This window comes from Rattus rattus, chromosome 1, assembly GCF_011064425.1.
Source record: "Rattus rattus isolate New Zealand chromosome 1, Rrattus_CSIRO_v1, whole genome shotgun sequence".
In the NCBI taxonomy this organism is placed as follows: Eukaryota; Metazoa; Chordata; class Mammalia; order Rodentia; family Muridae; genus Rattus; species Rattus rattus.
Genome location: NC_046154.1, coordinates 232,880,517 through 232,952,605, shown reverse-complemented (window position 1 = coordinate 232,952,605; position 72,089 = coordinate 232,880,517). Strand labels below are relative to the sequence as shown.

The following is a 72,089-nucleotide window of genomic DNA, read 5'->3' as shown; positions in this document are numbered from 1 at the left end:
AAGTGTTTTGTCTTCGTGTAAATATGTGCGTCATATGCAATACGGGTGCTCCTGGAGGTCAGGAGTGGGCATCAAATCTCCTGGAGCTGAAATTATGAACGATTATAAGCCACCACCTGGGCGCTGGAATCTAGCGGGGTCCTCTGCAAAAGCAACAAGGGTTCTTAACCACTGAGCCATCTCTCCAGCTCTCTGCTGTTTCATCTTGTATCAACATTGTTTTGTCTGACTATAGCCAGACTTCTAGATCCTACTATAAGGTCACCTCCTCCTGCCCATCCCCCATCCCCTATCCCCCATCCCCCATCCCTCACCTTCCTATTCTGCCCGCTTCATAACACATTCTCATTAGGTTAGGTTAGGTAAATTGCACCCATGGCAGCTCTTCTCCTTCCTCCTCCTCCTTCTCCTCCTCCTTTTCCTCCTCCTCCTCCTTTTTCTCCTCCTCCTTTTTCTCTTTCTTTTCCAACCCCAAGTCCAGAAAAACCTAAAACCCACCTATGTCTCTTCTGCCCAGCTATTGGCATCTTTATTTACCAATCAGAAATAACTTGGGGGCAGGATGACAGACCTACATGCAGACCCCAGATCCTGCCCCACACACACTTAGCATTACAATAGACAGCAAGACCAAACCTCGACAATAGCTGTTTATAAATGCATGCATGTGAATGTAAATGTCTTTACCTTAATACATTGGCAAGCACTGAGGTTGTTTCCCCTCCTTTAGATACTGTGAACACGGAAGTGGAGATTTCTCTACATGAAATAAGCCAAACATGGAAGAGAAGCACAACATGATTTCACTTACTTAAAGGTGTACATGTGTGTGCATGTGTGCATGTGTGTGCATGTATATATGCGTGCACACACGCGTGTGTGTGTGTGTGTTTTGCAAACCAGAGCCCAGCATAGTTGAATGTCTACCTCAGTTGTTCTTTGCCTTATTTAATTATTTTTCTTATTTATTTATTTATCTATCTATCTATTTATTTATTTATTTATAACCATGTTCTTTTGCCTAACCTGGAGCTCTCCAGTCTATCTACACTGGTGGGCTGTGAGCTGCAGGGATCCACCTGCTTCTACCTCACCCCCACTGCTGGAGCCATAGGTACCCAGAGGCACAGCCAGCTTTTAGGTGGGTTCTAAATACCTCATGTCTTATGTCCTCATGCTTATAGAATCCTTTAAAAAGAGCACTGGATACACATTAACAAAAAATAGAACACTAGTTATTAAGTTTAAGAGAGTAGAGAGATAAGGGATGTAGGTTAAAGGTTTCAAAGTTATAGTTATGTGATATGAATAAACCTAGAGACCTAACTGATGTCCAACTCGAGAACCAGAGCAAATACTACTGTATCATCCTCTGGAAAACTTGCTAGGAGTTGACTTTAGGAGCTCTAACCACACTCGCATGTGTGATTATATGAGAAGATGGGTGTGTTAGCTTGTTTACTATAGTAATTGTCCCCTGAGCTTATGTAGGTCAAAACATACTGCTGTGTACTTTAAATATATACCATCACAAACTTTAGATGGGCTGGGGAGATGGCTCGGTGGCTGAAGCTCTAGCCAATGTGAGGACTGGAGACTGGATCCCCAGAACCCATTTAAATGCCATGAGGGCATTGTGGGCGTTGTTTAATTCCAGCTTCAGAAGGTGGAGACAGGGCATCCACAGAGTAAGCTAGCTAACAGGGCTAGCCAGATCGGCAAGCTCTGGGGTTGAGTGGGAGACCTTGCCTCAGTGAAGACGGTGGAAGAGTGATGGAGGGTGATTCCTGACCTCAAACTTGGACCTCTACATGCATGCGTGCACAAGCTCTCTCTCTCTCTCTCTCTCTCTCTCTCTCTCTCTCTCTCTCTCTCTCTCACACACACACACACACACACACACACACACATATACACATATACACATGTGAATACATATATACATACACAGACAAGAATACGCACACCACACACACACACACACACACACACACACACACACACACACAGGAAAACATAATATACACATGTACATGGAAAATATGAGGGAAAATCTGTAAAAATAAAAAAGCCCCTGCCCATATTCCTATATTTGCTCGGAGGAAGAATAGTCTGGTTTTGACTATTATCTGGAACAGCCCTGTGATACAAAAAGCACATTTGTCCAAGTGTGTGTTTGTGTGGTCAGCTGTCTGTTAAGCCATCCCTGGCTGCACAGCAGCAGGCTAGACATCTTACGCCCCTCCAATCACTGATGCCTTTAAAGGGGTTTCGTGTTTCTAGCCGCTTACCATGTACCCCCAAGTAAAACCCAAGAACCTTCAACTCACTCCTTTCAAGGTGAGAATGAGCTTAACCATTGGGTTAAGAGATGAATTTTTAAAGCAAGTTCTCAGAAGTAAGAGAAATCACATGACTGATGGAGAGTAACTTTTGCTCCTGTTGTTGTCTCCAGTGTTCTGACTCTGAAAGTCTCAACAATAAGGAAATGATAGGAAGCCCTAGTTATCTGTAAAAAGCCATGTGTCCCCTCCTCATTGCACCACTTGGCAATGACGTCTCACTAGTCAGCAGGTGATTTATTGCTTCCTGTCCTATTAATCATTTGTCTATTATTGCTCAGCAGGGCTGATAGTACAGCTTCCTCCAACCTCCACTGAGAGAGCATCTGGAATACACATACTATCTGAAGCAGGCTCCAGACAGAGCCTTGGTCAGCTGTCAGGTTTGGGGCTTCTGAGTGGAGCCCACACAGGCTGTGTGTGTGTCAGGAGGACAGCAGTGGCCTTGCGGGCAGCTTCCAATGTGTGCCTTGTTGACAAGGTGCTGAGCTCAGCTGAGCCCACAGCACAGAGCAAAGCATAGAGAAATTCAAAACACAAGGACTCTTACTTCAGGTATCCACCCCTAAAGTCCCCACATAAAGTGAAACATTTTGAACATAGATCAGGTTTTCTAAAGCCATAAAAATCACATGAATCTGCGAATGGGACCATCCGCATTACTTTGAATAGAATCAGGGGAGGCTCTGGTTCTCAAGTTGAACAGCAGTCAGGTCTCTAGGTTTATTCATATTACATAACTATAACTTTGTAACCTTTCACCTACATCGCTTATCTCTCTGTTCTCTTGAATTTAATAAATAGAGTTCTATTCTTTGTAATAAAAATTTCCTCTGCACAGCACTGCAGGTGAGTGGGCATAGTTTCTAAACCAAATACAGTGTTTTTTATTGATGCAAATACTTCTCAGTAAACAGGGACTCTCCAGGAGTGCTCCTGGTTGGGACTATGGAGCCCAAGTGACCATGAGATGGAAGTGGACTCAGAAGCTCTCTGGTCTCTTCGTTTGCCTTAGAGGTATAAACAATAGCAACTATAAGTAGAGTTGTCTGGTAATCAGTCAGCTAACTACAGAAGCTAATGATGGTCTAATGAGGGAGAGAGAGAGAGAGAGAGAGAGAGAGAGAGAGAGAGAGAGAGAGACCAGCCTCCTGCTCTTCCTCGTTCCTACCAAGCCAACATTGATCTTCCTCAAGCCTCTTTGCCTAAATCAAGTCAAACTGGTTAATTTAAAAACTTACATCAATTAAACATTTATTTATATTAATTTTAAAAATAAAATTACACAATAAGGTTAGTTTTTAAAAATGAAGTCTGTTCCGCGTGCCTTGCTCTCTTCCTGGGACTGGAGCCCTAGGAACTCAAGCCCAAGAGCAGCCCTGTCTTCTCTCATTCTCCATCTTGCTTTCTGGTCTCCACAGTCTTCTGCCCTTCCATCCTTTCCCCTCCCCATCCTCTCTTTTCCCACTCTCCAGAGCAAACTCAACCCGGCTTTTATATCTTTATCTCTAACCCAGGTATCTTCCCACTCAATGGTCAGCTTGATGTCTCTCCCTGAGTCCCCAATAAAATCGTCAGACTTCACACAGAACCAAAACCTTTCTCCCCCTGCTCCACAGTCCTTTCCTTAGCTGTCTTCCTCAGCCCGGTTAATGTCACCACCTCCCAGCGATGCCTGAGGCAAGATCTTCAGGGACACCTGGTTTTCTCTGGTTTCTCCAAATGGAAGCGTTTTTATGTCAACAAATCCCTCAGCCAAATTTAATATTGCCTCGCATCCCCCTAGACACCACCCACCGAACCAGCCCCTCACCACTTCAGTGGTCCTGCCCCTGAACTAATCTCAAGGTCAGGTCCACACCCCAGCAACTCTTCTTTCTCCCAGGCTACTGTTTCTCCAGCTATGCCTAAAGTTAGCAGCCCCTTCGAATTTTAGGAGCCAACAATTGTTTGTTCCTTTAAATAGTTGGGGGTTAAGTTTCTAGTCACGAGCAACCAAAAGAATCATGCTGACGATGCTATCTTCCACAGACCAGGCTGGCCTTGAACTCAAAACCCTCCTCCTCAGCTTTGTGTAGCTGCAATGGCAGGCATGTGTCACCGGACCCAACTCTGATGTGCCTTCCAAAGCACAGGCTGTTCCTGGTGTTTCGGGCCTGGCAGTAGATGAAGGGATGAAGTTTAGCTCTTAGGTTTTCAGAGCAGAAACCTGAGAAGCACGTCAGAAACCACTCTGATGTAAGTACCCGCCCCGAACTTGGAGTCTCGTTCTCTCAGTATTTCTTTCTGATGCAAAATGAAAAGTCGAACCTTTCCTGACACGGATGTATTCTCTTCCCTTCGGGAGCCCGAGAATAGCAGGAGCCCTCACATTCACATCAATGTGTCACACATCCGACGGTTTGCCAGCATCCCGCACACAGACTACGTTCTTGCTCGTACACCCTAGAGTGGAGACCTGTGTGAGACTTGCTGTTGGATGCTTGGAAGATGTATGTGCGGTTTTCTGACTCTTTATTGTTGGAAAGCACAGACCTAACAACATGCTGCTTTCAGCAGCTAAAATCCCTTCCTGCCAATGTCGGTGTTTGTGTCTTTGTCACATAACCGTTTTTATGAAGTAACCTCTGCTGGGGTCCAGGAGTCGCCCCACAAACCACACAAACACTGATCTCAGACAGGGATGGTTTAATTGAATGCACACCCTAAGACTGTTCGATTAGGGCTGTAGCTCAGAATTTGGGGGCTGACACTACCCAAAGACTATACATGGACTGACCCTGGGCTCCAACCTCACAGGTAGCAATGAATATTCTAGTAAGAGCACCAGTGGAAGGGGAAGCCCTTGGTCCTGCCAAGACTGAACCCCCAGTGAACGTGATTGTTGGGGGGGAGGGTGGTAATGGGGGGAGGATGGGGAGGGGAAGCCCATATAGAAGGAGAGGGGGAGGAGTTAGGGGGATGTTGGCTCGGAAACCAGGAAGGGGAATAATAATCGAAATGTAAATAAGAAATACTCAAGTTAATAAAGATTAAAAAAAAAGAATTTGGGGGCTGAGACTATGACTCTGAACATCTCTGAGGGCTGGCTTATAAAGGAAATGAACCCACAGTGGGTGCACGTGCAGGTGCAGGAAGTGCTGTCTAGTAGTCCGTTCAGACTCAAGCTATGTTGACCAGCTAGACAGAACAGTTCTAACTGGCCTTTATTCTGATTGGTCCTAAGTGGAGGCTTACCATTGTCAATTTTTATAAGATTAACAAACCTCAGAACATACAGAACTTAACAGGGTATGTGGTCAGCATGATCCTGCTCTGAGTCAGGTTATTTTTCTATGTCAATGACTACTAGACATGGAACAAAATGGCTACAACTATGCTGGGGCTGGGGGCAGGCCTCAACACCTGGCACACACACAGAGAGGTACAGAATGTGTCACACAATAGCCTGTCTCCGCTCTGAGGACTTCATTAACCAACATGACATGGCAGGGGCTGTGGTATGCATAAACAAACACGATACTTTTAGTTAGTTTAGAAACAATGTTTTTGCTTTTATATGGAGGAAGATGTAAGCCCAAAACCCAGTACTGTATAAAGAAATATTACTCTCTCTCTGCACAAAGAAAGACTGAGCAAGTGTTCAGCTTTGGAAACTAGAGTCTATGGATATTTTGCTATTTTAACTACTAGGTTAGGGCCGTATAAAGGAGACTGAGACACTTCCGGCCTTACTATGTTACGTTGAGAACTGTCTGTCTTATTGACAGACAGCTCTGTCCTCAGTGCTGGGGGTGTTACAGTAACAACAAACCTCCCAGTCCTCTTGAGGTTTGTCCCAGTGAGGTGGAGGAAGATAAGGATAAGGATGAAGGAAAATAGTGGGCTCCTTACTTTTACCATTGTTGTGACTAAAATTTCCAACAAGGCCCCTTCAAAGGTGGAAGGGTTGGTTTGGCCCAGTTTCAGAAATTTCATCCTGCTACCACAGGGAGGGGATGGGGAAAGAGAGTACGTCCTTAATGGCTATCTTAGTCAGGGTTTTACTGCTGTGAAGAGACACCATGACCAAGGCAACTCTTATAAATGATGTTTAATTGAGGCTGGCTTACAGTTTCAGAGGTTCAGTCCATTATCATCAAGGTGGGAACATGGCAGTATCAGGCAGGCATGGTGCAGGAGGAGCTGAGAGTTCTACATCTTCATCTGACAGCCACTAGGAGAAGACTGACTCCCATGTGATCAGTAGGAGGGTCTCTTTGCCTACTCCCACACTTCCTCCAACAAGGCCATACCTCCTAATAGTGCCACTCCCTGGACCAAGCATATTCAGACCACCACAGTGGCTGACATGAAGTAGAGAAGAGAGAATACAGGAAGGAGCAGGGCAGCACACAGCCCTTCGGACATGCGACAGTGACCCACCTCCTACCTTTAGTCCCTCTCAAGGACAGCATCATTTTATGGCTTCCATAAGGGACTAACCCACTGATTAGTTCAAAGCCTAGTAATCTAATCAGATGTGGAAATTCCCTCACAGACAAACCTGAAACCAGCTTCACTAATCCCCTAGGTGCTTAGCCCACCATGTTTTCTCACATATATATAGAAAAGGAGTAGAGGCATGGCAGTGTGGGGATGAATCATAATCTAAAAGGGAGCCAAAATGGGGAAGAAGGAGAGTTAATAAAGAGAATTAGGGGTGAATAGAATCAAAATATTATATGTATCTATCATAATTAACTCTTTTATTTTAGTTAATTAATATATACTAAAAAAAAATCTACCTAGGGGCTCATGAGTAAAGCACTTACCTAGTATGTGAGTAGCCCTAGGTTCAATCCCTGGTACCATTCTTAAAAATCAATTAAGGGCTGGAGAGACGGCTCAATGGTTAAGAACACTGGCTGCTCTTCCAGAGGTCCTGAGTTCAATTCCTGGCACTCACAGTAATGGGATCTGATGCCCTTTTCAGGTATGTCTGAAGACAGCCACAGTTTATTCAGATACATGAAATAAATAAATAAATCTTTAAAATGTTATTTAAAAAGTAATTAAAACACCAGATATTGATCCGATGATAGTTAGGAAAAGAAGAGAAATCAACAGAGGTGCATGAGCTTCCAAGGGGCTACGACAGGGAGGTTGTGGATTTTAAACAACGGTCAGTAAAGACTGTTCTGAGGTAGTGTCTCATCAGAGGCCTAGAGGAGCGGATGCACGAGCCACAGAGACAACTGCAGGAAGTTTACCAAGCAGAAGGAATGGCATATGTGAAGGTGCTCAGGCCTGGGTGTGGGTGCTGCATTTTAGAAACAGCAGGGAGGCAGCCATGACCAGAACACACAGCGTAAGGGAAGAGAGTGGGAGAGAATGCAGGAGAAGGAACGGGAGTAAGGGGGACTGAACATTCTTGGGTCCGATACGCAGGTGACTGTAAACACTGACTTTCCCCGAGAGCAAGGGGAAGCCATTGAGGGCAATAGCCAGGGAGCAGAATAACCTAGAATGTTCACAGGTTCATTTGTACTCTACAGAATAGAGACAGGACAGGGAGACAAGTTAGTGCAATGACCCTGAAGGACTGCTGTGGCGTTTAGACCGTGGAAGTACAAAGGTGGGCAGATCCAGTCACCATGACAACCTAGATGCTACCCCACACTGCCAACAGCACCCCTTCCCCAGCATGCAGTATCTCCATTTTATGAACCCTGAAAATCCAAAAGACATAAATGAATATGTCCTCTGTGTTGGGCAGCACTTGCTACAATTCATAATGATTAAACATTAACGATGATAGGAAAACTATGCTCCCACCACGGTGACATTTACTCCTGCAGATCATAAACTCTAATTCTTTTTCCCAGAACAGCTCCCCTTCCCCTGGAGCCCAGAAGTCACAGACATGTTTCAGTCCCCCAGGCTGCAGCTGCTGGGTATACCCCAGCCACCTCCATCCTTCTGGGAAAGGAGAAGACACCTAGGAGAGTTTAATTTCAGCCAGATGGAAACCTGACTATGGGCACATGTAGAAAATCAAGATGGTCCCTAGTGGTGATGATCTGGAAAATTAAAAAGCTGAGTTGGCTCAGCCCCTTAGCTTTCTATCTTCTAACTCCCTGGGGCCATAAATTCATAACTGGTATTTACGTGCACAGAAACTCAGCACCCTTGAACACAAGTTATCGCCACAGTGAGATGTGTATCTAATCGTTCCATTCATTCTCCCGACCTTTGAGTTTCAAAGTCAAATTCAAAAGAGGGAGGGAGCGGAGGGAGCAGGAACCAACACGGACTCCCTGGAAGCTTCTAGGAGGGTTAAAGGATGCCTAGGGTGTGTCTTCAAAGCCAGCACAGAGGCTTTGCAGAGGTGGCTGGGCCTGGAGAAGCCTGGAGCTGTCAAAGGAGACAGTGGACAATAAGGCAGAAATTAGGCACAATTACAACAAAATAACAAAGAGACAATGTGTGGGTCATTTTACATTTGTGTCTTCTTTCCACTGTCACCCTGGAGACAGGGACTTTTCTACTACTCATATGTAACCCTAGAACCTGGAGCCCGGTTAGTTTTCAACCTCCAATTTCCTCCAATCTGTAGAGCTCTTTCTTGCCTGTTTTAAACCTTAACACAGCTACAACCATCCAGTTAGAAATACCAGGTTTTCAAAGGAGAATGAATACCTTCTCCTTTAACAGAAAGGTGCACTCTGACCTCAGAGGCAGTAAGAGGCACTTCCAGATTCTGGAGCCAAATGAATGTCACTAGGGCCCGGTAACACCAATTTAGGGTACCCAAAGACTGTGTTTTCATATGGTAAGCGTTTCCTGCAGTTTCTATAGCTAAAGGACATAAAAACATCATCAGTAAAGGTGCCTTTGAAACACCATAAAGAGGACACTGCCTCAGGTCTCAGATATCATTTGATGATGTAGTTCCTAGCCTTTGGGTCAGTGGACAAGTCACAAAGACATTAAGTAGGATGCTGAGATGGGCAATGAATGAATTAAGGAACCTGAAGACAGAATGATTTGACTCCAGATCTGCCATGTTCCAAGTCTCCACAATCATGAAGTTCTAGCCAGTTATTCAGCCTTGTGGAATCTTTAGCACAGGTGTGGTGTTATTATTGTTATCATCATCATCATCATCATCATCATCATCACCACCACCACCACCACCATCATCATCATCACTATCACCATCACTATCATCATTATTATTGAAACTTCAATTCACAAGATCACCAAGGGGTACATGAAAAAACCTCTGTCTCAAAATAAATGAAAATCCTGTCCCCTTGTAAAGGAAATGTTACACACACCTCTTAGGACATCCTTTCTTTATCTAGACCCTATTTTCTGATATTGGCAGATATCCGAGCTTCCTGGGCACCTGCCAAGATTGTCAGGTTTCTGTGACTCAGAGCAAGGAATTGGTCAGAGACACATCGAGAGTAGCAAGCCAAACGACAGAATTTATTAAGAAAGGACACATGACAGGAAGGAAGCAGGCCAGACAGAGAAGAGCCTGGAAACCCAGCAGGACAGTACACAGAGGAGCCTAAATTGTCTGTTAGAATTTGCATGCTTCCTGGTTCATCTGCAGGTGACCTCCATTAAATGTCAGTCTTAGTGGGATAGGGATCTCCAGCCTTCTTCTTTGCTAAGCCTGCAGCCTCTGTCTAAGACCTCTGACCCTCATTTGCCACCCTCCTCCCTCCTGCCTTATGTGTTATTTACCTGTTTATTCTTATACAGAAGTATAGCCATACATTGGAGGAAGAAAGATAAGCCCTCATCCATCTCTCTCGTGTTATCGCCCCAGCCACTAGCATGTCTGTAACCACAATTTACAAACTACAAAAACAAAAAAAAAATGAACCCATTTAGAATCAAGGTTCAATAAATTATATGGAATTTTAGTTTTAAGTTATAAAAGAATTTAGCATAAAGTAGAGGTAGCATCTCACACCAACAGAGAGAAAATGAATTATTTATTAGCTATCTAGTCTCAAATGCTTAACCCAAAACTAACCAATCCCTTTCTTTAATCGTTATCAAAATCAGTTCCTAACAAATCAAGATTTAGGCCTTAAAAAATGGAAACCACTGTTCCACAGCCAAGTTTGACTCTGCAGGGGAGACCACCCTGATGGCCAGCCCCACCCAGTATATCTACACTAATATAACTGCCAATTAGCCATGACCCTTCACTGTGGCCAGTATGGGGGCTGTTGACTCACTCTGTCCCCAGTGATGCAAGGAGACCCCAGGCAGCCAAGTGTCCCTGGGTCACTATCCTGACCCTAGAGGCATAGAGGCCTGGGTAGGCAGACACTTGCAGCTGTCACCCATGGGTGGCAGAGCTGGGCAAGGATCTGGGGGCAGCTGTCAGACAGAGACCAGATTTCCCAGTCTGCTTTCCCCTTCCCTCTCACTCCTTCTTTCCAGTCTGGTTCCCCACTTCCCGCTCACCCCTACTTCTTCTGCCAATGTGTCCAGGTAGAAGGCGAGGTGTCTAATACGAGGATATTTCAAACTGAGAGAAGGGATGCCATGTCCTTTTGGAGTAGCATACCGAAGAAGTCAGGCTTTTTATTTGGGAGAGGAGGGAAGGGTGCCTGCTTATTAACACAAATAACAAAATCTCGGTTGTCTTCTCTGGAACATGAAGCAATATTGTAATAACATGAAGTAATATTGTGTTATATTTTGGATATATGTTGTTTATAAATTTTTAAAAATCAGTGTGTGTGTGGGGGGTGTCTTTGAAACCATGACTACCTCATGGGGTGTCCCGGCTGGTTAATGTTGGGACATGTTGGCAGCAAGAGTTGGGGGTAAGGCTCTAGACATTCCTAACCCCTATCCATGGCTTCAGAATGGGGGTTTTATCATCTGATACGAATGAATATTTGGTTGGGTTTTTTGTTTGTTTTTTGTTTTGAGGCAGGGTCTCATCTTGCAAGAGTGTTCTCAAAAATCCTTATGTAGCCAAGTGCTGGCCTTGAACTCCTTATATTCCTGCTTCCACCTCCCCAGTTCTGGGATTAAACGTGTGTACCATTAGGCCCAAGACAGTGCCCTGCACTCTGGATGTGTAGGGGATCTAGATTAGATATCAGTTCTTTCCCACAACTCATGTGAGAGCAGTGTTCACTGAAGCCTGGTCAAGAATTCCTTTCATATGGAGCCTTTAGCATTCAATGTGTGCCACACTCCTGGATCCTGGGTGTAGCCGTGACCAGACTCACCACCCACCTTGTTGGAGATGGAGAAAAGATACTAAACATAAATAAACACCAATGTCTGAATCTGGAGAGATAGTCCAGTGGTTAGGAACACTTACTGCTCTTCAGAGAACCCAGGTTTAGTTCTCAGCACCTACATCAGGTAACTCACAACTCCATGACTCCAGTTCTAGGAGGTCAGATGGCGTCTTCTGACCTCCACAGGCACTGGGCACACATGTGGTACACATACACGTAGATAAAAATCGATACACATAAAAATTAAACCTATGTCTTTAAAGATGGTTTTAAAGATAAAAAACCTAAACACCCATTTTTTTTAATTAAGCAATTTAAAGAATTTTGAGCTGGGGCTGATGGTACAGACCTATAATTACTACTGCCATGGATGCTGAGGTAGCCTGGGACACAGAGTGAGTCCAAGGCCAGTTCAGGGAGCATACAGAGACTGTCTCAAAATGAAAAGTAAAAAGAGACAAGTGATCCAGCTCAGCTGAGCTAGCACCCGGGCTCTCAGTTCAACTCCAGTCACTGAAACAAATGGGAAAAAAACTTGGGAAACCACAAGATTTACACATCTTAATGCAGAAGGAAAAAAAAAACTGTGTAAGTGAGAGAAAGTAAACACTGACATTTTAAAGACATTAAAATTTTTCCTCATATATATATTTACAGAATATATAAAAACAGAGCAAAGAAAAAACAAGACAAAACAAAGCAAGAAACCTGGTGAAAACCAACTGTTCCGCTTGGCAATGGCTCACTTTTACTCAAGTGTTTTATGAATAGAAACACAAAGACTAACTCAGACAGAAACAGGAACAAGAAAACAGCAGTAACAGGGAAATGGTCACAAAAGCTTTAAGGGAATTGAATCTATTATTTCAAAGGTATTAAATGGGAGAAATGTTAAATCACCATTCTTCCTCTGAAATTGGCAGGAATGAAAAGATGGACCATGCGGATGCCAGCAGCCAGTGGAAAGGACCGGGTGCCACCATCGGGTGTCAGCTCCGTCCTTTAAACACGAGGCCCATGGGTCAGCTGACCCGCAATGGTAGTCCAGCATTCTAAGGCCTATGGAGAAGAAAACTTGACAAAATACTTCTAGAATTTTAAGTTTGCATATTCTTTGATAAGCAAGCTCATTTCAAGATTCAACAGATAAAACCAAAGACCTAAGATATTTATGCAGAAGACTCAAAATAACCTAAAAGGACTGTGGTAGTGGACTTATTAAATAAAGCTAAATTCATGCTGTAACAGATTAGCATCTCTTTAGTGTAGGAAGCACACAAGGCATGGAGCAAAATACACCATGAAATCCTTTGGTTGTAGATAAACATACCAAGAGTGGAAGACAGACAGACAGACAGACAGGGGCAAGTAGGGAAATAGACAGGGGCACATATGCATAGACCACTTTTGGAAGGATTCACAGAAGCCTCTAGAAGAAGAAACAGAGAACTCAGTAGGCTCACTTTTAATGGTCAGCGTTTTGTTGAGAAAAAAAGTTACTCAGACTGGCAGTTGTTTTTTTTTTATTTAAAAACTATTCAGATTATGAAAATGATGAACCCTGGGAGCTGGAGAGATGGCCCAGTGGTTTAGATCACTGACTGCTCTTCCAGAGGTCCTGGGTTCAATTCCCAGCAACCACATGGTGGCTCATAACCATCTGTAATGGGATCCCATAACCCTCTTCTGGTGTGTCTGAAGACAGCGACAGTGTACTCACATATATAAAATAAATAAATAAATCTTTATCTATAATAAAATAACAATGTGATATAAATAAAATGGAGTTTCAGTCTACTTGGTTAATATGATGATGAGGATGATGATGACGATGACAATGACGATGAGGACAGTTTTTAAGACAGGTTCATTATGTAGCATTGGCTGACCTAGAACTCACTGTGTAGACCAAACTAACCTCAAAGTCACAGAAATCTGCCTGACTCTGCCTCCCAAGTTTATTAAAATAGCTTATTATTTAAATACACACACACACACACACACACACACACACACGAATTTTAATTAAGAAAATGATTGAAATATCAGGAGTGGTAGTAAATGATTGTAATACCAACACTCTAGAGCTGAAACAGGAGGATTTCTTCCAGTTCAAGCTATATAATGAGAACCTATCTTCAACAAGAGGGGGGAAAGGGAAAATAATCTTTTCAAAATCTTTCAACTATTAGAACTGAAGCAAGCCCAATCCTTTAGTTGTGGTTAAGTGATTCAACGTAGATTCTAAGCTGCCCTTCTCTGAGGGCATGCTCTCCCGGACGGCCAGGAGCTAAAGCGCCTCCTCAGCTATCGCCACTCCCTACCCATCCCCAACAGCGTATTCAAATCCAATACCAAAGTTACTTATTAAACACAGCAGTTATTGTGCCCTGCGGGATCCATTATAAACTTTGTCTGTGGGAGGACCAGGCTCTTCTCAAAGAACTCCAAGACAGCCGTCTCAGAGAAGAGGAGATGGGGAATCATCACGTAAGTATTCGCTGCCTTTGGGACGCAGTTTTCTGTTTGGTTATCCCGTGAAAGAGCTCACTCATCTATGAGCTCACGATTGATATCTTATATTTATCGCTTTGATTTTCCCCTTGTTGCTAACATTAGCAAGAGTGTCCTGTGCTTTTTAAATAAATGTATATGGAATCTTGTAAGAAGGGCTTTAAAAGGGTATTTAACATAAGGCAGTGAAGATTGCCTGGCCGCAAGCCAATGGCTAGCGTATACTTGTAGAGTGTATGGATAGAGCTTTTAGTTGTGGTGAAATTGTACAAACCCTCAGAGACGATTCCTAGTCAGAGTTTGTGTGACAGATGGGGTCCTGTTGAAAACATCAGTGCAGCAAGATAAAGGCGCTCCTGCGAGGCCATCTAGTTTAGGCTACAAGGAGAAAATCTTCCAGTGTTATCACCAAACACCCAGATATTCGCAACTGTTCACAGAATAGACTAAATGTTTCATCTGTTTACTACTGAAATGTCTAGGCTTACAAGAAAAACTGGCCAAAACATTCACCATTTGGAATCTTGGCTGCATGAGACAGATAAGAATTGAATTAAAGTTTTGTTTTGAAAACCATTTATTTTAGTAATACTGGTTACCGTGGAACCTGCCGTCTTAACAACATTTAAGTGTACGATAACAGTTTTACTGGCTCCAAGTATGATATGGTGAAGCAGGCCTATATCTTATGCTCCTTGCTTAAAGAAAAGTTTGTTCATTGATTAGTAATTGCTCTTTTTCCCACCGTCCCAGCCCCTAGGACTCCATTGCCCTCTGATTAACTAGTTTGGATTACTTTGCATCTTATACATTAGTGAAATGTCTTTGAGTCAGATTTTTGATGCTGAGATGTAAATGTTTGACGCTGTGCAGCCACCATAGCTCTTCATGGCGACATCTCATATACACAGTAGACTTAATACAGATATTTATACAACGTGACACCAGGGTAAAGGGAGTAAAACTCCATTGTTTTCTGCTAACCAGTCTTTTTATAAGGGTTTGTCTTTACTTGTATGAGAGTATTGTTTTCAGAGGGTTGTTAAGTTTAAATCATCTGTAAATAGCCTTTTCTAGCTAGCCAAAGGTTAGCAGTTATCCATTCACACCTTTCCCAGAAGCCAAAAACTAATTATATTAAAATTTTTTGAATGGACACAAGGGATTTCAGGAGACCAGCAGTTCAACATCTGCATTTTGTTCCTTGAAAAACCACCCCTCCCTGGGGCAGTTTCCTTTAGAGACTGGAGGAGAATTCTTGTGGATTTCATTTTTTGAATCCCTAGGTCCGTTCTTCCTCTCAGAAGGCAATCAACAGTTGTCAGAAGGGGCAACCCAGCCTTGACAGCCTTGCACCACTCAACCATGGCCTGGAGGCACTTCATTTTCCTTTCAAATGATAAGATTTCTCCCAGCTATACTAATACACTGTCACCCAACTACAGTCTATTTCTTCAGGCTGAAAGATATTCTCTCTCTCTCTCTCTCTCTCTCTCTCTCTCTCTCTCTCTCTCTCTCTCTCTCACACACACACACACACACACACGGCTTGTTACAATATTTGCAGCTAATGGGAAAATGTTGCCTTCTAGGGCTTCACTGCTCCCTGCAGCATCTCTTTAAGGTCCCCCCAGGACACATTGCCCCAAGCTAAGTTACAATGTAGCAAGGAAATATAGCAAGTGCAGGAGTGACTGTGTCCTACGAGAGTAGATGCAAAACCTACTTAAATAACAAAACATTAAGCCAGAAATGACTCAAATTAAACTGCCCTACCAAGCTCCTTGAATAAGTACAAAGTAAAACCTGAGTGCCAAAACCAATTCACAAATTAATTACTACACAGGGGATGTTGTGTTCTTGAATTGCATGGTTCCGTGCAATCTACAACAGCCCTGTGTTTTTGTTTTTCTTTTTGTTGTTGTTGTTTTGTGTTTTGTTTTGTTTTTTTTTTTGCTCTGTTTCTTTTGAGTTTCTGGCAAGCCTAAAGCATTATGCGGTGACTCATGACTTCCTAATTAATATTAAAAATACACACACAATGGCAGGCACTGAACTCATCTTTATGATCCAGGGTGCTGTGTACTAATTTTAGGTTATAAACGTCATTTAATTCTGAGGAAAATCATAACTTCCTAAGAACACATACACAGATCACTATCCACATATAACTACTTGACTAATATTGCGACAGCAGGGCATGAATTTTCCAAGTACTGACATCTGGAACCCTAGCCAGTGCAGAAACTGAAGACTACGGTTGCTGTAGGCTTTTCTTTGTTCTCCCCATTGGCGATTTTATTGTTTTTATTTATTTGTATATGTGCATGTGTGAGCATGCATGCTGTGGTGCATGTATAGAGGTCTGAGGACGACTTCGTGGAGTCGATTCTTTCCTTCCACCTTCACATGCCTTCAAAGGATCAAACTCAAGGTCTCCAGGCTTTCACTGCAAGCGCCTTTACCCACTGAGCCATCTCACCAGTCCTGAATTTCTTTTCTCTTTTCTTTCTTCTCCTTTGTCTTTTTTTCTTTTTGTATTAAATACATAATTCATTGTGACAAACCTGTTTGAATGCCAGTAACCAAGACACTGGGTTAGTATGATCACACCACAGTTAAAGAGTTGCAGCCTAAGCTGGCCCCTATGCTATCAGGCATCACATAGAGAAAAATACGATGCATAGAAAACTATGCTTAGCTTTAGCGATGCTTCATCAGATCTGTGTTGTCATGCGGGTTATTTTCAAGACAATTGATATCTAGAGGAAAATAGAACATTGAACTGACAAGCAAATCTCAGGAGGGCACTAAAACGAGAAAATATTCACAAACCCAAATGGATGAGTGGTTTCTGGGAAATGATTTGTAATGTTGATAAAGAGAGTTCAGACAGACAGACAGCTTTGCAATTCATGGGGCCCCTGACCTAGGAGAAACATCGGCATTGCTGGGATAGTTATCAGAAATTCCCAGCCAGGGCTCAGCTCAGTGAAGTGCTTGCTGCACAAAGTCCCAGCAGCTAGGTAAATGCTGGCACAGCAAGGCAGCACATGCCTGAGATGCACTGCAGGGGCACAGGCAGGAGGGAGGATCCCTAGAGATTTCTGGCCATCTGGTTTAGATGATTCTTCGAGTTCCAGATTCAGTGAGAGACCCTGCCTCAGAAATAAGGTGGCAGTCCAGGTGTGATGGCACACCTCTTAATACCAACACTCAGGAGACAGAGCCAGGTGGATCTCTGTGAGTTCAAAACCACCCTGGGGTACATGGCTATCTAGTGAGACCCAGTCTCAATAAAAGACAAATAAAGTAGAGAAGTAACTAAGGAGGGCATTTAGTATTAACCTCTGACCTCCACAGAAGCACTCATATGTGAATGCCCCTACAAACAAAAGAAAAAATAGAATCTTAGTGCCACCCAGAGCTGCATGGAACTTCAGTCTGTTTCTTATACTTCTTTCTTGTGTCTCATACATGTGAAAGTCTAATGCATACAGGCATTTGTCTTGGGTACAAGTTCCCAAGATTGAATGAACATTGCATTTACCTGGAGAGTTCTGAAACCCACTGGTGTTCAGGTCCCACTCTAGAGATTTGAAATCAGTTGCTGAGGCTGCTCTCCCAGACATCAGAATTTCTAAGTGTTCCCTCAAGTGACTGACAAGTCCCACGCATACACCTAACTTTAGAGAGAGCTCAGCTCACTGCTGATGAAAGCAGGTATCATAGGGAGTGCCTATGAAAGAAAACCAGCTTGTAAATGTTATATCTGCCCAGCCATCTGCTTCAAAGTCTGTGAACGTGCCAAGTGAATGACTTGCTTGTGCTAATATTTAGCCAACATAAACATTATCTAATATGGAGAAAAGTTTGGGTTCCAGTGAATGCTGAGTAAGCTCAGGTACAGGTGGGCCAGGGGTACTTTGGAAGAACACAACAGGTGGAGAACAGGCCTAGATCTCTGCAAAAGCAAGCATTAGAGGCAGATGCAAACACTGTAAAGAGCTTCAGGAATGAAGATAAGGTTTTAACCGAGTGTGTCCATTCAATTGTGACCTGTCATGCAAGTGTACAGCAGTCAATCCCCAGCAGAAACTCCCTGAAACCACGCCTGTCTTAGCAGGAAAGCATTTACAAGGGGAAATCTAGTCCTTTAGATCATTACCCAGAGTATAGAAAGTTATAAGAAAGACCCGTGATAGCAAAATATTCCATGTGCAAAAAGCATGCCTTCTTCGATCACACACAGATTTTCATTCAAGGTCTAGCTACTTCTCAAGTGAAGTTATGTGCCCTGGGCTTTGGGGAATTTCCTGTCTGGCAAATAAAAGCATCCACGTTTAAGAGGTGGTAAGAAGGCTGCTAGGAACAGATAAGGCAGCTATTAACATACTCACACAAGGAAGGAATGAAACTCACAGAATGACATACATGACCTGAGAGTTGCAGGTACCAGAGGCCGCTTAGTTTACCCATGCATTCATACACGGCCTTGGGGCACAGCCTGGTGGTACAGCCTGGCATTGTTCTCAGCTCAGAAGCAAGAACTGAGACTCTGAGTAATGGTGGAGATAGAAAGAGGTGAAATACGGCCTTAGAAGTGTTGATGAGAGCCAATGCTATATCAACTGTCCGGTGCTTACTAGAGTGGGAGTTGCATAGGTGTGCACTGTGATCTGTGAGGTTTGAGCTCCTCACTGTGCCTGGTACAGTGCCAGGCTCGGTACAGTCTTTAAGACAACCCTGAGAGATACCGGTATGGTTCCTCTCTCGAACAGAAAGAACATGAGGCCAAGGAAAGTATGGTGGTTTTGGTGATCCATGAAGAGGAATATCACAGGGCTCTGGGAAGATGGATCTGAGGGCCAAACCCTTACCCACCAAGGATCCGAGTTCGGATTCTAAGAATCCATGTAATAGTTGGGCACAGCACTGTACATGTTTAGCTTCTGGTATTGAGTAAGGGATCTGGAGGCAGAAGATTCCAAGAGTTTGCTGGTCAGCCTAGGCAAAGTAGTGTGCTCCAGATTCAGTGAGAGACCTTGTGGAGAATAATAGAGGAAACACCTAATAGTGGCCTCTAATCTCCATATGTACACACACACACAGACACACACACACACACACAGACACACACACACACACACACACACACACACACATACACACATGTACACACACACACACACATACAGACACACACACATACACACACATACACACACACACACACACACACATACACACACATACACACACACACACACACATACATGTACACACACACACACACAGACACACAGACACACACACACACACACACACACACACATACACACACACACACACAGACACACACACAGACACACACACACACACAGACACACACACAAGATAAAGTGTGGATTTGGACTTAGCCATTTTTCACAGTGTCCTGGGTTCATTTAAGGATCTAGATGCTTCCTCGTCTTCTCCCATCCCCTTCCTGACTCTCCTCCTCCTCCAAGTCACATTAAATATCATCTAAGCATAACATTCTATAACCCTCACTTGCCTATGGATTTAAACCATTTTTCTTTTTCTTTTTTAAAGAATTGTTTATTATATAAGTACACTGTAGCTGTCTTCAGACACACCAGAAGAGGGCATCGGATCCCATTACAGATGGTTGTGAGCCACCATGTGGGTGCTAGGAATTGAACTCAGGACCTCTGGAAGAGCAGTCAGTGCTCTTAACCACTGAGCCATCTCTCCAGCCCTTAAACCATGTTTCAACCTGTGGATCTCAACTTCTTTGAGTGTCAAACAGCCCTTTCACAGGGGTGACATATCACATATCCTGCATATCAGATATTTATATTATGATTCATAACACTAGCCAAATTGTACTTATGAAGTAGCAATGAAAATAATTTTATGGTTGGGGTGGTCACCACAACATGAGGAACTGCACTAAAGGGTTGCAGTATGAGGAAGGTTAAGAACTACTATTCTAAACTCATCTCTCTTGGATGCTCCCCCCCCCATGCTCAACTGATGGTTCTCTGAGTACATGATTGCATTTTATTTTGCCTCATAGTATAATCCCCAATACAGTGCCTGCTATACAGCAAACGCTCCAGAAAGTTTTAGTAAATTTTTTAATTTGCGACTGTGTTGGCTACTTTCCTGTTGCTGTGATAGAATACTATGACCAAAGCATCTTATAGGAGGAAGTAGTTGTTTTGGATTATAGTTCCAAAGGATAGGAACCAATCAGGGTGAGGAGGCATGGCTGTGAGGGGCAGGCAGTTAAGCAGGAGTAGACACAAGCACAAGGAGGATACGGTGAACCGGACCTGGCTACACTTTAAACTTTCAAAGCACACCCCTGTTGATGTACCTCCTTCATCAAGGCCACACCCCCTATGCCTCTGCCAACGGTACGATCTCACTGGGCAAAGTGATTGGTAAAGGAAAACTGAAGAACTGTGAGTCCTTTGTCCCTGGAACAGAGTAAATCTTCCATTTGCAGTGGGAGAGAGAGGGCATGTTGGGTCAGAAGAAGAGTTAGTTACATGCCGTTAGAAATGGTGTGACAGATAAAGCAAACTGGTGAGAGAAGGCCTGGCCACACAGCTCCAACCTAGGCAAACGGGGGCTGCTCCCAGAGTCCATAAATATTGGCTCCAACACACACACACACACACACACACACACACACACACACACAGAGAGAGAGAGAGAGAGAGAGAGAGAGAGAGAGAGACAGAGACAGAGACAGAGACAGAGAGACAGAGACAGAGAAATGGAGAGAGATAGAGACATAGAGAGAGATCAGGGTCAAAATATACAGGCTCCCATGTCCCTTATAAAATTGCTTAACACTTTTATTAACTGATGGACAACCTAGACACTATATAGACATGTCTAGACTAGTGTCTATATAGCACTGAATTATGTATGCAATGTAAACTCGTTTCACTCTACTGTTCCAAAGTTAAAGACAATAGAAATACCTCTACATGTGCTGGGCAGATGCGATTATTTTCCAGATAGTTTTTTATCTGTGGTTGGTTGAATCTGAAGAAGCAAAGCCAATGGACCCAAAGACTGTACATTATCTTCCTTCAGCGCCCATGTATAAAATGTCAGAGAGGGATGGAGAGACAGTTCGGTGGGTAGGAGTGCTTGCTGAAGTATCACGAAGACCAGCGTTTGAATCCCAGCACTAAAGTAACAAGCAAGGTGTCCTGTGCATGTCTGTAATCCAAGCAGCTCCCAAGGGAGGCAGAAACATGAGGATCTCTGGGCCTTGTTGTATTCTAGCTTAGCCAAGATAATGTGTGTCCTAGGCTCAAGGAGAGACTCTACCTCAAAAGAACAGTCAGAGGGTGAAAGGGGAGGACACCCATCACCCTTATCTGGACCCTTGGTTACCCTCAAAGACACACATACCTCCTCATTCTCACACATACATATGTACATACGTACAGTACACATATACATATATACATGCATACATTCATAATTACATACATACATACATACATACATACATACATACATACATACAGATCGTCATTTTAAATCTCAGAAGATCCTAGTTGGCTTGGGATCCTGCCTGATGGGGGATCACTGTGGCTGAGGCCGAGCTTACCTTTGGGAAGGAGCCATTGCCTTACCTTCGCTGATTTCTTCAAACTGTGGCTTTCACTGATATCACGTCTGATGCCCCCACTGCACATAGTAACTTTCAGGTGACTAAGAGATAATAAAAACTTGAAGAACAGACAGGAAGTAGAACAACCCCCTCTTTTTATGATGGAGATTTGGATAGTTATAGTGTCAGGGTGAGGGGTAAAAACACGAAAAAAAATTAAAGAAAAGAATTACTAGGCTTGGAGCCAACGCACATGAAAGTCCCTCACCAGGGGAAGAAAGGCATTCGTTGTTTTGGTCCTGACTGGATTTGCTAAAGTGAATTCAGCTGTCTCTCCTTGCTTCCTTTCTAGCAAATCAGAACATGTCCATACTCTGTCATTTAGGTCTCACAGTACAGCACAAATAACACCACCATCGTTTCACCCTGTCCCCAATTCCGTCTGCCCACCTATCTTTGATCCTAGATCCTAGAGCACACCAGTTGTCTTTTGTTTTTTGTGTTTTGTTTTTTATCTTATAGGAAATGAATTCCAAGTTTCCACCCTGGGTGAATTGGCTAAAGACAGTCTTTGGCCATATAAGAAGGAAGTGGATCATTCCTTTCTAATGAAAACTTGCTTTATTTGTCCTAATCCCTTGAAGACATGGCCCCTGTCACCACTGAGAAATACCCTTTACCTCCCAGCAGCCCCCATGCCCTCTGTGCTTGGTGCCTAGGTCTCTGGCTCTCAGAACAATCTGTGGACAACCCTTGAAGAGGACTGTCATTTTCTCCATACCACAAATTTTATTTCCAGATAATTAATGCTATTTCCCTTTCTAGTAGGGTGGTGGTTCTCAAAGGCTAGTGGCCTTTGGGGGCCGAATGACCTTTTCACAGGGGTCACCTAAGACCATCAGAAAACGCAGGTATTTACATTACAGTTCATAACAGTAGCAAGATTACAGTTATTGAGTAGCAACAAAAATATTTTTTAAGAATTATTTATTTTATGTATATGAGTACATTGTAGCTGTCTTCAGACACACCAGAAGAGGGCATCAGATCCCACAATGGCTGGGAGTCACCATGTGAATGCTGGGAACTGAACTTAGGACCTCTGGATGAGCAGTCAGTGCTCTTAATCGCTGAGGCATCTCTCCAGCCCCCAATAAAGATAATTTTATGGTCGGAGTCACCATAACGAAGAACTGTAACAAAGGGTTGCAGCATGAGGAAGGTTGAGAACCACTGCATTAGATACTCCATGTTCTTGGGCCCAACACAGCACTAAAAAATCCCTGAAATGGGCCAACTACGAGCTGTCACGTAGCTTTGACATCCTGCCATGCTGGCTGTGGTGCCCTCATACCAGGATGCAGACACCAGAACGGAGGTGACAGTTCTCACTCAGCCTCTGACTCAGGGTCTGTGTTCAGCTCCATTTATTTCTTCAACATTACTGTATTCTATTACTCATTGCTCAGAATTATCCTCAGAAAGGCACAGCCTGCCTTTAATCTTCCCTTTTATGGAAGCCCAGTTATTTCTCTTAGCACGAGGAGACCTTTGTCTTGGTCAGGACCCACACACCGTTTGCCACTGGAAACTCAGCCATGCGCTGCCTTCTAAAGGAATGTGTTGACGGCATCTTGAAACGCACAGACCCTGGGCACGTAGGACCTTGGTACTATTGACATTAGGGCTCAGGTAGCGATTTGTCGTGAGGGGTTTTCTATGCATTGGAGGATGTTGAGCAAGCCATGGCTTCTCTCCTTGGCTGTAAGAGGAATAATCCTGTTTGGGAATCATGGCAAAGGTTTCCAGGCAATATTGCCCAGAAGAAATTGCTTCTGGTTAGTTAAGAGCCAGTGAATTTGTTACACGCCTTTGGGAGAGCGAAGCCATGAGCAGAAGCTGTCCCCATAATATCTTCAGCTCTCTGAATCTGCATCTGCCCTCATATCTGTTGCCTTCTGCCTTCACGTAGACCCCCTCTCTTATCACAGGGGAAAAGCTCCTGGAGACTGACCTTTGGCCTCCTGATGAGGACAGCAGTAGCTGTTATTCTGTGTTAGTGATATATGGTGGTGGGGGTGGGGGTGGGGGGTGGGGAGAGCCTCACTGCCCAGCTAGTAAGTTGCTAAGCTACAGGTGTCCCTGAGCAGAGTGACACTATGGAAGACTGCTGTGATCACTCATGAGTTCATTTACATGCCTTTCCTGCTTGGTTGGCCACAGAAGGCTGTCTGGCTTTGTCTCCCTATATCCTCACTCAGTATGACAAACTGGCAGCATATCTACACATCTGAGTGTTTACTGCCACTTCAGGGACAACAAATGACACCTACTGCTTCAAGGTGCTGGCTGTTGAAGAGTCTTGGGTCAGGCTTCCTTGCTTCTGGCCAAGTCCACAATCACCTTTGATGGATAAATGTCACATCAATACATACAGCCTAAGAACATTTGTCTTTATAGAAAATACCCTAACTACGTCAATCAGCATTAAAAGGTACCAAATATACAACCATTAATCCCAGCAATCAGAAGGCAGAGACAGGAGAATTTATACGAAGTTGAGGCCAGCCTAGTCTATATAGTGATTTTTATGACAGCCAACTACACAGAGAAGCCCTGTCTCAAAAAAAAAAAAAAAAAAAAAATCAATGAGAAAAGATGGTCCCAACACCTAGATGCAAAAGAAAGTTTATTTCTAATATAAGTTTTACTCATTTATCAAAACACAGTCAGTATATGTAAATATGCATGTCAGGTTCTGATCCAAATAGATGTCTTTTTCTTTCCTTTGCATGTGTCTACATGTGTATTATATGTACCATGCATACATGTCCTCATGTGAATAGGTACACATGAGTTTCCATGTGTGTGAAGGCTTGGAGCTCTTTATCAAGTGCCTTCCACCTCATGCTACAGAGGCACAAGTGAATCCAGAGCTTGCCAGATTCAGTTCCTGACCCACTCAGACTGCTCCAGCCCTGGCATTACAGGAGGACCACGACACCCATGAAGCATTTCCACCCGTGCAGGGAATCGCACCCCCAGGTCTCACATTTGCATGGCGAGCCCTTTAACCACTGAGCCGCCTTTCCAGCCCCATTTCTCTTCTTTCAATCCTATTTGTCAAATTATCCAAACAGCTTTCTCGTGTAGAATGATGACCAATCACTTAATAATCATAGCGCCGCTTCAAAACTGCATCCCTGGAAGCCAGATCCATGGCAACACATGGCTCTGTCACACTTCCAACACTCCTAAGCAGACGGAACTCAGGCGTCTATACCCACTTTCCGGCACTCTCTGATCCATCCCAAGATTAGTAAATGAAACAGATACCAGTGGAAAGAGGCACGGAGGCTAGGCAAAGCTCTGCCCTCAGCTGGTGTGACCAAGGAGAATCCCAGTGGAAATAAAGTTAAAATCATGGAGCAGAATATCAAATATTCCTGTAAGATTCAAACTGCGCTTGAATGTGCCCAACAGAATATACAAAAAAACATGTTTTCTGTTTAGCAGTCTTAGCATTTGACATACACGCACTTAAGTGCATTTTATTAACAAGACTTTTAATCAGATTGATTAACCATAGGAAACCATGACCAAGAAACAATCAACTTTAATGAAACCAACATGTCATGCTTAAAATGCAAATCGATTGTTTCAAATCGTCTCTCAATCCATGTCTATGGATACGTCATGAGGATATTAACTGGCTCTGAATCCACGAACTTTAACTGTGCAATAATTTGTGCTCAGACTAACTGGCTCAAAGTACAACTGACTGGCCATTTAGATGTATGAGGTCATTATTTAACAAGGACAGGATGTACTCCATGAGTAAGTAGGTGACCATAGGCAGGTGACTTAACCACTAGACTGTAGTTTCTTTACCTGTGAAAGGACAGGATTAGATGCGGTGTCCCAAGGTTCAAACTTAAATCCAACGTTTGTGACGCTGATAGGATGCACATGTCACCCAACCTACTAACTGTTCTAATTACCATCTTTAAGTCTGTTTGCTTTTTTGCATCAGTGAATTTATCTTAAGAGGAAACTCTAGATTAGCACCATGAATGGGGAACTAGTATCAGTGTGTGTGTAAGTGAAAACGGAAGACGGTATCAAATTCTAACAAAGTTTGCTGTCTCCCGCTAAAGGGTCTGATCCTGTCACCTGCTCTCAGATTTTAAAGTGAGGGGGAAAAGAGTTTGCATGGGACAGAATGGAAATTGACTCGGTAACGTCTGAGGCCTTGGAGTCCAGTGTGAAATTACTTCCATCCTGCTATACGGAAGAAGCCATGGACCAGACATAACTGGATAGACTGAGTGTTACAACTTTATTTCCGAGCACACATGATGGGAGGGGGATGATCCTCAGCTTACGATGACTGTTAGGTTAGAAGGGTATGAATTCTCATGTTACCAGGCAAAGACAACCAGAAGAATTGAGACAGACCTCAAAAGGGAATTGTTTTCTTTTCCTTATTGCATCATTTGTTTATTATTTTGTGTGGCGTGTGTGTGCACATATGTACATGTATATGTGTGCACATATGCACATATGTACTGGATAGTCACATGCCACAGTATACTATGGAGGTCAGAGGCACATGTGTAGAGTTTAGAAGCCAACTCATGGGAATCAGTTCTCTCCTTTACCATCTGAGTCCCAGGGATCCAACTCAAGTCATTAGGCTTGATGGCAGTCACATCTGCCCACTGAGTCACCGCCCAGGCCTGGGAACTCCTTTTCTAATGGGAGTTCCAATGACTTCCATGCCTTGGTATTCCATGTCACCTATTTGAAAAGACTCTAATTGTATTCCACCGTAAGAGTCTATGGTAAAAGTCTTCCCTTTGTGTTTAGCGTTTTGGATAAGGTCCAGGCTTTCTTGCCCGTATAAATTCTCAGTACATTTCTACTCTTCCTTTGCTTACATTGGAACGTGAGCAGGAAGTGTTTATAATTACTGTCCGACCAATGGCTCCCAACTGTGGCTGTCCATTAGAACTGTGTGGAGAATTTCAAATTAACATAAGACCTATCTATAACTTGGCTCTCCTGGTTTAGTGAGACCGAAGTATGGCTCTGTCCTTTGTAAGCATCCAAAAATGATTGTGATATGCAGCCAGGGTTGAAAAACTACTGAACTTTATCCTGGCCAGGACATTTTCCTCAAAGCCCATTTCTCCTCCATGTCATATTAATTCTAGGAGCTCTAAGTTCAGTTTAGCTCAGACTTGTTCCACATCTGAGTATCCGAAGCCCTCGCTTTCCCGTGAGTCCTGTCTTCCCGAGGGAACAGGAACTTCACTTACCATTATTTCCTTTCAGTTCTGTGCCCCGCCATCCCAGGATGCTTGGTATCATTTGCAACTCAGCATATCTATCCTGATACGTTTTCTCTTCCCTTCCTGTCCTCACCATTGTCCTGGACCAGTGACAATGACACAAAGTAGAACAAGGCCATGCTACACATTTTATGAGGAAGAGAATCCTCATTTCCTGAAAAGACAGAGAAGTGTTGTGTCCGCCTAAGAAAGAGTCCCTCCATCTGTTACATGCTGGATGCTTGGGATCAGCAGCATAGGGTCCCATTACTTTGACTAATACATGTACACTGGCCACATGCCTTAGTGGGTGGCTATTGTGTTGAGTTTTGGGGAGTGACAGTGGACATGAAATGACTCTTACCACCAAGAACTCTATAGTCTAAGGAAAAAGGCAGGCTGGTAAATGTCACAGTGAAGGGAATATGGTAGATGTCTCTAATGTAGAATGTAAACACAAAAGGCAAAGTCAGTGGATGTTCTATAAAATGAGACCATAATCAAAAGCCTTGTTTCTAGGTTGGCTAACTTGTTATATGTCTGGTTTCCAATACCTGATATGACCTCTCTGAGTCCAGGGTTAGGTGAGAGATTCACAAGTGGTGCTTGCACACTTACCTAGTCAGCCTCAGATGGGATGATTGATCTACCCCAGCGTTGTCAGACTAAGAACTGAAAATCCCACACCCCAAGAAATCCCCGGTTCTAGGCAGACAGGTAGAGATGGTTTCAGAATAGAGGCTTTAGTATATTTCCATATACAACTGTGTTCTTCATAACTACACAGAATCAATGGCAATGACTTGTTAAAAGAAAAAAGAGTCATGAGGTCCCACCCAAGAAATGACAGTTGAAGGATCCACTTGAAATATCTTTCCCCTTCCTCCCTTGCCTCACCATGACGGCCTCTTGGAAATAAAACAAAGTAGGAGTCAATATATACATTCTATCAGAGAAACACAATAACAATTTACCTATGACGATATTTGACAATTTGTCAGGCTGGAAGTCGCCTCCATCTACCCCCAAATATACTCATTAGAAATGACCTTCTACTGGCCATACCTTTCCAGCCTTCAGAATGCCTTCCCTAAAATTACTCTCCCTCTCTCTGCCTCTGTCTCTCTCTGCCTTTCTGTCAGATACACCACACACACACACACACACACACACACACACACACACACACACACACACACACACACACACAATGCTGTAGTATTTTCTGTTTTGGAAAACAGGGGAAAGTTTGAAAGTGTGAGTGAGATGGGGAGAGGAGAAGGAAGTGTCCTCATTGCTTGTGAAGGACTGAAAAGCTGGTTTCTCCCTTGCCAGCTTTGGGTCATTGTGCCAAATGGCCAATAGTTAATCTTTCCATGACTGTTAATCTCAGGCCAGGCGTTAATCTGTTTCCAAATAAGAAGCAGAACACATGGTTCTATGTGAATGAAAAGGAACATTGGGTGATGGTTCTGGACACAGTGACCCTCCTGCGTGCCCAGCCTGCCTAAGAAGAGACGGTTAATCATATCACCCTGCAAAGAGTGGTACCCAGCCCTCAGTTTTCATTTCACTTTTTATTTTTGCTTCATTAAACACCTCTTGATCCCACAGCTATCTACGCAAGAGGTTCTTGACTTCTCTGGCCAGGGCACATGTGTCAAATGATGCTTCTGTGAAAGACAATCTTTCAAAGATGTGGACTACAATTTCCATTCTTAAAAATGATTTAAATCGGGGCCCAAAGAGTCAGTAATGGGAGTACTGATATAGCATAGTGTAGGTGTGCATACTTGCCCCATCGCTTGACTTTGGATGGCTAATTTACCTCTCTGCCTTGGTCCTCTTACTTGCACAGTCATAGTCCCTGTTGCTGCAAGGATTAAAAATGGGTTTTATGTAAATCATGTAGACCAGGGCCTGCCATGCAATAAGTGATATGGGTTGGCTGTCATTCTCAGTGATTCTCTGTGGCTTTCAGTCCTTGCTGCTAATTAAAAGAATAGAGAGGTTTGGTTCTAAGACAAAATATACAGTTCACAACTTTGAGTTCACTGTGGTAAAGGTAGATTTTATTTGTTTGTGTGGTGGGGGTGTGGGTGTGGGTGTGTATGTATGTTAAGGTACAAGTGTGAAGACCAAAACATATTTGTGTAAAGACCAAATGACAACCAGACAGCCACAAATGCCATTTCTAAGGGGATCCCCATATTGCTTTTAGTTTTTGCTTGTTTCTTTAGGACAGGATCTTTCCAAGTACTCCAGGCTAGGCTGGCTGGGCAGCAAGCACTGTCTCTCAGTGCCAGAATCACATGTGTGCAGTACTATACCTAGTCTTTTTTACATGGCTTCTAGGGGTTGAACTTGCATCAATGTGCTTGCAAAGCAAGCATTTTACCAAAGCAGCTATCTCAATAGGCCAGGTTCCAATTTTTGAAGACTCCCCGGGAAGAATTTAAGCAGCCCAGTGCAAACCAAGTAAAGTCTGAAGGAGATAACCGAAATAATAATGAGTGCTCGCCACATGCCAACCATCCTGTCAAATGCCATGTCCACATCCTTACAACAGGCCATAAGAGGTGGAATTCTTATTAACTTTCAGAAGGAAAAACAAAAGATAAAAGAGGAAATCTGTACCTGGATCAAGGGTAAATATCTTCAAGGGCACAGAAAGAATCTATTCTGCCTCGAAGAAGTCCTTTCCCAAGTTAGAACTCAGTTTTCTCAATATCACAACATCCTTAAAATCAATACAAGGCAACTTTACAACGGGAAATGCTTCAGCCTTAACAAAGAAACAATCGTGCCAGTCCTGACAACTTTGATGAGTGTAGAACGCGTTCAGCTAAGTAAAATAAACCAGTTACTAGAAGACCAACGTGGCACCCTTCCACTTAAGGGTGGCACCTACAGTAGTCAAGCTCTCGGGATTGTACATGGAAGAGTGGCTACACTGTGTCTCAGGCAGGGAGGAGGGGCTGTTGTTCAGCCACAGGGCAGCCTGCCCATGCATAATGAGCTAGTTCTAGAGAAGCACTACCCACGCAACCGCTACTCAACAATATTCTAGCACACACATCACAGTAGTCAGCGTGCAGATCTAGTGCGGAGTGCTCCCACCACACACTCAAGGGAGCACAGCGACTTGGGGCAGGTGAGGACGTGTCTAGAACCCTGACTGCGGTGACAGTTTATGTGGAAGGCATCAAGTTGTATGCAGTGTATGGTACCAAGTACACATCAATCAGATCGTAAATTTTTCAAGAATATTGCTTTTGAAAAGTAAAACAAACGACAACATCAACAACAACAGTAAATCATACAAGACAAGCTAAGCCAGAATAGCAAAGCTTGCTTCCTGTACCACGAATGTTGGCATGATAATTGCTGTCTCTAAGAAGAATCTAGACATGTCTCAGGCTATCCCCAGCACAGTCTCCCTCCACTTTGTTCCTGCTTCGTAGACTCAGACAACACCTTCTTCCTCTAATCCTGCCCTTTGTATTTTGTTGTTGTTGTTTTGTTTTGTTTTTATTATTATTGTTGTTTAATCTTTTTTTACAGTCCAGTCATTATCCTCCACCCTAACCTCCCTCTGACTGTTCCACATCCCATACCTCCTCCCCTGTCTCCAAGAAGACATCCCCACCCTCCATCCCATCCCATCCCACTAGACTTCCCCACTCCCTGAGACCTCAAGTTTCTTGAGGGTTATGTGCATCTTCTCTCACTGAAGCTAAATCAGGCAGTCCTCTGCTGTACATGTGATGGGGGCCTCATATCAGCTGATGTATGCTGCCTGGTTGGTGGCTCAGTGTCTGAGAGATCTTGGGGGGGGTCCAGGTTAGTTGAGACTGCTGGTCCTCCTTCTACAGGGTCGCCCTCCTCCTCAGCTTCTTCCAGCTCTTTCCCTAATTCAACCACAGGGGTCAGCAGCTTCTGCCCATTGGTTGGGTATAAATATCTGCATCTGACTCTTTCAGCAGCTTGTTGGGCCTCTCAGAGGGCAGCCATGCTAGGCTCCTGTCTGTAAGCACACCATAGCATCAGTAACAGTGTCAGGCTTTCTGGCCACCCCCTGAGCTGGATCCCACTTTGGGCTGTCACTAGATCTCCTTTCCCTCAGGCTCCTCTCCATTTTTGACCCTGCAATTCTTTTAAACAGGAACAATTCCGGGTCAGAGTTTTTGACTATGGGATGGCAACCCCATCCCTACACTGATGCCCTGTCTTCCTGCTGGAGGTGGATTCTACAAGTCCCCTCTCCCCACTGTAGGGCATTTCATCTAAGGTCCCTCCCTTAGAGTCCTGAGAGTCTCTCACCTCCCAGGTCTCTGCTACATTCTAGAGGGTCCCCTCACCTCCTACCTCCCAAGGTTGCCTGTTTCCATTCATTCTGCTGGCCCTCAGGGCTCCAGTCCTGCCCCCGCCAATACCTGATCATGTTCCCCTCTCCCTTCCCTGTCCCCTCTCCCACCCATGTTCCTCCCTCCCTCTACACGCCTCCCCCCCACCCCGTGATTGATTTCTTCTCCCTCCCAAATGGGATCAAGACACCCTCACTTGGGTCCTTTAGCTTGTTAACTTTTTTGAGTTCTGTAGACTGTACCCTGGATATTCTGTACTTTTTTTGTCTAATATCCACTTATTAGTAAGTACATATCATGCATGTCCTTTTGGGTCTGAGTTACCTCACTCAGGATGATATTTAATATCCTCGCCCTCTTCATTTACTTCACAGTGGCCCCAACAGCAGCAGCTGGCAGATCAGTGTAGAGTGGCCCTCTGCCCTCTGTACTTCCTGAGCCCTGCTGGCTTAGAGCCTGGACACCAGGCAACCATTCTCAAATATTTACTAAACAGAGTGCCCCGAGCCAGGACCTCCGGGGACCTGTGATGGAACTATTAAATCCTGGTGCCACTCCCATTACATGTCAACAATACTTGAGAGTTACAAATGACCCTTACATCCTTACATCACCAGGCAGCCTACCTCCTACGTGCCACCGACCAAGTGATCACCGTAATCCGGCATCTTGCTACCCTGTCCCAGACATGACTGCATCTGAATGCCACACTACCCGTGAGCTAGAGCATGCACTTTAAAGATGAGCTGATAGCGCTGATTAAATGGCTAACGAAATTTCTAAAGGAGGGGCGGTGTCAAAGCTTAAGAGCTTCCTGATCAGGCTGGACTTGAATCCCAGTAACTCAGGCTTCTCTACCCTCAGTCTCGATTCTCAGCTCAGGTAACACAGGGATTGGAAAAATACCAGTATACTGTTATAGAACTGAGCATTCCCAGGACTCCATAGGCTGAGGCAGGAGGACTGCTTTGACTTTGAGGACAGTCCGTACTATGGAGTGAGTTTCAGGCTAGTCTGAACTACAGAGTGAGACCCTGCTTTAAAAACAAAACACCCAACAACAGACTAAACAGAAAGTCTAACTGGGTAAGAGCCACGTGAATTAATTAAGATGGGTCACAGCAAAGGAAGCTCTCCTCTGAAGAGTACCTCCCTTTGCCATCCTTCCTCGCCTTTCTTATTCCTCCTTCTTTTCTTTCTTCATCTCTTCTTTTCTCTCTTACCCCCTTCTGCAAACAAGTCCCTTCAGGACCAATGGTGGAGCAAGCAGGCACTTGAATGCATATATGTTTATGCACCACATGAGAGCCTGGTGCCTGTGGAGGTCAGAAGAGGGCATCTGCGCCTATGAAACTGGAATTATAGACAATCGTGGCCTGTCTCGTGGGTGCTGGGAATCAAATCTAGGTGCTCTGGGGGAGCAACCAGTGCTCCTAAACACCGATCCACCTCTCCAGCCCACCGAAAAAAACCTAGAGCAAGATATCGATTTGTAAATAAAAAAACTATTATTTTCCTTCCTTAAATGTTTGATGATACAATAAAGTCAACAACGAGTGCAATAAATTATTCTGGTAAGACCCAGAATCTTTGCTAGCAGGTAGATTACACAGCCAGTAATGGGTAACATTTCACAATCTACTTAGCTTAACTAGGAGGTCTTCAGTGGCCAACTACAATAAATTATATTGTTTGGATATTGTGATACATAGACATACACATCTGTCTTTATATATAAATACAGAAACATATCTGTGAGTCAAAATATGCAGAATACGAAACTCATGAATCTTCATATATGTTCATATAACGTCCCAAGCTTGTTGATCCAATATGCATAACTGAGCCAGGCTTGTCGTGATAGCGCACACCTGTAAGCCCAGCACTTGGGAGTAAAGGGCGGAGTCTCAAGAGTCAAGGTCATGGGGCTGGGGATTTAGCTCAGTGGTAGAGCGCTTACCTAGGAAGCGCAAGGCCCTGGGTTCGGTCCCAGCTCCGAAAAAAAAAACCAAAAAAAAAAAAAAGAGTCAAGGTCATCCTTGTTACATAACAAGTTCAGGGATGTCCCAAGATGCATGAGATCCTGACTCAAAAACACGTGTGTAGCTGATTTTACATGAATATCACTTCCTGAAACACTGTAGACAGAATTAAAGGACAAAGAGGCAAGACATGGCTGAAGAGGCAGGGAAGGACGACCGTGAATGCTCTGTGACAGGGGGACATTGAACACAGGAAGCCATTGTGTGTTATAAAGCTGGCATTTGAAATGTAGTCTCACGCCACTTGGGCCTCGCAAGGTAGACATGGCCTGCATTTTACAGATCGTGGCACTGACTCAGGTAAAGAGCCAAGTGGCAGAATCACACTTGAACCAGAATTCCTGTGGCTCAGAGCCCAGACCTTCCTTCACACTGATTGTTACTGGCATCCAGTCTCTTGTGCCATCGTTGTTTCCTGAGTGTCACTGGGTGCCAGGGCTGCTCAGGACAAACACATCTACACAAGGATGTCACTCTTCCTACACAGGAAGAGTGTCTGTGTGCTCATTCAAAACCTTGGGAATATCATGACCCCATGCTGGAGGTCACTGCCACCGGCTCTTCGTCTGACCCCACGTTCCTCCTCTATGTGGAAGTTCACCATGCCTTTGGTTTTACGAATGAAATCTCCTTTTTGGCAAACAGGACGAGGCCCCAAAGTGAGCTACCCATTTAACAATGGACAATGACTATGGCCTGCTTCCTAGGAGCCTGTTCCAGCTCCTCTAAAAGCTCCAGGACACCCCAGGACCAACCAAGGAGCCTCGGGCAAACATAAATATGCTCATTGTGGAGACAGACCCAGAACAAGAAGAAACCCAAACAGGCTGAGATCCTCCTCCTCCTCCCCCCCCTCCTCCTCCTCCTCCTCCTCCTCCTCCCTCCTCCTCCTCCTCTCTGTCCTTTTCCTGTCTCTCTAAAATAATCATGGCATGGCACACTCCAATACTACAGACCTTACTGTTCCAAAGAACAAGACCTCATTCTCTTCTCAAATGGTTGGAAAGGGTAGCCAGCATGGCTAATAGTGGTTTCTACAAGGAGTCAGGCAGGGCCTTGTGTCCTGATCCTTCCCTGTCAAGGACAGCGTTTCTGACATGGACTCCACTCTACATCATATGCCAGACATGCACATTCATGAGGAAGGACCGGCGTCTTACTCACTGCTCTATTGCTGTGAGCAGACGCCATGACAATAGAATCCATAAAGGTTAGCATCACAGTTTCAGCGGTTCAGTTCATTATCATCATGGCGAGAAGCATGGAGGCTCGCAGGCAGATACTGGAGCAGGAGCAGACCTATGTCCTGACCCCATAGGCAGAGAGAGCGAGAGAGAGAGAGAGAGAGAGAGAGAGAGAGAGAGAGAGAGAGAGAGAGAGAGCGCGGGCCCCTTATACCTCTACCAGTATGTTTACCAAGGGAAAGACGCGGCATGACTGTTTGAACAGCATGCTGTGTTCTGAACAGATCATGACAGCCAGAGTGACGGGGCTGGTGTCCACATTGTTGACCAACAATAATGAGAACCAGGCCTCATGACTGACAGCCCCATTTGGGTCACCAAGCATGTGGGAGGGGCAAGCCACCAAAGAATAGTGGTGTGAACCAGACAAATGTCCTGTGTGGCTTGCTTTTTACTTCCTCTGTACAAGGAGGGGAAGTGGAGTGAAGGGGGTGTGGACCTGAGCCAGCTCCACTGATGGAAACACAGGGGCGCCTCACTGGGTGAGGAAAGGCAATGAGTTGAGAGAACTCAGGAGAACTCAAGGCTTTCAGCTTGAAAATGGCCATTTAGCCTTTACATTTTTGATCATGATCTGCTGCTTTGACTGTTATCTGTTCTTTATGCAAATGTATTGGTTTTCCAGTTTAGTGCTGATGAAAGTGTCTTTTTAAAATAACTAAGAAAAAACCAAGTTTATTGACTGAGTGAAGGAAAACCTTCACACTTGCAGCACATTATTATTATTATTATTATTATTGTTATTATTATTGTTATTATTATTATTATTATAAGGAGATTGGCATACACAGAAGAACACAGCAGTGGGTGACTAATCCTAGGATTGAAACACAAGACAGCTCAATATGTAAACAGGACTTTTCTCTCCCGCAAGAACTAAAAGCTAAAAACTTCTCCCCTGTCAGTTCACATAGAGTCTCTGACAAACTAAATGATGTCCCTGCTGTATGGATGGCACTGCTCTAGGCCAGGAACATGATGTAATAGACAAGGTTCCCTCAGCTTTGGCTAGCAAATCCTGCTCCTTGGATATACTTGGCCTATCCACCGCGGAGGACACTGGCCCACGGTATTGCGCTTTGTTTGAGATAAAAGGACACACAAAGATGGGTTGTTATGAAAATCACTTACCATAGAGTTAGCCAGAGCAATCAATTGTCCTTAAGAACAGAGGAGACCCTTCCGCCATGACCACCCAAGGCCAAGGGCCCTAAGAAGTAGCAGCCATCTCTGAATCCCACAAACACCCACTTGTAGAGCAGCATCTGCCCCGTGTTTGGACGATGGCTTGGTCTTCTAGTTGGTTAGGTCAAATCCAGCAAAACTAACTTCAGAACAACTGCTTTACCCACCTCACCCTTTGAATTATTTCCTCTCCAGGCCAAAGAGAGAAGCCATCACCATCACCATGGCTTCGATGCCGACCGAGATGCCAAAAAGTTATACAAAGCCTGCAAAGGAATGGGTAGGAAAATTGTTTTCTTCACTTATCTCTTTTTGAAACTGATTAAGCTTGATGTCATGACCAACTTTCTCATAGCGACAGGAAGGTGATCTGCCTGCCGTATGTATTCCAATCACTTCCAGGGATCTCTTTATTTGAGGTCACCACATTATCGTAGAGGCACATTTTTGAGCTATTGGAAGCTACATCTTGTGACATTTAGTCAGACCTTGAAGTTATGGGGAACTTCATTCAGAGTGAAGTTCATTCTGTCTTAATCTTGTCTAAATCACTTTGTCCTTTTCCATGGAAGGTAGTGAGGAATCCCATCTGGTAGGCCTGGATTCATGATGAGGGAGAGGCAGCTAGTAGGCAAGCCCTGCTTGGCTGTGGCAGCCACAGAAAATCAGAGGAAAAGCCCAGAGGTAGTGGCTTCCTGCTCGCCTCCTGCTGTGGCAGACAGCTGTCAAGGAAAGGCCTTGTGTGGAAGCCTCGGGGTGTTTATGCCCGAGTTTTGCTGAGTGGAAGAGAACTCCAAGATACTTTCCAGGCAGCTGAGACTTCCCTGATGCTGTGTGGTGAGGTCCAGATACTTGGCCATGGGTTGCAGACAGGGGTTGGGTATGGTAACGATATAGCATGTTGGTGAACTATTTACTTTCACCTAGAGTTCATTTAAAACACTTGGGCTGAGCACCTCCTGGGTGCCAGAATCAGTGTTCTCATGCCTTCTTGCATGTGACCCAGAATGGAGCCAGCATGCCTGTTCCCGTGTAGAGTGCCTGTGTGACCACTGCCAGCTCAGAGTCACTTATCCATCATCATCCTGTTCAATCTCTCCGAAGGCCTGTAAAATAGATGTGATATAAGGACTATCAGATGGGAATGGAAGGCTTGATGTAAAACATTTGCCCCAAATCATAAAATTCTGAAACAAAGGGTGGAGCTGATAGACACTTGGCCACCTGAGAGATCTCTGGTCTGGTTGAAAGTGTAGAATCTCAACTCCTTTGACAAGCACACTATGACGCAAACTTATATCATTGACATAATTTGTGGGACAGCCCTGCCAGGGCAGAATCTAGATGTCTAAAGTGAAGCTCTCCAACAGTCACACGGTGAGCCACATGGTCACTCTACTACTTTAAATATTACTTTGAGGTGAGGACTTGATGTATAGCCCAGGCTAGCCTCAACAATAATGGCAATTCTCCTTCCTCGGTGCTGGGATTAGAGGCATGCACCACCACGTGCAGCTTTGCAAGTTTATGTTGCAGCTACATGTGGTCATGAATGTGCTAGCCAAAATCTGGTGTCAGGTGGCTTCTTCCCTCCATTTCCACATTGGTGTGTTTGTTTGTTTGTTTTGAGTAAAGATCTCTTACCGAATATGAAGCTAATTGATCGTCTGGACAGGCTAGCCCACAAGCCCAGGCACCCTCCTGTTTCTGAGCACATATATTTCAGGTACACCACTTTTTACATAGGTGCTAGGGATCTGAACTCATGCCCTCATGCTTCCATAGCAAACAATTTATCCACTGAACAATCTTCCCAGCTCTACTTTGAAGACAGGGTACGCTAGGCTAGCCTTGGACTCATGTAACTGAGTCCTAAACTGATACTACTGCCTCCACCTCCCAAGTGCTGGGGCCAAAGGCAGGTGCCACTGTGCCCAATTTTACTTTAGTTTTTAAGAAGCTAAATTTTAAGAGAAAAAAAACCATATAAGTTAGATTGTTTTGATGATACAATTTCATCAATCCCAATTTATATAAAAATATAATTTTATTCCACTATTAACATAAAATGATAATGAGGTATTTTACATTCTGGGGTTGTTGTTGTTGTTGTTGTTGTTGTTGTTTTGCACGAACTCTCTGACCTGTGGTGTGCAGTCTGTACTTATGGATATTTTTATTTGCATCAGTCATCCTGTAAGGCACTAAACAGCCATGAAGGGTCAGATGCTGAAGTGATGAAGGAAGGAAGGCTAGGAGGCCCAAGCACAGGACGGATTACCTGCACTCCTATCACTGACCCACCAGTGCAAGCCAAAAGTTATAATGTTCTATAATAAAATGACAGTTTGTTTCTCCAAATGATGCCAAAACTTAGAGTCTAGTTTGGAACATTGGTGTCTTATGATGCCCTAAGTACGTAGATGACCTGGGTCGTGGGCAGCCCCAAAGGGTCCCCAGCTTCTCCCTAACATGTACACTCTTTCTCAGCCTAGGCTCCTCTGCTGCCCAGTCTCAGTTCCAAGGCACTGCACATCCACCAGTCTGCCTAGACTTACCCTTTGGAGTGATGCCTACTAACTGACCCTCCACAGAGAAGGCCCCAATAAAGAGTATATGGACCGGCAGCCTCTTAGACATCAGAGCCACTGGAGATAGTGGCTAATACATGGTTTCTCAAATGTTCAAAGGCATACTAGTCATCAAGAGCTCTTGGGGGCAGAGAGGGAGTAGAGATGGGGAAGAAGGGACTGTCCATTTTACATTTCTAATAGATCTCAGTTATTAGACCTGGGACCTCTAGAATGAAGCCTTTTCTGAGGGTGAGATTTCTGGCACTCGAACATTTAAATTTAATCACGAAGCACCACAGAGTAAGCAGATACACATCACCTAGGCGAAAGCCCTGGAGGAAATGAGGGGAGACACACCATAAGGTCAAGCTCAGGTCCACTGAAGGGCATAGAAGTTAAACTACTCAGCCACTTCAGAGCATGCTTTAGGCCTAGAACTCAGACCCTAACTTCCAGCCCAGACCCTTTCCTACACAATCTGTGTGCTGTGTACAGCATCCCATTGGTAACCACTAAGCCGTTCCTTAGATCAGCCTATGCACTAAGCATCAGATCCAATGGTAGATCTGTGATCAGCCCGTGCATTAAGCAGACCCAATCTGTTCTCCATCACAAAAGGTTGAATGGAGGCCTCTAGAAGGTTTAGGCCCCAGGATCTGGGAGAATGGCCTTGTCCTTATTTGGAAAAGGGGTCTTAGCAGATATGATTGCGTTAAAGATGCTAGGAAGAAAGTCTCCTGGGATACCTGGGTAGGTTTGAAATCCAATGACAGGTGTCCTTAAGAAAGACTGAAGAGATGGCTCAGGGCTTAAGAGCACTGGCTGCTCTTCCAGAGGTCCTGAGTTCAATTCTCAGCAACCACATGGTGGCTCACAACCATCTTTGATGGTATCTGATTCCCTCTTATGGTGTGTCTGAAGACAGAACATATACATATACATCATATACATATACACGTACATACATACATATACAATAGATCTTTTAAAAAGAGACAGAAGAGGAAGATGGCTGCCAGTTTGGGGACATATGCAGACCGGTGGAGACTGCTCTCACGTACTCACTGCCAAAGAGCACCAATGAGCTGAGAGAACCCGGTTGACACAGTGACTTCAGCCTTCCACTATCAGAACTGTGATGGTAATAAAGTTGTGTGAGAAGAATACAGAGAACGAGTTGGAGCCCATGGTTCCCTCAGGCAGACAGGATTCAGCACAGGTCACTACTTCACTTGCCTTCCCTGTGCCCTGATTCCAGAAGGATTTAGGGACAGGGAATCCCAGTGGGGCATGGCCTCCAGCACCTGATCTAAGAACACAGCAATCTGTGGCCAGCCAGGTCAGAGTGGACTGGAGTTTTCTGGAGTTCTGGAGTTCCCAGTTTAGCCTGGTTTAGCTACCACACAGGATCTTGTAGCCTTCAAGCGCTGTGGCTCCATCCTGCCAACACTCCAACACCACCCAGTTGCTTTCCAGAAAATTGCCGGGAAAGCATACCGCAGATGTGCATGGATACTTCCAGGCTGGTGGCCACGCTGGCTCTGACAGTGCAATGTAATTACTCCCCTCCAGTGTCTAATGTACAGTTAGTACGGAGGGTCTTTTTTTTTTCTTCCAGTTTTAACATCTTTCCCAGAAACACTGGGGACCGCCTTGAGTGCCTCAAACCATTGTAAATGTTTGCAAGAAAAGTCTCAGCCTCACAGACTGCTTATAAGACACATGGACCGTGAAATGGAGTGAGGTCACCTTCAGCAAACCGCTTCTTTGTTGGGTTGTAAAACCAAACAGTGGCTGCTAACTCCCTCTAGAGTGGATGATAAAGGCTTGGGAGGGGGTGAGCGATAGGATGTACACTTAAAGGTCCCTGAGCTCCTCTAAGACCTTGCCATACTTGAGGGACCTGTGTTGAAAGGTTGGAGCAGAGGACTATTTGGACACAGAGTGAAAGGAAAAAGATCCAGGGATGAAGCCCCGGTTTTCATTGGCCCCAAACAATGCATATACCAAGTGGAGGCTGGCATGGGAGGGTCTAGGATCTAAGCCTAAAACACTGAGGCCTTTGACAGGGATAGGAGCGGCCCCAATGGAAAGACAGTCCACTACACAAAAAGGGAACGTTCTATGCTATTTAAAGGGAAATGAAGCCTTTTCTGAGGGTGAGATTTCTGGCACTCAGACATTTAAAAGTTAATCACGAAGCACCACAGAATAAGCAGATACACATCACCTAGGCGAAAGCCCTGGAGGAAATGAGAGGAGACACACAGTGTGGGAACCAAAACAGAAAGGGGCAGTCAACTCGCTCCTGCTGCTTTTGCAAGTGAGCTCATCCTAGGATTCTCTCTCTCTACCTGGACTCAAATAGCTAAAGTCTTCCCGGAATTACAGAGGTGAAAATAACCCTCAAGATGAAATGAATGGCCCAAGAACAGCAAGCTAGTGGCTCTCCCAGGACTCTCTATCCTCTGGGCTGGGCCTCTCCTTCTGAGTTCAGGCTGGGTCTTTCCAAAGACAGTGTTCAGAGCTGATGCAAAGCCAAAGCGAAGGGGAGACATGTCTACTAGGCTCCATCCTCTTCCTTCCTCATCTCCAGCAGTTCCTGTCCATCTCCTGTCCCCAGCCACAGTCTGATTTTTTTTTCCTTGCTCCCAACTCTTCCATCAAAATATGTCAGCTCAATTTACTGATCCCCCAAGACTCCAGTCTCTGAGCAGGGTGTACTCATCCAGTGAGTTCATTCATTCAGTTCCATTCAGTGGTCACCCTGCCATCACCCTTCCCCTACGATGAAGGTGGTCACCAGCAACTTCAGGATTCTCCAGGTTGGGGCTGTGGAGAGAGGTCTTGGTTCCTACCACAAAATCTGGAGACTCTGCTGAGGAGAGCAGTTATAGTCATGTCTTAGAATCTCATAATGACTCGCCAAAAATTAAGTGGCTTAAAACAGCGGGGAGGTGTTACTATTACAGTTCCGGACACCAGAAGCCCACCGGCAAAGGGTTTGTGGGCCACGGTGTATTTCTATGGGCTGTGGCCATTTCTGAAAGGCAATGGGATGAGTAGAAGAAGTGTTAGCCCACAGGCAGAGGAGCTCAGCTTGGCATCACAACACCTTTCCCTGAATAAATCACCACAGGACAACCTGTACTGACACAGAATATGTGAGAACCACCATAATCCACTGTGTAAAGAGACTCGAGTCCAGGTCAGACTCATTCATCCACATCCCCGAAGAGTCGATAATCTACAGCAAGGTATCTGGACCTCCAACATTTGTTTCCCCAAAGTTTTGCCAATGCAAATATGTTTGGCTTAGTATTTCCTTCTCGTTCTATTTATTTTTAACCCTTGTTCTTTTGCAAAACACAAGTCCACATTAAGTCATAATTAGTAAGTGTAAAAAATGGTTACATGTCAGCCTTTCAAAATCAATTTCATACTTCTATGGCTTAGCAAAGAACAGATTAGTGGACCTCGCAGAAACTTCAACTCCCCCAAGCTCCCAGTTATGGCCCAAGCAATGTAAAAGTGCCCACTACCATTGAGTGACCACCACCCGGGGCCTAACCACGAGGCTCACAACATCACATTATACGATCTTGTAATAACCCGTCCTAACACTGGCTACATCACTGGCTGGGCGAGATCAGAGTAAGCAGGAATTTGACTCTTCAAGGCTTCGGAGAGTGACTGATCTGCTGACAAATGTCATTACGAGAAGACAAGTGGGTCCCGTGTTCATCATCACAGAGAAAGGTCTAGAAGAGCAGCGTGAGACCACATTTCAAGAACCAATCCTAGGAGTCATAAACAGCGTTTAGATTATGAGATGATGTGAGACCGACATGGCAGAGGTCAGTGTGGGCCTTGTATCAGGGAGACTAAAACCAGCCAAGGCTTGGCAACAGAAGCAGAAGCAAAGGAAAGGCTCAGATGAAAGAACTATTAGCCTATGAGAGACGGGTATGGTTAACGGCATTAGAAAGCAAAAGCAGCAAGGGTGGATCCCTTAGGCAACCTTGGATTTTCTAACTAAGGTGATGCCATGTATGGAACCGAAGTAACAGCTCAGAGAATAGACTTAAAATGTTACCAAATGAATCTGGCTAAGCAAAGCTCCAAGCAGAAATGCCCTGGAGGGCCATGTGAATGTGGCCACAGGCAGCTGGGAACAAGGTGGGAATCCAGGGGGAAGAACTGGGCTAGAGGGGTCGTGTGGAGCTCAGCTGAACACAAGAAAGAGCTGTGGTCATGTGACCAAGAAGAGCACAACCAGAGAGGTGGATTGGAACTGGGGGGGAGGGGCAGCCAGCATATGATGCTGACAAGAAGGTGGGGAGGGAGGAAGAGACTGATGGGAGGCTTGGGGCAAACTAGCTGCAGTGTTCAGAGCATAGAAAAGAATATGCAGGAACCAATAAAATGTTCTTCCCTAAGTTTCCTCATCTGTCACTAAGAACTAGATGACCTCAAAAGTTCCATGTAGAGCTTGCAGTTGCTGAGTGCTGTGGTGGGAGCACGGCAGACTCTATCATGGCTGAGCATCCCCTGCAGGGTGGCCTGGATACCAGCCCTTCATGGACTCGAGGCAGTGCCAGGTCCTTGGGCATCCACGCTGCTTGTTGTCTGTGATACACAGTTTGCTGCTGTATGCACCATGGCCCCACTGTGGACTCTGTCTTTTCGTTCTCACACACCCTTGAACGACATGACCCCAGCTTGTAAGTGAGGAACCAGGGGTGCCAGAGTACTTTACACACACACACACACACACACACACACACACACACACACACACACACACACACACACACACACGGAAGAGGGAGAGAGAAGTTTATCGATAAGATTACTATTCAGTAAATTTGAGCTTCAATCTTACCTGTTCAGTTATAAGTACCCAGAAAAAAGGCATAAGCCATACCCTTTATTAGGTTTTTTAAAAAATAACTTTGCTGAGATATAAGTCACATTCTATATAACTTACTCATTGGAGATATACAGTTCGATGTTTACTGTATTCATAGACATATGCAGCCCCGCCATAGTTGATTTTAGATGAGATTGGCGTATGCTCACGGTGGTGTGACCGTAGACAGCTGCTTATTTTTTAGAATACTTTCATCTCCTTATATTCCTGTCTATTCTATCCACCCCCCAGCTCCTAATCCACTTTCTGCCCTATGAAATACCTTATCCTAGATTTGCACATGAGTAGAATCATACAGTGTGTAGTCTTTTGTGATTGGCTCCTTTTACTTAGTATAACATTTCCAAAGTTCATCCCTATTTTTCTGTACCCTACTCCTTCTTGTGACCCACCAGTACTCTATCGTATGGATATCCCAGGTTTTCTTTAGCCCCTTGTCTCCTGATGGAGACTCGAGCTCAGGTTTCATGCCGATTTCTCTACTCGTCAGGAATTAAATTCAGGAACATGCCTGCCGTAGGCATTTCTCTCTGAGGGGCTCTCACTGCCCCTCACACACGGTGAGGTCTCCATAGATACTTGTCTGAGTGGCAAGAGCATGGTTTTCAGAGGAAAACGGTAAGCAGCAACTCTGTCTAGTCCCATTCTAGCCCCTGACACCTGGCTTCTTCAGACCTGAGTGACAATGACCTCCATCACATTTCTTGACTGCTGTGACTTTGTTTCTATCTCTCGAACTTCAGGAACGGATGAGGCAGCCGTCATTGAAGTCTTATCCAGCAGGTCATCGGAGCAGAGGCAGCAGATAAAGCAGAAGTACAAGGAGAAGTACAGTAAGGTATGCAGGGTTGTGCCAACCTCAGCCTCGGCCTCTCTTACACACCTCAGGAGGGAGAGCACAGCTAAAGTCGGAACAGTCGGAGAAAGGGGGAGACTTAATCATTTTATGTATGTGAAGGCACTGTCACTCTCTTCAGACACACCAGAAGAGGGCATCAGATCTCATTACAGATGGTTGTGAGCCACAATATGGTTGCTGGGATTGAACTCAGGACCTCTGGAAGAGCAGACAGTGCTCTTAACCGCTGAGCCATCTCTCCAGCCTGGCATTTGAAACTTTTAATTGACTAGACAAAAGATTAATATTGCTATGTCAACTTAATGGCTATATGTTCGTACTCCAAAATTCATTGTTTTGCTTTTAATCAACTTCATTTTCTATTACAGTTGCTCATTTTTTCATTCAATATGGACTAATTACACATAATAACTTATAGATGGGACAACGATTTGGAAACCAGTTCCCACAAGCGGGGCTTTCTATACAAATTTTGATGAATTCTGTTGTCTTCACGGTCCATATTTCTTGATAAATCATTGGTACAGGAAACTGTTTTAAGTTATTTCTTTTAGTTTTTGAAATGATAATACAATTTCATCATTTTCCCTTTCCTTCCTTCCCTCCAAACTCTTCCATATAACTCTCAATTCAATGCTTTCTTTCAAATTCATGGCCTCTTTTTTTTCATTGTTGTTACACACACACACACACACACACACACACACACACTATATGTATATGTGTATGTATATGTATATATAAGTAAACATACATTACATTACTAAATATGCTACTAAATATACATTGCTAAATATTCTCTATTTTAAATATTCCTAAGTACATACTGTGACTATTCAGTCTGTATAGTGTTACTTGTATGTATGTTTTCAGGGCTTCCATTTGGTGTTGGATAACCAGTGGGTGGGTGTGCTCTCCCCTGGGGAACAGTGTTTCTCCCCCTCCCAGCTTTCATCGGATACCTGTAGAGCTAAGGCTTACCTGAACTTAGTTGAGACTCAGTTGAACTTGGAGACTCTCTCATACTAAGCCTAAAACTACCTATGGTACCTTGGAATGGCTATTCTAGGAGCTCAGCTGATGTGTGGACTTAGAGATGATCATTTCTACCACTGAGCTATGTCCCGCCCCCTTTCTATTTTTAGTTTGAGAAAGAATCTCCATGATTTGCTCAGGCTTACTTTGAACTTGAGATCCTTCCGCCTCAATCCCCACTCCTGGGGGATCATAGCCCCGAGACACTGGAATTATTATGCAAAAACGAAAACCACTATGGTATATTCTCATTCCTATTGATAAAGGCTCCATAGTAATTTCTTTAGGCTTTGGTCTCCTCAGAGACAGAATGAGGATGGTCACTTACTGCTCTTCTTGGTTTTCAAACAGAATAATTCCAGCACAAACCAGTAAATAGAAATTATGACAGTTAGGTCATTTCATTTTACAGACAGGCAAGGTAGAGCACATATGGTCAAACAATTATGTGTTGAAGTAATGTCACTAGTAGGCTTTTTGCGAGCCGTGCATGTCCTTCACAATTTAACACACATATCTTGATTATATCCAACCTAATTTCTACTCCTCCTGCACCTCCTCACATTCCTCCTCCGGAGTTAATTTTTGTTAAGAAGAAAAGAAAGGAAAAAACAGGACCCATACCTAAGTCTTCAGTTACCCAGGCCAACCCTGATTCCCAGAAGACCAGGGCATAACGGGCCTGTTTGCTTATAAAACAAATGGTCAATGGCTGTGATGTTGCAGTGGTGTGTGTGTGTGTGTGTGTGTGTGTGTGTGTGTGTGTTCTATACGTATGTTGTATGTGTGTGTTATGTATGTGTATGTCTTAATAACCAGGCTTGTCAATATCGTTTTTTAGGAAAACAAGTGACTCTGTTCACCTGCACGGAGTTGAAGTGAAATTTTCATCTGTGTTTTACATGCATAACTTGGACTGAGCATCCCCTAACATATCTATTTCTAGCTCAATAAAATAGGAAGCCAGAAACAGACATCTTGAACTCTTGTCCAGAACAAAAGGAATTGTGGGGATAAGGACTCTGCTGAAGAATAGAGAATATTTTAGCACAAGGTTCAAAAGACTTTCCTGTGCCAAGTGTTTGGTGATCTCCTGGGAGCTGAACCATGGATGCTAAAATAATACCTAGAGGAGCTCAAATAATCACCTCTAAGTCCACACATCAGCTGATCTCTGAGAATAGCCATTCCAAGGTACCATAGGTAGTTTTAAGAGAAGCCAGGACAAGAGTTCACGTTTCTTGAGCCTGCTTCTTGGGCTCAGAAATATATGAATACACCAGGTTTGCTTTTATGTTCACAGATCAAAAGACCTAGCAGATGGGACTGCATGTCTAAACAATGCCTATATGACTTGAAAAAAAAATATTGTTTCCATGGACTCATACTGGATAGTTTTGAGAAAGGCCTGCCTTCACAGGACTTGGTTAGGCAAAGTGACATGACCTTGATGGACAAAGGCATGATATCATGTGCCCTTGAACACAGCAGATCCCCTTATGTAAAATCCGCTTTTCCCCCTCCCAAACCCAGAACTCAGAGATCTATCAGAGAAACAGCTGATTTCTGTTTTCTCAGAAAATTCTTTTTAGGATGGAATAGCAATATTCTTGCAAACCACATATTACCATGAGAATTTTTTTTTGAGCATTGAATGTGGGCACTACACAGAGTTTTTCATGGACTCTCATTCCCCCAACAACCCTATGATGTTAATGAGTCTTGCTGTTCTCCCATATAGAAACACTGACCATCTATGCAGATTGCTGAGTCTTTTCTAGCTGAGTGTTTGGTAGCAAATTCTTCATTTTCTGAGGTTTACTAGGTGGAGATGAGATTTGTCTGCCAGCTTTGAATGGCTATGATGAACTTCAGCTGAAAGAAAGTTCTCTGAACCCTAAATGTCCTATAAATGTTCTAGTTTTTTTAATTCATCTTTGGGGGCTCCAGCCCTGAATGAGATGCCTCTCAGCCATTCTTAGGAGTAGGGGAGAAATAAACAGGCAATCATGGTGACCACCGTCCTCAGGATCAAGTGACTCCTGCCCAGATCATTCCTATGCATGTCTAAAGCAGGTGTCCTGTCCTGAAACTCACGTAGTGCTGTAGGCAAGGCACCCACTTCTCTTCCCATGACACTCCCAGCCAACTGCTCTGTGCTTCCTGCAGGACTTAGAGGAGGTGCTCAAGAGTGAACTGAGTGGAAACTTCGAGAAGGCAGCTTTGGCCCTTCTGGATCGACCCAATGAGTATGCGGCACGGCAGCTGCAGAAGGCTATGAAGGGCCTAGGCACTGATGAGGCCATGCTCATAGAGATCCTATGCACAAGAAGCAACAAGGTTAGTCTATCTTGAGCCCTTGGTCCCATTTCCTGGAGGACAGGTCAATCATGCATCACATGTGGTTGAGCCCTGCTGTTGCATCAGACATGCTGAGTCCTGCTAGAGAAAGCTAATACCCTACATGGTATCCATGAGTAGACAAGATTCTGGACAGAAACATTCCTGCTAAGCTTATGTAGGAAGAACAACTCTTTGGAGTCCTCCAGAGATCAATCTCTACGTTGTTGCCCCTGGCTTGACAGAGAGCTATGTCGTCGATTCAGGTTTTGTTTTTCTAATGGATGCACTTTTCACACAGAAGGCAGAATTCTATCTTATCTGTTCTCAGTCTGACTTCATGAGCCCTCTGCTGTGAATATCAATAAGTAGCCAAGGATGTTAGTGTCACTACCTAGCACAGAGCAGAATGTTTCAATAATGGCCAAGGTGTGCGGAACCAAGGATTCCAGTGAACAGCCTCCGTGGGGGCTAGCATCTCCCTGGGCTAGCATCTCCCTGGGCGATTCTGGAACGGTAGAGTTTTGTTGCTTTATTTCTTGATGGGTGGGGGGGTTGGGACTTGGGAGTTTTGATGTTGCTTTTTGGGTTATTCTCTTCTATTTTCTTTTCTTTCTTTCTTTTTTTTTTTTTTTTTTTCTTTTCTTTTTCTTTTTTTTTTTTTTTTTAGACAGAGGCTCATGTAACCAAGACAGGCTTCAAATCCACTGTATAGCTGAGGATAACCTTCAACTCCTAGTCCTCCTGCCCCCCCTATTTCTCCCCCCTTTTTATCCCCCCCCTCAGTATTGAGATTATAGGCATGCACCGCCAAACCCAGTTTGATGTGGCACTGGATATCAAACGGAGAGCTTCTCAAACATTAGGCAAGCACTCTACCAACTGAGCCACATCCCCACCCCTGGTCCTGTGCCCTTTATCAGCAGATCGTACCCCTTGAGAATGCACCACCCTTTGGGAAGTTGTTATGGTGGGGGCACAGCCAACTTGTCTTTGGCTCCTCAAGCCAGGCGAGTTAAGAGTAAAGTCCACAAATCATTTCTAGAGATCCCCACCCTTCTCCACAACCGCTAGAGTGGGGAGGCATAGCTGAGAAAGTGCCAGAAAAGCCCAACATTCTGAGGCTCCCAGGAGGGAACCCCGCCTCCATGCTTCGGTGCAATGTTGTAGTCCCTGAAGCTGCTCCCTCTGCTTGACCAAAACTTAGGCTCAGTCATGTCCCCACAGCACCACCAGGAACCAAGCCACAACCACAATCTCCAGTCCTCTGAATCTCTGGGGTTAATAAGGTCTCTCCATTTCCTTTCCCTTTTGGGCTGTGTGTAGCGTGTAGTTTTATCCACCCCACTTTATGATCCTGTGCAGGCTGCGCTTACAGCCACCCACTCAGGGAATCTTTGCATCCTTGGATGAAACACGCTCACACGTGCGCACGCGCGCACACACACACACACACACACACACACACACACACACACACACAGAGTTTATCCTTAGCATGCCTTACTGGCTCAGTGGCTGGGCACTCCTAAGCCTCCCGCAGCTAGCATGCCCTTCCCTCCATTACTTCTGGCTAAACACCTTCCAAATCTACCTTTAACTTTGCTGCCCAGATATCTTCTGTGATGCCCATTGGTCTTTGCTGCCCTTCTGTGGACCATTTTCTCTTTCTCCTACATCCTGGATGATCTCCCTTGCAGCTCTGTGTCTGTTCCCTCTCTCTCATCCCAGTATGGGCATCTCCTTCCATTCTTCTCTATGTCCTGCCCTGTGCCCGGCCATTGGCTGCTGGCATCTTTATTGATAGATCAAAACCCAAGTGGGGACAAGGACCTTCAGCAGATTCCCGATTAAATCAAAGCATCAGAACTGTATCCCTACAGCTGGGAATTGAACTCAAGCCCACACTTACCAGGCAAAGGCTCTACCGATGAGCTGAATGCCTAACCTGTAACCCTTCCATCTCAAGGAGATGGGGAGGAGCTCAAAGGAGGAGTAGCACAGACCCCACCTGATGTCACTTCGTATTCTCCCTGCGTACCCACCCTTCCAGAGATGCCAAGCTCCCTGCAACGGAGCATCCAATGTCTAGAGCGAGCAGTACCTGCTTTTGTGACCTGTTGCTTTCCTTATTGTTTTCTTAATCTTAGAAGGATTTCTTTAAGGTCCAAGCCATCAGCAAAGCTTTTCTTTCAAACAAATAGACTTAGTGGTTTAGAAAGGAAAACACACACAAAGTGAAGGTGGGGAGGAGGGCTGGGTTCAGACAGATCCCAGGGGTAGGTGGAAAAAAGAAAGGGGGGGGGAAGCTGCATAAACAAAAGTGGTGAGCAGCTCCTCCCCCGCCCCATCACAGCCCACACCTGCCCACTTGGTGCCATCCCCACACCTGGCCTTCTCTTTCTTTCTTTTTAACTCACTTAAGAGCAGGGAAATGCCAGTTCTTAACCACTGCTGGCTCAAGTGAAAGTTGAGACAGCTCTGAGGTGGGCGACTTGACACAGAGGATGTAAACCAATTCCTTCCAGTACACATTCTAGAGGGAGACTTGCCCTGCTGACCTAGCAAGTTGTTTAAAGCACAGGCGAACTGGAAACCACCTAGGCAGCCACGGGAGGAGGCTAGATAAATCAACTGTGGCTTATGCAGAAGGGGATATTTTCTATTCCTTCCAAAAAACACACTGACAATCCATGTTAGAGGATAGCTTGGGTCTCCAAGACAACATAGAGTTAAAAATAAGCCACAAAACAACAAGCAGTTTCCCACTGCCTAAAGGTATGATGCAGACAACAGTTCTAGACGTTTCTGTGGCTAAGATTCCTTTCCTAGGGGAGATCTAACAATGACAAAGCAAGAACAATTCCACAAAATCCACTCTGGGGAACCAATGAGTTTATTAGGCCTACTTAGAGAGCAGTCGCTGAGGGGCTACAGGCGTGAGTGTGGGTGGCTTTAAAGCAGCCACACTGGAAGGTCTGCACCCACCATAGACGCCCACTCCCTTCCCTAGTCTCCCTCAACCTATATACCTCTAGCTCCTCCTTACTACCATTACAGTTAGGGCAGAATTACCTATAACTAGGGAGGAGTGGCTATATATTTAGGTAAGGATCCTATGACTCTCTACACCCCTTTTCCCATAAGAGAAGATCAATAGTCAAGAAGCTCAGCTGAGAAGATCTTCTGCAAGTGGGCACTGTCAAACTTACAAAGATGGTTGCCGTTTGGCCTGGAGGATAGTGCCCTAGGCATATATACAAGTACTCAGGACTGTAATAGACACCTGTGAGATACACACTGAACCTTGGTTGTATAGATGGGGATGATAGAATAACTGGGTTAGGAGACAGAGGAAAAATATTAGCTATTAAGTTAGCCATAACTCTCTTACCATTCTATTTTCTTATCCACACATTATCACTGTAGCTATGTCTGGGCTAAGGTGCAACATTCTGATACAAATAGACAAAGTATCATGGTCAAGTTTGAATAACTGGTGAACCCATCACGCTCAACATTTCCCAGGCCTTTATGGTGAGAACATTGGAGATCCTCTCTTCTAGCCACGCTGATAAACAATGAATTCTTGTTAACTTCAACCCTCCTCCTGTGTAGACTAGAACTCCTCACGCCTATCTTACTGTGTATCGGTTACTTTTCTGGGGCTGTGAAAGACACCATGACCGAGGGTAACTTATAGCAGGAAGGGGAAGCTATGACTAATGGTTCCAGGGGGATAAAAGCCCATGATGGCAGGAAGGCATGGCCGCATGAGAAGGAAGCTGAGAGGTTGCATCTTCAACTGCAAGTTTGAAACAGTATAAAGTGAGGCTATACCCACAAACCCCTCTCCTAGTGACTTTCTCCAAAAAGGCTGTACCTTCTCACAGCCCCCACAAACAGCCAGCAACTGGGGACCAAATTTTTAAAGACCTGAGTTATAGGGGACATTCCTCATTCAAACCACCACACGCCATGACTTAGTACCGCTGGCCCTCCCCCCAATCCCTACTCTAGCCTTTGGTAAGCACCATTCTACATCCCGTGCCTATGAGGTAAGCTTTTTTATACTTCATAAATGAGTGGGTCCATGACTTCCTGTGTCTAGATTATTTCATTCAACCGAATATCTTCCAGGATCAACCGTGTTGCCACGGTTGATGGCAAAATTTTCTTTCCTTTTAGGGGTGAATAGTATTCCATTGTGCAAACATACTACATTGTCCTCATTTGCCTGGTGATGCATCCCCCAAGCTGACTCCATTTCTAAGGAGATTGTATGCATACACTACTTCCGTGTTGGACATGCTTCCACAGAGAGGGCCACTTTATGCTAACAGACTCCCACAGGCCTGTGCCCTACCCTGTAGAGACAGTCATCTCAAGAGAAAGTCACAAAGGCCAGCTGCCTGCATCTGGAGACAGACTCCTGCCTCAATTCTCTGCTCCTATTGACTCCCAGCCCAGACAATAATTGTTTCAATCGTCTTCCTAGGAAATTGTCGACATCAAAGAAGCTTACCAAAGGCGTAAGTAGCTTTTATTCTGGCTTTGGATCGAGTGTTTCTTTTGAAATACCACCGGGAACTCAGTCATCCACTTTCCCCTTTCCTTCTTTTCTTCCTCAAAAGTATTTGGCAGGAGCCTTGAATCTGATGTCAAAGACGACACAAGTGGAAACCTGAGAAAGATTCTGGTGCCCCTGCTCCAGGTGAGAACAGGCGTCACCTACCTCGTGATCTTAGGGATGAGTGATCAATACACACACACACACACACACACACACACACACACACACACACACACACACACACACTTAGAACATTAGAGAAGGGGTCAGGGATGCAGCTCCACGGGTGGACTGTTTGTCTAGAATGGAGGAGACCTGAGTTCAGTCTCCAGAACCATGTAAACCGGGAGTGATGTTCACTTAGGTGATCTCAACACTTTACAGGTAAAAGCAGGAGGATCAGAAGTTCAAGGTCATCCTTGGGTACATATCAAGTATGAGGCCAGCCTGGGCTACATATCAAGTATGAGGCCAGCCTGGGCTACATATCAAGTATGAGGCCAGCCTGGGCTACATATCAAGTATGAGGCCAGCCTGGGCTACATATCAAGTATGAGGCCAGCCTGGGCTACATATCAAGTATGAGGCCAGCCTGGGCTACATATCAAGTATGAGGCCAGCCTGGGCTATCCAAGTTCAGTGTTAGTGAGAACCCAGGCACCATTGCTCCCTCATCTCTGGGAAGCCATCACCTCCCAGCACTCCACCCAACTACTTGAGGGTTACATTTCCTTTAGCTGTAATCCTGTCACTTAGCATAGAGGCCTCCTCTGTCCAAGAAAGAAACTCAATTCCCAGAGGCAGACAGCAGAGCTAGAAACAACCCAGGAGCAAGAACCATTTGGCATCAAACAGAGCCTTTTCCACACACAACTCCACTTTCTTACAGTGTAGACCTGTGGGAACTACAAGAGATCCACCATTGTCCATGGGCCGAGAGTCCAGATATCTGTTAGCTAAGTCCTTCATGGAGGGTCTCACCAGGATGAAATTAACATGTCAGCATGTGAGAATTCACTTCTTCGGGGCCTGCTGACTGATATGACTGTTTTCTTGCTGGTTACCCAGAAGTTCTTGGGACTTTCTCCAGATCCCTACCGCATGTCCTTCCACCCTTCCCACCACCAGGACAGTTTACAGTCAGGCTGCCTGCTTACTCCAAAGCCAGCAGCAAGAAAGCCTCCGGGATTTCCACCTCTGATCCTTAAGAACTCTCATCTGCTTGGGCCAGGGGCCACCCAGGATAGTTTCCCTTTGGGTTTCTTTCATTCGCCAGATTAAAGACCTGGATTACATCTGCAAAATTCCCCTCATGCTATCTGACATGATGTCATCCTGAGAGCATCCTCACCCAAGGAAAGGAGATTATACTAGGGGTCGTGTCTGGCTCATTCCAGCACTCTGCCACCCACCCAAGACTACATGACCAACTTTCAAAGTTCTTGGGCATCGGCCACTGAGTGGTGGCATTTGGTATTTGAGGAGGAAGAAAGCTTCCTAGTAGAGTCCAGGTTGCTGTCAGCTTTCACTGAAGACTGTGGATTTGATGAGAGAACTTTGTGGGGTTGGGGTTGGATAGAGATGAGGGAGAGAGTAAGGGGGAAAGGAAGGAGAGAGGGGGGAGGGAGGGAGGGAGGGAGGGAGAGAGAGAGAGAGAGAGAGAGAGAGAGAGAGAGAGAGAGAGAGAGAGAATGAATTACAGAAATTAAACTTTTTAGCCTCTCCCAAAAGATGGCAGCAAAGAGTAGGCCTTGCCACTCTGCCAGGCTGAGCTGAGTTCCACCCTCCTCCTCCCCTTTCCCCAAAGTCAGCCCTGAATCCCAGGACTTGCTTGGCTTCTCTGCGGTCAAGCAGGTACTTGAGTTAATGGTAATCTGGTCAATGTTTGTAGGCCGGTCGTGATGAAGAAGACACTGTGGACAAAGAATTGGCTGGTCAGGATGCCAAAGATTTGTATAATGTAAGTGTTTGCACGCACCTGGCCCCACACATTCTTTTGGGCTTTGACTTACTCGTATTGTTTCTTTAACAAGCATTTCTTTGTTTCGTGCAAATGAGAATTACTTTGGAATGAAACGTGGCCTTTGATAGGTAAACGCTTGCTGCAGTTCGCATAGATCGTGTTCTAATGACTTGTTCCTATTCCTATACTTTGGAACACAGGAGGGTATAGATAATAATACAGGCAGATGTGTCACATACACCACGGGTTAGAAGCTTTAAATGTTCAATATATTGACTTCTATTGCATGCATATTTTGTACTTCTCTGTAAGTGAGGCCCACTCATGGTTTTATGGGGACCTCTCAGCTCTTGCCTTCTTAAAGGAAAGAAATCAGCTGAAAGGCATAGATAGTTTAAGCAGAAGTTTATTAGGAAAGCAGACATTCCAAAGACAGATTGGGATGGGATTCCATATGAGACTCCCCGAAAGGGGAATAACCCAAGTGGGGTCTGCATTGAGGGTTTTGAGGATGTGTTGTGAATATGAGATGGTGCTGTACTGGTGGGGTAAGATGGTTCCTTTTCTCTCCCATATCTCGATGGACCAGATCTCTTTGGGGGCTTATTTCTTCCCAGGCACCTCTAGAAAAGCCCACAAGGTGCCGAGTCCAAACTACAATGTAAGTGACATTGTAATGACACCAGGGGCTTTTGAGGACACATACCTTTAGTTGGTGTGCATGAGTAGCATTAGGGAAGGTGCCCTGTCACATTGGCTTCTGATATAGTGGGAACAACCTCACCTCAGCTTCAAGGACGGTTAGCCACAAAGGGACACTCTGACCCAGCTACTTGTGACAACTGTAGTTTTCTGCATGACGTGCTTAAGTGCTTGCCTATGTGTCAACAGTAACGTATGGCTTTGCACCAGTTCTTTTCACGTTGTTTGTACTTGGCCCTTAGGCAGGCGAAGGCCGCTGGGGTACCGACGAGCTTGCCTTCAATGAAGTCCTGGCCAAGAGGAGCTACAAGCAGTTGCGTGCTACCTTTCAGGCTTACCAGATCGTAAGTGGTGAAGCTATGAGGGTCCTGTCTGATACTGTCCTGAACTATCTCTAAAGGAAGCTGAGATCTCAGATGTGGAACTGAGTTTTGGGGACAAGATCATTTACATCAGTAGTTCACAATGGTAGGAGAAGAAGGCTCAGGAGACTGCTAAACACACCCAGAGCAGCCCGACCCTTCAAAACTGACCAGCCTCAAATATGGGACTAAAGTTGGGGTACTGTGGGCTACGGCAGAGCTAGGAAAACAGAAGTGTCACGTTTAGGAGCAAAGCTCTACACTCAGAGGGTCCAGGTCCAAATCCTGGCTCTACTGACAGTGAGTGACTAACCTCCCCTCTCTCTCTTGTGAGACAGAGACCGTGGGCATCACTTCTCATAGAATCATCTTCAATGTGAGGGTAGATGCAGGCTCAGAACCACATGTGGCATGTGGCAAGCATACAAATGTTTGCCCTTGTTTTTATGATCACAATTTACTGTCAGCCTCCCAGGAGAAATAGATGTGCTATACCTCAGAGAAAGGCTCCTGAGGAAAAACACGCATAAATTATCTTTTTAGTCTCACTCGCGATGTAAGCCAACAAAATAAGCTGGCTATTTCAAGGTATTTGGTGATTCGTCCTTTTCTGAGAGAAAATCTTTAATTTACACAAAGCCTACAGGGAGTTTCCAGTTTCTTTTGTCTTCTATTTTGTTTTTTGGAGAATGCTTTTACCTCTTCAAAACATTCCTGTGCCCTGCGCTTGATTTAAATTTCACAACATCCTAACTATCATGTGGGCCAAATGGCTATTTTATGGTGGCCCACAACTGCTGGACAAGGCCAGTCCGCAGAGCAAGGAGCCATCTGTAACTTATCAGGGCCACACAGCAAGTCGGTAGCCGAAGTGGACGGGAACTCCAGGACTCCCCAGCTGTGTTCCTACCTCAGCTGGGGCTGGCTGCTCCTCACTCAAAATAGCCTCTCTCATGTATGCTGCTAGCAGATGAAGAGACAAAGCCTTGGAACTGTAGCTGTACTGTACGTGAGCTTCCAGGGCCCCCTGCTTTCAAATCATGCCCAGTGTCAGGATCAAAGGCAGCGGCCCTGAGCCTCTCCGTTCTCAGGGCCTGAAGCCCGTGGCCGCTGAGCTGGAGGACTTATCTGTGATCTAAGTCCTCTTTCCACACCACAAAGGCCACAGTTGGGGTGTCTTTGGATGGCTGACATTGGCCATCACTACAGAAACACACACACATACACTCTCTCTCTCTCTCTCTCTCTCTCTCTCTCTCTCTCTCTCTCTCTCTTGTTTCATGAAACCAAGTGATGAGGATCTAGGCTATTATCACAAAGTTTGTCTCCAAACAACAACATCGTAGCCACTTGAGAACCCATTAAGATGAAAATTCTCAGTCCTCTCCTTGGTCCTCTGAACCCTACTTCCTGAGGTTTGGGCCTTGAATCTGACACATGTTTGAGAAGTCCTAGGCTTAACCTTGGCCAGGTTTTCAGGATTCTGTGCCTTGGTTTCCCCAGGTGTAAAATAGAGTTAATACCTACAGGAGTAGGTCTTATTAGGTCGGAGTAGTAAGGATTCAATGAATGAACAAAAGCAATCACTCGGTGCCATAAACACTGGCAATTGTCAGCATGTTTCTCTTTGTAAACCAACAGTAACAACGGACGAATTAGGGACTCCTGTGATTTCGTGATCATTTATAGGAGAGCAGCTCTGAATCAGCTCCCAGAGCCTTGCAGGATCATTGCTGATCTTGACTGCTCATTCCTTTAAAAGCTTACTCTGCTCTTAGACACCAAGCCCTGTAAGGTTTTGATGGTCACTGACCAAAAGCACAAAGACACCAGTGTGCCACCACTGGTGTGCTACAGACTATGTTGTCCTGGAATGGAGATGAATTTCATTTTTTGACACTATAGCTCAGGCTTGCTCTTTTCACCGCCCTCACCTCTGAGTCCAAGTCTCAACTTCTGACTCACCCCACAATGCCAGAACAGGCAACAGAACAACTCAAGCTGCCACACCATGTAACATGACTTGACTATTAAGCACAAAAGACCGGCATAGTTACAGGGACAAAGTAAGTTCAGGAGAATTGTGTGTGCACATAACCACAGCACAGCCTTGCCACCTCTGAGCCATGCCCTTCACTACACAGCGTCTTTGGGTACACAACTCTAAGTCCACACAAGAAGCTTTGGCCCTGACACTGCTGGTGTGCTGTCGATTTGAGGGAATGTGTTTGAAAAGGAGAACATGTGTCCCTATTCTTCCTGCAAGCTCCGTACAGGCACAATAGCCCATTGATCTAGTCTCTGAGATTAGTTTGGTCCAAAGAGCAGAAAGAGCACCATTAAAAAAAACAGGTATTGCAAGAACTGAAGGGAAAAGTTTGCAAAGAAGGGCCCCAATAGCATAGGCTAGCCCACTGTCTTCAGACTGTGTTCACGGGGTCCACACAGATTCCTAGGCAACCGCCAAAAAGGGGTGAAGCAGGAAGAGAAAAGATACTATGTGAATATGGCCTCCCTAGAGGCACATGAAGAAGATCCCCTAGACCACAGAGCAACAGAGAGTGGTACTGATGCTTAGAGCTCCACCCCACCTCCTGCCTCCTCAGAAAAGCTCTTCCCTACCTGTGTCTGCTTTGGAGGCTGAGAGTCTACAGAAAATTGAAAGTCACTGCTCTGGCTCAGTCCTAACAATAGAAACAAAAAAGGTTTTTGTGTGTGTGTGTGTGTGTGTGTGTGTGTGTGTGTGTGTGTGTGTGTGTGTGTGTGTTTGATTTGATTTGTTTTGTGTTTGGTCTTTTTGTTTTGTTTTGCTTTGTTTCGGTTTTCTTTAAAGACCCAGACCTGTGTGAACAGAACATCTGCATGAAATACTCTCTCAGTCTGTACAATAAAGAGCCCAGGTTCTGGGGAGGTGATGCTCATCCTTGCCCAAGCACTGCCTCCCACACCAAACCTCAGAAAGTGAGAGCCCGAACGCTCCTGTTCTCTTGTGATCTGGTGTTCTAGGCCTCACAAAGACTTCCAGACATGTGAATGGTGGGGAGGGCCTTGTTAACCCCCCCTGCACACACACACACACACACACACACACACACACACACACACACACACACACACACACACACATTGTCCTCACATCACAAAGAATGTTTGTTTGCCTTTGTTTCTCCCATAAAAGCCCCAAGCGCTACTAGTGTGTACTCAAATGTCTCAATTATTTTGAGGATCAATTGTGTCCTGTCCTCAAAGACAATTTCTAAGAAAGAGACAAAACCCTCCAGCCCAGCAGAGCACACGCCTTTCTCTTTATTTGCCTTCCCTGAGCTTGGCCCTGGCGGTATTTGTGTTCAGGATAGGCACAATTTACTTTAACTTTAGTTTCTGTAAATATTTGAGAAGAAGCCTAGTGTGTAATACTGCACCAAGTGACGGGATGCAGTCGTGAATGTGGAAGACCACTATCGATCACCAGCAGTAAACGGAAGTGGTCGGCCCCTGGCTTCCGGCCCGTGAAACCCCACTCTCTTATGAATCATCAGATCAAGTTCCATCATGAACTTCACAGCCTCTCCTTACTTTACCCAAACTCCAAGTGATTGAGTCGACAGTCCAAGGGGCCCGGGGCCAGAGTTTCAGCCATAGTCTCCTCAGGAACTCACAACAGAAAAGATAGAAAACACACTGGAAACTAGGATGCCGTATAATAAAAAGAATTATTGTAGGCTGAGGATACGACTCAGTATAAGAATGCTTGAACAGGGAGACGACCATTCCACCTCGCAATGCAGGAGACAAGATAGGCACCTTTACGATCATGGAGCTAAAACTGGCACCTTTTCTAAAGGAAGCTGAGGCTAACAGCTACCCCTGCGGTAATGCCTGGGCTTTGTTTGTCTCTCCAGCTCATTGGCAAAGACATGGAAGAAGCCATTGAAGAAGAGACATCGGGAGACTTGAAGAAGGCCTATTTAACTATAGGTAAAGTAAAACCAGGAGAGTGCTCCCCAGAGTGGGCTCCGTGGAAGCACTCAGAGAGACGGGAGACTGTCTCTTGGCTTGAGCCATTTTGGAAGCACCACAGCTGGGCAGGGCGGAAGGTGGGTGTGACGCGGTTTTTGTTCTCCAGGGAGCTCTGAAGGTGGGTCTGTCCAAAGTGAAGCAAGGAGGCAAGTCTCTGCACTCTGTTAATGACTGCACACCAACCAGCCACTAGACACAGGCTGTACCCCAGGACCTATCTACAGGGGACACTGTGCAGCCCCTCTGTCGCTTGGAAGGTGGCTTCTGAAAAGGGACCTAGCTGTTAGCAGTCAGCAAGCGACCCTGGCACTGAATGCCTGATCCTACAGAGAGCGCCTAAGCGAGGTCCGCCAGTGTCTCCTGTGATTGTACCGAGAATACGGATCCCTGAGAGCATCTGTCCAAAGCCTGCGCCTATTACCCCAGCTCAGGGAGCGGTATGCAGTTTACATGACACGCACTGAAAAGTGCCCACAGTTAGGACCATGAGCAAGTTTCTGCAGCATGCCTGGGGCCCAGAGGGTTTCTTTTTCCACTGGATTCCCTTCAGTGTTCTCAAAGAATGAGATCTGTTTAGAAATGGAGGGGAGGGAGGTTAGATCTTGGCATTGCCAACCAAGCCAACCCCAGGACCTCCTCTTCAGGTGTCGCCCAAAGGCAGGAAATAGCAGAAAGATGGGCACAGGGCCATGTCTGGCATGGCCCCCTTCTCCTTTTGCAAGTCCTGGAATGAAGGCATTGTCCATTGTCCACACTGCTGTGGTAGGGAGTCCAGGGAGCCATCGCGAATGGCACAGGAATGGACAGACGTGTCCCTTTGAAAGGAAAAGAACCAAACAAGCAGCTCTGGAACCTAAAATATGTGCTTCTGTTGCCAAAGTCCTCTGTGGAGTTTGGAGGATGCTTTGTCCTCGCTGTTTTATTTTAAACAATGCCAGCCGTCGACCTTTTGCCATCTATGCTCATTTTACATTCAGATGAGCAAACACTGATTTGATGTACGGAACTCTAAACATTACCAACACCATCCATGCCCCACACGGAACACATATGAGCCCTGTGTGGACAGATGTCCTCTGGGCTTCACGAAGGATCTACCCAGTGGCTTGTTCTGAGGGTCTAGACCTTTTCCTGTACTTGTGACATGAGGAGCAGGAAGACCCAAGAGCACCATCAGAGGACACCAGGGCTGCCATTCAGTGACAGTGTTTTCCTGGTTCCTGCCTGGCCCTGAGTAGTTTGTGCTTAGTGTAAATCAGACGCATGAAAGACCCAGGTCTTTCTCATACAGAGCTGAATGTCCACAAAGAACACACGCACACACACACACACCACTATATATATATATATATGTATGTATATATACATATATATGTATGTATATATATGTATGTATGTGTGTGTGTGTGTATATATATATATATATATATATATATATATATATATTAAACAAGAGTGAAGAAAGAAAACAGATAGTCCACATGGTTAGGAAGAAGGAGAACGTCATACCCTGGAGCTGTGAACCACAAGAACCAAATGGACTCACAGTTCCAAAAGTAAAAGTGCTTAGAGAACTCTCTGAGGATCAACCTCATAAAGAAATGGCTTCACGGCTGTTTCCTATATATCCCCAACCTTACTCCATAAAGATGCCACCTGACCGCTCAGATCCATACAGGCTGATATCACATGATCACCACCACGAACACTTCTTCAATGGGACCCATGAACCACTTACCTCAGAAAGCTGTTAGGAAAGTGTCCTGCACCCAGCCCAGGTTTACCACAGAGAAGCCAGAAGTGGGACGGAGCCTGGAAAGCCACTGTCACAAGCTCCTCATGGTGGCTTTGTGCTCAGTATAAGTTTGCAAAGCCCCACTCCTTGAAGACAAGAAGATCAGGTATGGTAGTGAACCATAGCTACCATGGCTTCCACTCAACATTAAACAGGTTTAGTCCAGATATCCCCTAGCTTTCCTGGCCCAGCCTTCTGAGATATTCCTGCTACTTGCTACTAACAGGGAGCTGGCCTTTGCATCAGTGCTGCAAGTCGTAGGAAAACGTTGTGGATGCCAGCAGCTCATGCAGTCTGAGGACCACCAGGAGTCTCAAGTATACTTGTTAGGGTAGCACGGGGTTCCCTACCACCTCAAACCAGGAGTTTGGAAACAGAAGAAACACCTGACCCTTGACTTTGCCACTGAAACATAAGTGGCTGCTATATGGCCTAAAAGTGGGCCGGCTTCTCCTCCTCTCCCTTGCTTAGAAACATCAGCCACACAGATAGTGGCCTAGGAAATGAATGCCCTGCTCCAGGACAGACGGAAGTTCACATTGCACACTTAAATTAAATTCGTTACTATTACTGACATTGAAAAACTGTTGTAATCCTAGCACTGTAACTCCCATCTGAGGCAGAGGAATTGCTTGAGTTTGAGGCTAGCCCGGGCTATAGAGTGAAACCTATCTCAAAACAAAACCCAAATTTAAAAAAAAAAAAAAAAATACCGGTAGGCTTTCTAGCAGACTGTCAACAACCCAAAGAAGTAAATGGTTCACTCCTTTGAAGCATTTGTGGGGTGGATGCCTATGAGCCTGGGAGAAGGGTCTGGAAATGCTGACTTTGCTCCAGTGCAGAGGTGCACCCAGTTGCCTGGTTCGTGAGCAAACACCAAGCTTCATCGGTTTGTAAACAGAACAAAGATGGCAGGCAAGGGGAGGGCCAGAAAGAGTGCATAGCAACACCATAGAGAGGGGATCTTTATCAGTAAGGACAAACATCTTTGTCCCTTATACCAGATGAAGGATGCTGGGGACCTGCAGAAGGTACCCAAACAAATGGAGTAAGGTAACCAAAGGGTGTTGAAGTTCCTGAACACAAGAAAGCAGGGCGTGGTCTGGCTGAGCAAACCTTCTCCATATGAGGTTCTATTAGGGAAGGCTACTGGCCAAGCTGTGTTCCCACAGAGCCCTGCTCTAGCCCCGGCGGGTTCACTGTGCACCATCAGCTCTGTCCATGAGTGAGACTCCAGACCTCCACAAAGTGAGCGTGAGGAGGGCCCACACTCCTTCCCCAGGGCTTGCACAGAATAGAGCCCATTCTCCTCACTGAAGTGGTTTTTGACTCAGCTCTGGTAGGGGAGGCCTGCTATGCTGACCTCGGGAACCTTCTAGATCTCATTGAAATGTCAGATCCTTCCAAACCTCTGCCTGTCAAGTCCAGAAGTCCCTCGAGTAGCCGAGACACACTGGGCCTGTACAGGCTCCCTGTGTCGTCCCACAGGACTACGAGGACATTTCACACCCTCTTTTTCCTCCCTCCTAGTGAGATGTGCCCAGGACCTTGAGGGCTATTTTGCTGACCTACTATACAAGGCCATGAAGGGTGTGGGGACAGACGAGGAGACATTAATTCGCATCATTGTGACCAGAGCTGAGGTAAGACACATGACTCCAAAAGGGGAATCAACATCTTTTCCCCCACTGGTGTCATTGGTTACTGCTGTTGTTGTTGTTGTTAGAATTTTTCTCAAAAACTGCAAGACAAAGACAGCCCTTCCCTTCCCAGAATATGCAGAGCACATCGGGCCCTGCTTCAGCCTTCTCCTTCTTTATTAAACACAAGACTGAGAGTTACTTCTATTCCTGTCGGCCGCAGCTCCAGAGAGCTGGTGGCGCTGTGTAGAGGAACTGCTGGAGCTGTTCCGAGGTAGCACGGCTACATACAGCTCTATTTTAAGGAAGTCAAACCAGAGCCATGGGAAGGGGTCACCCCACGGCAAGACGGAAATAATACCCGAATGATTCCCTCACTCTCTTTATGTAACGGAGCACACCTTACGAGTAGGATTTTTCAGAACAACAAAACGAAACATCAGCCCCACCCCTAAAACTTTTCAATCCAGACCCTCTCAAAGGGCCACTTTAGACACTTTTTTCTAATTACCATCTTTCCTCACCCAAACTTAACAGCACAGATAATACGGAATATCTGCGTATGTGCTACGATGCACATTCTAATACTTCACGTATAAAAAGACTGGGCCTTCTTTTACTCCCTGAGGACCAGTCTGCACCCCACACAGAGAAGAATGCGAGTCTCGGAAAGAGAAGGGCAGGAGCAGGCAGAGGCTTGGAAGCAGCCAGCGTGCTTCACAGAGAGCGCCTGGGGCTGTCAGGCCTTGGTCAGCAGGAGAAGTGAACTGAAGGGGAAGCGAGGGGCAGGCCTGTCACCGGCAGAAGCCTTGGGGAAAGGAACGGAGTGGAGCAGCTGAAAACCACAGACATCTTTAAAAAAAAAAAAAAGAAAGAAAGAAAGAAACACAGTTTAGCGGCAAGGGAGAGGTACCAACCCAAATTCCGACCCATGCCTTTGGACAAGCACTTAACAGCTGACGTTGTTTTTAAATATAGCTTCGCAGCAGGAAGACAGCTCTTTCGTTTTTTATTTCTGTTCCTGGAATTTCTCCTCCTCCATACCCCGCCACCCCCATTCATGTGAGCCGCCTCTTTGCTATTCCTCTAGAGTTCCCTTTCTCTCCTCTGTCCTGAGTCTTTCTCCCTCCCTCTCTCCAGCTCTCAGCCGCTCGCCCCTGCAGAAGCTCCAGAGAGCAGCAGGGCTCTATAGACCCTGGAGAGGTTGGATCCCACCAGATGGGTTGTCAGCATCGCATGCTCCCTCCCATAGAGACCACGTGACGTTCAAGTCCATCTCCACATGGACCACCTGTGAGCGTGGGTAACCTCCACGTGTTGCCATTCTCTCTGGAAAGCTGCAGGCCCAGGCACAGAGATGTGTAGGGGACGAGAACAAAATGCCGGCTGCCCAATCCTGCCCGCCATCAGCCTGCCCCTCCCCCAGGGCCGGGCATCCAGCCAGGCAGAGACCCCAAGCAGGGCAGCATGTGCCCTCCAGTAGTCTCTCAGTGGAGATCCACAGCAAACAACTCCTTACTCCCCACCCTCTCCTATCTTCCTCTCTTCTCTTTCTCAGTACAACCATACACGAAAGCAAGAGAAGGAGAACCAGATGCCTGTCTGTCTACAGTTTCTAGGCCTGGTAGACAAGGCGGAGCTCAAACCAAAACTAAACTTTGTTTCTTCGTAAGACTTGTTTTGTCCAGACTGGAATTTTTTTTTCGGGCGTAGCTCTCCTTTTACAGCTGAAAGAAGCTGAAGCAGGACAATGTTTTGTCTGTTTTTCCTCCCCATTTCCTTCAGCCCCCAGTTCTTAAGCCTTCTATGAATTAAACTCAAAAGAAGTCCTACAATCAGTCTGGAATGTGTTAACTGGAACTATTATTCTTCCTGATCTGGTACAAGGAAGAAATCATTTCTCTTTTTAAAAAATTATTATTTATTTTATGTGTGTGGGTGTTTTTCCTGTCTATCCATGCAACATGTGTGTCTGATGCCCAGAAAGACCAGAAGAGGGCATCGGGTTCTTTGGGTGTCTACCTGTAATGCAGTTACAGACCCTTGTGGGTGCCGGAAATCAAACCTGGATCTTCTGGAAGAGCAGTTGGTGCTCTTAATGGCTGAGCCATCTCCCCAGCTCCCAATGCTTAATTTTAAAGCTCCATCTGGAAAATCATCTCACCTTTCTACCAAATACCGTCAAACTAGACTTGGAAAACCACCTAATTGTTTGTGTACAGCTCTGCCACCCAGAATGACTCCTTTGCAAACACCTATAAAACACCCAAAAGAAAAATATCTTGTAACGCATGAAAATATATGCAATTTCGGGGGCTGGGGAGATGGCTCAGTGGTTAAGAGCCCTGACTATTCTTCCAAAGGATCCAGATTTAATTTCTGGCACCCACGTGGCAGCTTACAAATGTCTGTAACTCCCATTGCAGGGTATCTGACACCCTCACACACACATGCAAGCAGGCAGAACACTAACATGCATAAAATAAAAATAAATAAACCATTAAAACACTTTTTAAAATATGCAATTTAAACTTTAGCTTCCATAAATAAAATTTTAATGGAGTAAGTGCATGTGTGCATATACACATACACACGTAAAGAAGCACCTATTTTCAAGGGGCTGAAGTAGGCTTTCTTTTCCTCAAAATGGAAGATAATGACAATCTAGCTCCCAAGGGCTGTTCAAAGACACAGTGAATGAATATGATGGTGTAGGAGAGTGTCTGCCATTTACAACACTGTACCACGGGTGCTGTCACCTTCCTTGTTGTCATCGTTCCCACAGGTTGACCTGCAGGGGATAAAAGCCAAGTTCCAGGAGAAGTATCAGAAGTCACTTTCTGACATGGTTCACTCAGATACCTCTGGGGACTTCCGAAAACTGCTGGTAGCTCTCTTGCACTGATCCAAGCCCGAACAAATCAAATTTGCAAATGAGCGAAAACCCTTCACCCCCTCTGGACTGTCTGCTCATCAGTTTAAAGGGAGCCCGAGGCCAAGCAGCTGAAGTCAAGAGCAGCGTCCTCCAAGTGCTTGAACAGCCTTGAATGCTGGCTTAGCAGGAACCTGAAGTGCCTCCAGCCTCCCTTTAGCATTTGAAGCGAATGCTTTCTAAGCACAAATGAAACCAGCAGTTGGTGGGGGAGGGGGGCTGAACATTTATAATAAAATGTTTAGAAAATTATATGCCTCCCAGATGCACAGAGCCAAAGCAGAGATTAAATGGCTAAAACGGAGTAGAGGCAAGATTAAACGGTTTGTTCGTTTCCCTTCTGTGCGTTCAGTTTCAAAGCCTTTCCGTTAATTACGGTGATGGTCTGCGCCTCCGTCAGCTGCTTTGCCAAATTGGCTTGATGAACTTGGGATCTCGCCTGGGAAACAGAGAGCTCGGGAAATCCAAATGGACTGGGGGATTGCAAACGTCTATTAACAATCACCAGGGATAGCGGTCAAGGCCAGCATCGAGGAAAGAGTCGGCCTGCCTATGTGAAATGCAAATATAAGTAAAACTCACTGACCTTGCCTGGTTCGGTTGGGTTTTCTTGTTTCTCTAGATTTGTGGCTTGCTTGAGTCTTCCATCCGATCTTCAAATACAGTTAGGCTGAGCGCAGTGCCGATGGGATTGCAGTCAGTGCCCTGTCTGTCAGGTGGTTTGATTCTGCAATCATAGAATCTCTGTTCCAAGATGCTGGTCTTGTAGTCACATGGAGCCATTCAGAGACTCTCAAGTTAACTTAGACCTTGGGCAAGCCATCATAGCTGTCCTGTCCTAGATGAGATCTGCTCCTGGCACGGCTAAGTACCATACTGAATCCACACTGAATCCATAACCCTGTGAGGTTCCTATGACCTCCACTTATGAGTTGAAGACACTAAGAAGTAACCTGACTAATACCCATTTGTAAGCATCAGAATTAGGATTCATCTCACAAGCTGGAAGGCTGCAGAAATCATGTTACTGACCGGGTTTCTCAGAAACGTGATTTGCAGGGCGTGTGTGAGAATGAGTCAGAAGCCATTCATGCTTATTCTTCTACCTTCCAATCACTGTGGTGGGCTCCACTGACACAAAAGTCAATGGAACATGGGCTGCTTCTAATGTAGTATCTTTCCAAACCAGTACTGAAATAAGATGTCTCCATCAGTATGGGGAATGTTGTCAGTACACTAAGAAGAGTGCGTAGGTCAAAGTGAAGAGAATGGGTGTCTACGGAGTGCTCAGTCATAAACGGGGCATCTGTACCACACCTCCTCCCACTGGGGCTCAGGGAACATCCCAGACAGGGGGAAGGGAAGACCAAGAGCCACTGTGGCAAGACAGTGGCTTCCAAACATGACATAACACTGTGCTTATGAACTCGTAGCAGTTATGGTTGCCTATGTACGATCCACACATGATCAAGGCGGTCATCACTCCAGCACAGATGGGGTAGGAGCACAGGAGCTCCATCCCTAGCTGAGGAACTACTGACGTGTTCTTCAGGGCTGTGGCCCCTAGTAGGTTGAAGGGCCAAGAGACATTGATGGACAGATGGTTTGGGACACGGGTGTTGTGAAAAGAGCAGGCTAGCAAGGCTGCAGCGGGGTTACTGAGTTTGTATTTTGACCCCAGGAGGAATGGATGTTCTCCCGAGGTAGGACTCTATGTTTTAAACACTGGCAGTCATTGGTGATATCTACATGAACAAAGAACTTGATCAGGCTGGACCTTTGGGAGTCATTTGGATAATATTACAGCAAATAGTCCAAACATTCAGTATAAGGATAGATGCCGTGCCATGGGATGTCCTTTTTAGTAATTAGAAAAGTGGTGACCCACAAGTTAAGGAGTTCTGTGAGCTTTGCTATCTACCTAACAGTCATTGTCAAAGCTGAGCTTTTACACATAAAACATTACTTTTTTTTAACGAGGACCAAATCTAATAACATAACATATGAAATCTACGTGTCACCAAAGCAAAGCGACCAATTCTTGTGTTCTGAACTCAACAAGGACAGGAAAACAAAAGAGTGGGTTGAAAAGAGACTGAGCCAGAATTAGCCTTGTCTGGAGGGCATAATTCAGATAGATCAGAAAGGTGTTTCATAGGATCAATATAACTATGACAGAAAAGCAAGGCCATTTACTCAAAGTCACAGGAGAGCGAAGTTAGGGCTGGAATTTCACCCTAGTTCTTCTGACCCTAATGCCTTTGCTCCCCGTTGCACCAGCTCATGACTCAGAATTGCTCATTTCCACATCTGAGAAGAAGGAAGCATCCAAACATATATCCCTATGATTGCTGGATATTCACTCAGCACCTATAAACAGGATGAGTCTCTGTGTGTCTAAGTAAAACTGTCTATCTGCTGTGTCCTGTGACCCACACCCTAGCCTCTGGTACCCTAGCCATCTAAGGGGGTTTCTCTTTCTCCTTCACACTCTTGCTTTACTTAGACCATGCCTCATTCTTGCTGTGTCCTCAGTTTTGGAGTTGACGATCTACCTAGGGAAGTGAGGGAGAGAGAAAGTAAAAGAAGGAAAGTAGAGAAGAGAGCAGCTCTGTCTTGGCCTCCACTGTGCAGTTTTTTTCCTGCCCAACCATCCCTCCAGGGCCACCAGAGGAATCCATCTCCGGCCATTCAGATACTCAAGACCCTGGGGATTACACCAGAGCCCATTTCCAAGGTTACCCTAGTGAGATTCTTGGGGCATTGTAAGTAAGTAATGTGGGAGTCTAGCCTGGGCAAACCAAATAGACATTCATCTCGAAGAACTAAGGAGTCTCACCAGCAGCTCTGGGAGCATTAACTCCTACTCTGCAAATTCCTCTCAGTAGCTCTGAGGGTCCCAGGTAGTCTTTCCATGCATGCCTACCCCTCGGCCCATTTCACTCACTGTGTTTGAGAGGTGGAAATTCTACACGCTGGTGTACCATTGCTTACTGTTCCCCAACTCATGTTCTATGATGTCATGTCAGCACCTTGAAACAGGTGTGATATTTACAGCATGGGAACTGGTAGATGCATATGGGGCCTTACTGCTGAGTATTTGCAGCCGTAGTCCCATGCATTTCAATCTGTACACATGTGTATGCATGATACACATGTAGGCATAAAGAGATCAACATCTATTTGTGTCTCTTTTATTTGTGGATGTGAGCCTAGCCTTTAATGGCTGAGCCATCTCTCCAGCTCCATTTGTGTTTCTATCCAGGGCATTCATAGGATGTCTTCAGCTATCATCAATGCCCCATGGTTCTTGCTAGGATGCAAATGCTGGCTCTAGAAAGCAACACAATAGGGCATGAGAGGAGGAAGTCATAATCCTAGGGTAAATAATACAGATCAAGGACATCCACAGTCTCCTGCCATTGCCATGGACTGTTTCCATTCCCCATGGCAGGATTTCTTTTGACTTAGCTTACAATTGAGAACGTTCAAGTCTGTGTATGATTAAGCAGTACTCGGTTGGAACCCTGCTAAGTGCCGTGGGACTGTATCACAACAGAGCGGAAACACAGAAAGGAAAACAGTCCCCACGGGAGGAGCATACATGTAAGCCAAGAGGTAAGAAAGATGCCAGGCTATACAGCCACCCAATTAGACAAGATGGATGAAGCAAAGAAGTGCAGGCCGACAGGAGCCGGATGTAGATCTCTCCTGAGAGACACAGCCAGAATACAGCAAATACAGAGGCGAATGCCAGCAGCAAACCACTGAACTGAGAACAGGACCCCCATTGAAGGAATCAGAGAAAGAACTGGAAGAGCTTGAAGGGGCTCAGACCCCATATATGTACAACAATGCCAAGCAACCAGAGCTTCCAGGGACTAAGCCACTACCTAAAGACTATACATGGACTGACCCTGGACTCTGACCTCATAGGTAGCAATGAATATCCTAGTAAGAGCACCAGTGGAAGGGGAAGCCCTGGGTCCTGCTAAGACTGAACCCCAGTGAACTAGACTGTTGGAGGGAGGGCGGCAAGTGGGGGAGGATGGGGAGGGGAACACCCATAAAGAAGGGGATGGGGAGGGGTTAGGGGGATGTTGGCCCGGAAACCGGGAAAGGGAATAACACTCGAAATGTAAATAAGAAATACTCAAGTTAATAAAAAAATGTAGATATATATTTTAAAAAAGAAAGAAAGATGCCAGGCTTACTTACAGTAATCTGGTCCCCTAAGACTTCTCATGAGAAGCCTTGATCCGTACAAGACAGACACCAGTGACCCAATCACCTTTCACCTTTTAAAAATGCTAACAGGTTATGAGTCCATACTATGGACCAAGACTCTAGTACAGGAACTCTGGGGAAGCACATCAGCAATCAATATACCTGCACATATGCGCATGTACAGAGAGGATTAAATGTGCATAAATGGGCTGGAGAGATGGCTCAGCGGTTAAGAGACTGACTGCTCTTCCAGAGGTCCTGAGTTCAAATCCCAGCAACCACATGGTGACACATAACCATCTGCAATGAGATCTGATGCCCTCTTCTGATGTGTCTGAAGACAGCTAATTATATTTAATAAATAATAAATAAATCCTTAAATGTGCATGAATGAATTTCATTTGCATTAATTAAATGTACAGTGCACTATTTTATTGTGAGAGTCAGCATTCGTAACAGGAAGAATGGGAGGTTGCTGAGCGGTCCTCAGACTCCCATCCCCATGTGCCTAAGGGTTATTGCCCTTAGGCTCTGAGGAGAATGTTTTGTGGCTTCTTTGTAACTAAAAATAAAGACATGGATACCTTTCGTTTTTAAAGTAACCAACTCCATGAGTTCAAAACATAGTCTATACTGATTCCACACAGAAGGTGCATGGAATCAAAGAAATAATACAAACTGGAGAAATCAGAAAAACTCAAATTAGGGCCAAACCCTGGGCAGTTTACAAAGCTTCTGGCATGGACTGGGTCTCTTCCCACCAAAACAGAGCCATGGCTGGGAGAACATTTGTTTTATGAGCACCTGGATGAGAATAGTTATGAGTTATGTGGGGCATCTCTACAATAAGGTCCCAATCACTGTCAGCTTCAGTGGACTCGTGGGTCACTTGATCTGTTAGTAATTTTTGGTGTCCAGTGAGTGGCACATTTGGATTGCTGAGAATATGGACACCTCAGGACAAAAGAGACAAGGCGTTTTTTTAATCTCTAAACTACAAGACAAGCACTGATTTTGGATCATTCCTCACAGGGAGGAATAATGTGGACCAGGATAATGTGACTCACCAACCAAAGTGGACAACACTAATTATCCAAACTCCAAACCCAACCCAAGTATTAATTTTTTTTTACAACCCTGAAAACAATATCAATGTTGTTGTTTTTCAAATCCTACTGAACCAGTTCAAATTAGAACCAGTCTTTTGAAAAGGTTAGGCCAGGAAGAAGAAAAGAACCAGAAAAAGCAAAATCATTTCAAGACAAGTATTGTGTTCAGTTCACATGTTTGTCAGAGACCAGTGTCAAACACACGTGTTTCTGTCCAGAGTTCTTCTCATTCCATCCCTTAGCCTATTTACCAGAACAACTACTAACCTATTCTCTCTGTAAAACCTGTTGGCGGGTCCATGGTTGCTGTACGGGCTGTCAGCTTGTGGGGCGTGAGTAGGAGGTCCCCTGTCTTCTGGAGGGTTGTGAACTTGGCAATAGCAGATCGAGTTTGTGTCCCAACCTATTTATCTCTGTTGTATTTGCCATTCTTGTTAAACAATGTTGCTAATTCTTAAATAAGCTGATCACCTCTGAGGAGAAAAGCCTGTTTCATTCCTGTGAAAGCCAAATTGAATATGCTAAAGAAGAGGAGGGGGGAGGGGGAGACAGAGGTAGAGATGACTTATGTCACTGTCAGGTTGACTAGATTGAAAATCACCTAGGAGACACCTCTAGACACGTCTAGACAGGTCTGCATGGGGGTTTTCGGAGACATTGTAGCTAGAGAGGCAAGATCTACCCTGAGTACAAACTGCAGCACTCCACAGGCTGGGAACCCGGAGAGAAGAAAGCAGGCTGAGTGCCTGAATTCATCTCTCCCTGCTTTCTGACTTTGTGTGTAAGCAACCAGCTTACCTCACACCCTTTCCCCCAAATCACTCTGATAGAATAAAACCTCAAAAGGTGAGCTGAATTGACATCTGTCCTTCCTTCAACTGCTTTCCCCAGAGTTTTGTCAGAAAAGTAAGTCATACAAAGCCAGAACAGCAATGCACGCCCACCTTTGGCTTGCCCTTCAGTTACAATTCTCAGTACGTCACTACACACTTCCACAGCAGACACACACCTGTTGTAGATGTTCTATCTGAGCCGCTGCTGCTGTAGGCTAAGATACAGATGGTCTACGTGCAGACCGCCTGTGC

General features: G+C 45.1%; 1 protein-coding gene across 1 annotated transcript; it reads left to right on the top strand.

Annotated features, from left to right (window-relative positions):
* The first annotated feature begins 14,036 nt into the window (after window positions 1-14,036).
* On the top strand, window positions 14,037-66,259 carry Anxa13 (annexin A13). Its single transcript, XM_032890852.1, has 11 exons — window positions 14,037-14,101; window positions 36,137-36,221; window positions 44,191-44,285; window positions 47,511-47,681; window positions 52,180-52,213; window positions 52,316-52,395; window positions 54,146-54,214; window positions 55,162-55,263; window positions 59,184-59,259; window positions 62,627-62,739; window positions 65,522-66,259. Exons 1-11 carry the CDS (start codon window positions 14,087-14,089, stop codon window positions 65,639-65,641), a joined length of 960 nt encoding a protein of 319 aa, XP_032746743.1. The 5' UTR covers window positions 14,037-14,086; the 3' UTR covers window positions 65,642-66,259.
* The last annotated feature ends 5,830 nt before the right edge of the window (window positions 66,260-72,089 follow it).

Bases quoted from the DNA above. Each gene is read 5' to 3' on its own strand.
- Anxa13 (XM_032890852.1), top strand. The intron at 47,682-52,179 runs GTTAGTCTATCT...TCGTCTTCCTAG, and splicing joins TATGCACAAGAAGCAACAAG to GAAATTGTCGACATCAAAGA. The intron at 52,214-52,315 runs GTAAGTAGCTTT...CTTCCTCAAAAG, and splicing joins CAAAGAAGCTTACCAAAGGC to TATTTGGCAGGAGCCTTGAA.